The 72,089-nt window shown below is 33.0% G+C and overlaps 4 protein-coding genes and 1 long non-coding RNA gene across 7 annotated transcripts; 3 read left to right on the top strand and 2 right to left on the bottom strand.

The window, feature by feature from the left end:
- Window positions 1-21,996: 21,996 nt before the first annotated feature.
- LOC100817829 (ABC transporter B family member 1) lies at window positions 21,997-28,682 on the top strand. Its single transcript, XM_003520608.5, has 10 exons — window positions 21,997-22,809; window positions 22,926-22,980; window positions 23,112-23,287; window positions 23,387-23,587; window positions 23,685-23,944; window positions 24,052-24,368; window positions 24,492-24,715; window positions 25,837-26,210; window positions 26,373-27,087; window positions 27,172-28,682. The coding sequence occupies exons 1-10, from the start codon at window positions 22,387-22,389 to the stop codon at window positions 28,453-28,455; spliced, it is 4,029 nt and encodes a 1,342-aa protein (XP_003520656.1). The 5' UTR covers window positions 21,997-22,386; the 3' UTR covers window positions 28,456-28,682.
- Window positions 28,683-33,268: 4,586 nt separating this feature from the next.
- Window positions 33,269-34,233, bottom strand: LOC121174605 (uncharacterized). The gene is made up of 2 exons (XR_005890789.1): window positions 33,566-34,233; window positions 33,269-33,462 (listed from the first exon to the last, which is right to left on the bottom strand). It is a non-coding gene; the product is annotated as an uncharacterized lncRNA (long non-coding RNA).
- Window positions 34,234-38,656: 4,423 nt separating this feature from the next.
- On the top strand, window positions 38,657-42,565 carry LOC100817298 (glucomannan 4-beta-mannosyltransferase 1). Its single transcript, XM_003520607.5, has 9 exons — window positions 38,657-39,536; window positions 40,127-40,225; window positions 40,318-40,570; window positions 40,692-40,802; window positions 40,882-41,018; window positions 41,124-41,237; window positions 41,331-41,530; window positions 41,662-41,856; window positions 42,175-42,565. Exons 1-9 carry the CDS (start codon window positions 39,222-39,224, stop codon window positions 42,332-42,334), a joined length of 1,584 nt encoding a protein of 527 aa, XP_003520655.1. The 5' UTR covers window positions 38,657-39,221; the 3' UTR covers window positions 42,335-42,565.
- A 2,078-nt stretch (window positions 42,566-44,643) lies between these two features.
- On the bottom strand, window positions 44,644-57,788 carry LOC100793186 (histidine--tRNA ligase, chloroplastic/mitochondrial). 3 transcript variants are annotated; one of them, XM_003521358.5, is made up of 11 exons: window positions 57,345-57,788; window positions 57,126-57,221; window positions 55,871-55,959; window positions 55,587-55,716; window positions 55,007-55,099; window positions 52,383-52,457; window positions 51,129-51,246; window positions 50,280-50,422; window positions 47,360-47,488; window positions 45,045-45,208; window positions 44,644-44,956 (listed from the first exon to the last, which is right to left on the bottom strand). In XM_003521358.5, exons 1-11 carry the CDS (start codon window positions 57,672-57,674, stop codon window positions 44,818-44,820), a joined length of 1,506 nt encoding a protein of 501 aa, XP_003521406.1. In that variant the 5' UTR covers window positions 57,675-57,788; the 3' UTR covers window positions 44,644-44,817. The 3 variants fall into 3 exon arrangements, with proteins under 3 accessions (XP_003521406.1, XP_006577033.1, XP_040870062.1); XM_006576970.4 differs by lacking the exon at window positions 47,360-47,488 and having other exon boundaries at window positions 57,345-57,770; XM_041014128.1 differs by lacking the exons at window positions 44,644-44,956; window positions 45,045-45,208 and adding an exon at window positions 48,196-48,329 and having other exon boundaries at window positions 57,345-57,770.
- A 5,417-nt stretch (window positions 57,789-63,205) lies between these two features.
- On the top strand, window positions 63,206-65,282 carry LOC100792662 (heavy metal-associated isoprenylated plant protein 6). Its single transcript, XM_003521357.5, has 5 exons — window positions 63,206-63,357; window positions 63,462-63,609; window positions 63,737-63,963; window positions 64,131-64,209; window positions 64,432-65,282. Exons 1-5 carry the CDS (start codon window positions 63,349-63,351, stop codon window positions 64,956-64,958), a joined length of 990 nt encoding a protein of 329 aa, XP_003521405.1. The 5' UTR covers window positions 63,206-63,348; the 3' UTR covers window positions 64,959-65,282.
- The last annotated feature ends 6,807 nt before the right edge of the window (window positions 65,283-72,089 follow it).

Raw genomic sequence — 72,089 nt, 5'->3', positions numbered from 1 at the left:
TTTTGTTCAACTAAAATACTCGATGCATGCTCAATTATTTAAGTGTTTGATAAAAAAAAAAATGATCGTAACGTAAAGTTAGAGTTCAGTTGTTCCTTGTAAATTTGAACTTGATAAACTCACCTTCCTTTCACCAATATTTGGAACTTTTTCTATGACTCGGGGTCCTCACTCCGAATATGATTAAGACAAGAGAAAAAACGGAGTAAAGGCGGGACAAGAAGTATACAAATGAAATACGGAAAGTGCTTAATTACGAGTGTTCTCTAAATTTTAATCGTGATCGACATGTATGTACGTTGAGGGGGCAAGAATTGTGATAAGTAGGACACGTCACTGATCAAGCCAAAACAATATATGATGAGAAGAAAATCACTTCACTTGTGTTTTTGTAAGCATGTGGAACTTGCTTTTATATAATGATGATGGTGATATACATGGGATCCCATAATTGAGGCATACATGGCCAATCTAGAAGAGGCAACGTTATGCTATTTTTAGTGCGTTTGGAATAATTATCATGAAGTTTCGTAATATTTTTATGTATGGTTTAAAATTTTAATTATCTTCAGTATAAGGCAACACACATCACCTACATCAAAATATTTTTTTAAAAGCCGTAGGATTAGGACTTGCAATTGTAAGAGCAATGCGGGATATGTCAATTTTGATACGAAAGTGAGTTATCTATAAACAAATCCAACTAGGAGAACAGATATTAAAGATGATATTTAATTAAAGTATGGATACATTATTCAACTGATAAAAGAAATAGTTGTGGGAGAAGAGTCCAAAAGGCTCTAAAAATGTATGATCTTAGGATAATGATACTTCGGATATGCGATTTGGTAAATTGTTTGGAAAAGAAAATAGATTAGCTTAATTTTCCAATGGAAATTATATAGAAGATAAATACGCATTGATGACTTCCACCATTTTGTTTGCTTCCTCTGAGATATTATAGATCAATTATTATAACAAGAAATAAAATGTTAGATAAGTGCCTTAAAGCCAATATGGGAACGAGACTCTTTCAAGGATTACCTTTTCTAGTGGAGTGTGCAAATGTCAAATTATATAGCCACTCTTTGCCTCAAAAAAATTTCCACTATGTCTATAGTATATTCTTGATTTCATGTGAATTAGTTTTCCCGGTTGCTTTAAGTTTTCGTGTTTCTTAATACACATGGAGAAAGAAGTTTTCAAAGAGTTGGACTTTTAGATTTATTTATTTTTTAAAGAGAGTTAGCCAATGAATTTACCCTTGCTCCTCCCCAAAAGAAAATGTGTAGTGTATTGCTCGTTCATATATATTTAATGCGATGTTTGTTGACCGCCACCAATGATTTGATCTTCCTATTAGTTCCTAGCCCGCGCAGGTCAACTATTGCATTCTTCATTATTACTTTAGTGACCTTCAGCTGGTATATCCCACAAGTACATACTAAAACTCAAAAGATCGACATAATGCAAGAACATCTTTTTTGGTATAACTGATTAATGCAAAACACTTTTATTTCCTTCCAGGTTGAAACTCAACAAAAACAGAATCGGATGGATACATATGGTTAGCTATAGCAACTGGAATTTTAAATTGATTAATCACTCACACACAGACACAAGATTTAACAAGTTTTGAAAAATGTGTGTTAATATTCTCAAGAGCAGAGCAATTATTTTTATCATTGATAAACAAATAGGATTACATTATTATATATAAAATAAAGTCACAATATAAATTTATAATATCACCTTATACCGTAGCACGCTCAAGTCTAAAGGACATAAGTTGTTGCTTTGCTCTGCTACATTCCAGCACCCGTCCATATAATGAGTCATACGCAACAGATATCAACATGAGATGCAAAAAATACATGCACGCAGAAATACGAATTGAAATAGCAGAATTGGTTTATAGTAACTCTGGTAGCTTAAAGTTATGTGATTAGTTTATAAGCTATTTGAACTAGGAATTCATATACTTATGATTATGATACAAATTTATCCCGTGCTTTGCACTATATAGTATGTCCAAACAAAATCAAGTAAATATTCCAATACAAATAACAATAAACGAGCAGAAAAAAGAGAGGATTATCAGAGGGAAAATAAATTAGAGGCACCTTTCTTATTGTTGAACAATTCCCAAACATTATTATAATTTAGAGGCCGTCTTTTTCTGTCGGCAAAGACGTTAAATCAGACGAAATTATGCTTGAAGGACTAGCAAATAGCAATGTCAAAGTTTTCTATTGCCCGTCACCTACCTGGGTTCCCGGAAAGTCTGTTTCCGTACATTAAGTCTTCAATATTTTTAATGTGCAGCTAACAAATTAAAGTTGCAAAGACCAATTCATGTTTTCAGTATTACTTAATTCTTGTGAGGGTGACGTGGTCCCAAAAGGCCAAAACTAACCTCAGCAAAGCATACTCACATTCACATTACTTTCTCAACAAAAAGATAATAAAGGGAAGAAAGGAGGAAAAAGATCTCACTTTACAGGAGTTCTCAATTAATGAACAGTTTATATATATACCCTCACCCAATAACCTTAATCATCTAGTAAGTCTAAAGTCACTGTAGAATGCAGAAGCTAAACATGGATACTCAAATCTTATGACTCCATTTCATGTCCTCAAGCTTGTCACCAAATCCAAATTTGGCAGCTTAATTATAAGCAAAACGACACGCCTGTGTTTGAAATAGTTTTCTTTGTTGCCTTATTGGTTGTTTGTTTTTAATTAGGAAGACTGTCTTGGGGACAGGAAATGGAGACAAAGGAGTTCAATTCAATCCCTTTATCCCTTAAACTTAAACTTTAGTTTAATGCTTGTGTAACATGTAATAAGGCAAATTCTGCTGCAAGGAATGCTATGCTTGGTTGTAGTAGCGAATAACGCAGGTTTTCTGATTGGGCTTATATAATAAAACTGTGCTTGGGTCCAAAGTTTGGTCTCAATTTTTTGTATTGGGCTTTATTGTTTTCCAGATCTCAAGAGGCTTTTTAAGAACTTTAAATGGACTACTAGGAGGCAAGCACGGACCTTTTATCTGGGAATTGATCCGATCGAAACATGATTTGTTTTCTAATAATGGCACTTAGCATATAGTAGTACATGTTTTCTACAATTTTTGAAACATCTGAATTTCAGAAAATTTTAATTTTTTTTCTACTAAAAAACTAAGTATGAATCTTATTCAAAATCATAGATCTATTGACCCTACAAGCATGATATATAAAAATTCCGATATTTTCATTTTTCTTCTGAAAAAATAAAAAGTTTAATCAATAAAAATCTAGATAAAATTAAAAATTAATTATTTTTATTTTGCAAGAGTGTTGTTTGACTTGTTTCCCTCCGACATCCGACAAAAAGGTAAAAGAGTACAAATTCTTGAGATTATATTCTGAGTGTTAAGCTAGTGTGTTGATGGCTTATGTGCTGGTTTCATGATCTAAAAGGTAATAATATTCCTTGACACAAGAAAGATTTATAGGCAAAAAGAAGCAGGGGAATAATTCCCACCAAAGCAAAAAGGCTGATGCAATGTCCGAGAACCATATTTAGGGTTGGAAGGAGGAGTGAATGAGTGATGGAGAAGCGAAGACACCTTTCCAAATTTCAAATAAGCCTTCTTTATTTTACCACTTAGCAATCTTGCCATCATTCTCTGACAACTTGTTGCCTCATCTCACAGTCTCACACCATTATGGAACATTCTCCGTGTCGTCTCCTCCCGTGCATGGAATAGTAAGAACAACAAACAACACTTCCTTTTTTTTAACAAGATATGGCCTTTTAGATATATTATTGTATTTCTTTAACCGTTCTTGGTATATGATTAGAATTAGAATTTTATCTGTATAATAGAAATTTACTTTCCATGTATCTATTTTTTTACCAAAAAAACGCCTAAATAAACTTATCTAAATTTGTTACATGTGTGAATCTGTTTGTTGTTTCTTCTGTTACACGCTAAAATTTGAATGTAAAACCGTACAGGGAAAGCCACATTCTCCTTAGACATGATTTGCAGTTTTGTACTTCTTTTCTTTTTACGGTTCTTTTTCTCTCAATTGCTAGCTTGGACAGAATTTAAAATATCCTGCATTATTAATTAACCTGCAATATTTGTCTGGTTCTGGTTTTTTATGCACACCCATTTTCTATACAGATTGTGAGGCTGGAATTTTTTTTTCATGGAATGGTTATTTTGAGCCCTGTGATCATTTAATTAAATATGATCGCTTTATTTTTCTCCCAAATCTTTTTTTGTCATACCCAATAGTACGAGCTTTATTAAATATGATCGCTTTATTAAATATGATCGCTTTATTTTTCTCCCAAATCTTTTTTTCTCTCAAATGGGCTTAATTGGAATTGCACCTCTTTGTCCAAGCCCATATTCTTCGGTTAATTCAGTATTTGAGTTGGCTTTCATAGCCAGTAATTTAGATTCAAAATAAGAGAAAAATAAAGAACAAAATCTCCGAACAAGTATATGTGACACCCTCTACCCCTCACATTAATGTACTATTAATAAAAGGAATAAAAAATCAGAATTAATTAAAAGTTTTTAAAACACATTTAAATACAAGCCTTTCAAAAGGGTAAAAGACTCACATTCACTTTTCTAACATCATAATAAAATGTGTTCAAATAAATAATAAATTATCTCGGCTCAAAATAAGGTCGTCTAAGACTTCATGCAATTAATATAGAAACTTGTACCCTAATGTCACATCCTATCAAAGCATTGTGTTCCCGTATCCTCTAGCATGAGATTTTTTATAGTCATCCACCTAATCATCTGCTCTCACGAACACAAAGTTTGAGATCATCACAGGATCCAAACACAAATAACACACATGGAGTGAGTTATCACATTCCTAACTAATGGAGAGAAACAAAACAACATGTAGGTATAAATATCATATAAACAAAATAAAACTTACTCAAACATAACTCACGTCATTTCATCATTTTGTCGCCCAACATGACATCACAACACAACATGTCTCATTCATTGTCATAACATTCACGTACTCAAGGATCAAAACACAATATCACCAAGTCAATAAGTATCGATCAATACACAAGCGTTATGCAACATATACACTAAGACTCAATCCTATATGCAATGTGGTACCATGTCAGTGAAAAACCTCTTCAGACGCCTAGGAGTACATGATAAGACAAACCACACACTAAAGTCAGGTCACTCTCACTAGGTAAAATCATAGGGATACCAGTTAGGGTCACGCTATTTTGCGAAAATGCTCTAACCATATGGGATCAACATAGGCTTGAAGGAGCACTTAAATTGGGCGTATTTACCCCCAAGGCCTACACTTCGAAAAGTTCGTCAGGGTCTCTCCCTCCTGATTCAAGTCCAACCCAAAAACCATTTTAGCACATAGACTCTATCTATGAATTGCACAAAACACACAACTCTTCAATTGTTCTCAAAATAGTTTTATCTCATTGCGCTTATGATTAAACTCGTCAGGTCCTCACAGTGATTCCCATCACAATACTTGTTACACATTAACTCATTGCCCTTAAAGGGTCTTAGCATTAACTCGTTGTCATTAAAGGAACTTAGCATTAACTCGTCGCCCTTAAAGGAACTTAGCATTAACTCGTCGCCCTTAAAGGGTCTTATAGTCGTGTGATTGTACAATTCATAGTTCACAACTCAATGCACACAATATCTCAATCACATACATACTCAATTTATCACATATACTCGATCTCAATCACAATGGTATAATCTCAATTTAACACGTTATCGCACCTTCTGAATCATATACACTTTACCTATGAACTATGCAATACACACAACTACTCAATTGTTTTCAAAATCATTTTAACTCATCGGGTTCTCACAATGGATCCCATCACAATACTCGTCGTTTTTAAAGGGTCTTACAATTGTGTGATTACACAGTTCATAGCTCACAACTCAATACACACATCTTAATATACATTTATTTCACCATTCATCACAAGTTCAATTTATTACATACTCATAGTTTGAATCACCATTTCACAATCTCAATATAACAATTTATACAAAAGGTTTATCACAACTTGAGGAGTATAACCCTTTAAATAATTTTACACAGTTATATCAAAATCAATTAATCCAAATTATAGGTATAAAAAAAGTGAAAACACCAATAACACTCAATTATATCAACCAATTCGCATCAGAACATCAATATTGTATTTATAATCATAAAGGACAAAATTGTAATTCAATAAACATCCCAAAATAAACTCCAATTTAATCATATAAGGATCTCTACACATGTTCATTCTAACCCCAATTGCGATAAATTCATCCATTACCTCTAAGTGGACTTACGTGTGCATTGTGACAACAATAATGACATCTCTAATGGTTTCCTGAGATTCCTCAAGTTTTTCCTCCGATTGCTCTAATAGGGTTCCCAAACGTCAGAGAGAAGAAGGGATTGAGGTCTCTATTTTGTACTACTTTGTGCGATTCATTTTCTCTCTCCATGAAAATTATTTTGCAAATCCCAATGGTGAAGGTGTTCGGAATTGAATAGCAAACCACATATCAAAATTTTACGACAATCTAACGGTTAATGAATCTGGGATCGTAATTTTACCGATACAATTTTGGATTTCTACGGGAATAGAAAAGGCTACGACGCGAAGTGTATTTCTCTTATATCCGACATGATTTCCAAATTTTCAACGGTTAGAATGTTAGGAAATGAATTACAAACATGTTGTTCAAATTTCACAACAATCAAACGGTGAATGAGTTCAAGATCGTCATTTTTTGAGATAAATTTGATGATATGCGAAAAAAAAGAGTTTTGGGAGGAGAAGAGAAGAAAACAAAATAAATTGAGAGAAAGAGGAGATATCGTCAGTATGAACATTGGCATAACACTATTTATAGTTAGAGTACTCACAACCTATTATTTGCTCTATTTATTTATTTTTATTATTTGATAAAAAAAATCTATTTTATTTCCTATCAAATGAATATCTTTTTTATTTTCTTTCAAACCATTATTTTAATAAAGTTATTTCTTCTTATTCATTTAATTACAAAAACCTCATCATTTTTCTAAAAATCTATTTATTTATAAATAACAAATTTTTTTAAATTAGTTTACGAAAAATGAGATGTTACACTATCCAAAAGCATGAGATTAATTTCCCCATATGCACTAAGATCACTGAACTGAATTTTATTATTTTCAATAAAATTTTCTTCATATGCACAATAGAAAATCAAATTCCTATTAACATGTTAAAAAAATTCAGCTATCTAGCAACTATGACTTGTTTGCAAAATAAAATTGATTTAGGTTGGGAATCACTTTGTTTTCTTCATGGGGACCACTTAAGGTGATACCTACGTTGACTATAAACAATAATTTTCATCCCCCGACCCTCTTTGTTTTCCTTCAAGTTCAAAATGGCCCTGCTCTGGTTAAGTTACAAGTTGATTTCTAAAGCTAGCAAGTGAGGTAAGAAGTGAGGGTGGACATGGACACTTTTCTTTTCCCCACCCACCTTAAAGAGATACGAGATGCTATTTCGCCATGGTTCAATAATTCAGTTTAGCACATGGCACCTTCTTTTCATTCCTGACCCTATTGCATTGCAATGCATAGTCCACGCCATGACCCCAAACTTTTCAGCTTTTCAAGCCTTGGTCCCGCCAATTAATTGTCAATCCCATCATCCCACTTTATAACTAACTTGTTCCAATTCGACTTCTGATTGACATGTTTACCCGCCAGTATATATTCCTCCCAAAAACACCTAAATATTTAGAAACTCCGTCACATATTTGGTTGATAAATACAATTTATGTTTTCATTTTCATTTAGCAGTACGTTTACAAAAATATCTTAGTATTTTCATTTTTCATTTTTCTGTTTTTAAGAATTTATTCAGAAAATACTAAAATGTTGCTTTGCTTCTATCATTTTCTTACAAATATAATAATGTAGTATTGTTTTTGTAATTGCTAGTAAACAAAAGACAAAAATCACTTGCTTAAATGAATAATGTTTCTTATCTATCTATGCTGTAACTCTATCTACTTTAGCAGAAAAATGCCTAACTTCTTTCGTCTCTAACTAACCAAACATGCTGTATTTTATGACTATGATTAAAAAAGAATAGAAAAAATAAAAAAGCTAGTCAGGATTTGCGTAGCTAACATGTAAAGATTTTTCTAGTCTTGTACGTAAGCAATGCATTTGGTAATGAACCATTTTCAATCTTCATTCAGTCCAATAGTAACAGTGTAACACCCTTTTCACGAGTCAAAGCTGGTTTTCGTGTGACACACTTTTCCATTTTAACCAATACGAATGGCTGAAAATAATGTTTTTCACTTTTCCTCCGTGGTGACTTTAAATACATGCTTTGAATTTGGTTATGGTTCATTTTTCACTTGCGATCAGAAAACTTAAAATGTGGAGACAAGACTTTCTCTATTATAAGGATCCTGCAAGGCCGCAACCTTATCAAGATTTTCTGGTGCTAATAAACACAAAGTACTAGACTTGTCTATTTCTGCCATCAATTATGCTTTTGTGTTCTTAAACATCATTTTCATATCAACGTTCTTTCTCCAAAGGCCATAATCAAATATCTCCCGCATCAACCTCCAATTTCCTCTTTATATCCCTGCTGAGTGACATGAATCTTAACCAAATCATGGGTTATTTGTAGGTCGCACATGTCTTCTTCTACCACATTGAAGGGCCAGACTTGTTTTTCTCATTGAATGATGTAGATAGCTGGCTAGAAATGTTACATCTTCCTAACTTTATGTGACCATGTACACTCTTGCTTAATTGCAAGAAAGGAAAAAAAGGGAAAGGAAGAAAAAATTATCAATGTGATCGTCATTTTCAAGCTACTGCTATGCTTTATTATTATGTAATTGAATTGTATGATGATGATATGACTTAAAAAAAAAAAAGAGATGTGGGTATAAATTATTTAGGTAACTGGCTCAAAAGGAAAGAAAGGGCCTCTTTCAGAGTGAGATGGTCTCAAGGGACATTTTTTCTGGCTTTATTTGATGCATTCCTTTCAAAATTTATGAGCTTCACATCTGAAGTATGATGCCTCTAAGGAATACAATCTCTTAACTAAATTTTCAAAATTAGTAAATAGTAAATGTACGTCTCGTGCCATATACTAGTTTATAATATATTTAAATTATAAAAATATAAATTCAAGAGTATTTAATTAAGGAAACATATTTTTATTTGTAACAAAATATAATGAAAATATAAAGCATAAACATTTAAATTTTTTAATTTTAAAAAATATAAATATAGTTTAATTGATGAAATATTATTGATAACTTCTAAATAATTTGTGTTTGTTGATTATTCATCAAAATCTCCATTCAGATTAATTCATGATTAAGTTTAAGAATTCACTAGAACACATGAATCAATTAATAGGTTATATTCCCAGACTCATCCCAAAACAAGTGATTCTAAAGTATGAGAATATGAGGTTATAAAAGGTAATAAATGCATTTTCCCATATTTACAAGCCTGACTTAAAAGCATCACTTGATGGAACCTTCACATTGCAATTTCTAAGAACTTCCTCCAAAACTCTGCCACTAGGGTTCCCATGCCAGCTTTGTATAACAAAACCATAAACACAATGATCCTTATTTGAGTTGCACTTTTGCGATCCGATTTGACATGTTTTGATTTGCGGTCCATTAACGGTCTATTACTACATTGAAAACACAATTAGTAATAGTATTTTAACTGATTGGTTGTTGGTAAAAAAAAATAAAAAATACCCATAACAATAACAAATCCACCATTTAAAAAAAAATGTTCGTAAAAGTGATCCAAATGAGTGAATCAACCTCTTTTTTATTTGGTCAATAAGAATGTACTACTTCCTATTCAATATTTTTTTGTACAGTAAAAGAAAACAAGTAAAAAGGCTTGCTCCGCGAGTCTCTGAACAAAGAAGACTCTTGCACACAAGTCAAAATTACTACCTTTGAGCGACCATGAATTCTTTGCATGTACCACAAAAAAATGTAATATATTCATATACGTACTGACCAAATTTTACCCACATCCTCAAATCAAGGGCAATACAGGTGAATTTATCTATTAGTATTCTTTTAGACTGCTTGTATTTTAAAATAAATTTGAATGATTAATTCAAGTTGATTCTTGTGTTAATTAAGTATATCCAATACTTTTTGTTTTCCCTTTAATTAAGAGTTTAACATCTATTAACTGATAGTGTAAAATGATTGTACATCGTTATCTAACTATAAATTACTATTTGAATTATTTTAAGATAATTATTTTAAAAATCAATCAACTTATTATACATGATAAGTTGTAATCAGATAATTATATAAAAACTTTTTATACACCATTTGTGCATAACTTTTTTTCTCTTTGATTAAATGAATTTGAGTTCCCATCATGTTAACAACCACCAAACTAATGTGGATTGATTCTGTATTAACAGATATATAGTTGAAGATTTAATCTCTAAAGGTTTATCTATAATAAAGAGATATGTTGAGAGCTAAAGGTCACTTTCTTGAATATAACTCAAAAAATTAGTTGTTAACTTTCAGTTAAGAATAACTTTGAGTCAAAAAAAATTATATTAATTATTTAATATTAATAGTTTAAATTTGATATGAAGTCCAATAAAAAAAATAAGTATATTTTTTAGTAGCCATTATAATTAGGATTTTTTGCTCATAAGTGGGATTCTAAGGTATTTTCACAAACTTAATATTTTTTGTCGATTATGAAACTAATTTTCATCTAAAGTTTAATCACATTTAAAGTTAATCGTACCTTCTCAAGAATGTATTATGCAAGAATCAAATCAAGTCATTCCTCACAAATTCTTTGCATATTGTCAACTGAACTACATCAATTGGGTTATGTTTTCAATATTGATGGAAAGAAGTAAAAAGAAATTGAATAAAAATTTTAAATTCACATTAAACTAGCAAAATGAGGGAGGGAATAACTGTGTGGAAATAGTGAAACGGACGAAAGGACATGGACCCGGAAGCATGGGTTGGAAGATGCAAAGTGAATGATAGAGGGGTTTGAGACATGCATACGATCACTAGCACCACATGGAAACCAAAACCAACTGCCACTATGATACAAATAATTATTCATCATTAAAATGAACAACACTAGCACCCACCCTTTTTGTCATTCAAGTTACTATAAAGGTCAACTTACAATATCAACCCCGTGAATGATAATATATAAGGATTCATTCATCCCTCCACTAAGCCATCTTCTTCCATGGGTTTTCCCTACCTTTTGTCATGTTCACATTATTTTGTCCCTCTGGCCTCACCTCACCAAGCAATCGTACCCATTATATAAACCTTTTTTTCTTGCAAAATTGACTCTTGATAACTTTTACTTATCTCGGTAATTTCCTTTTTGAACCCCTCCTTCCCATAAAAAGCCCAACTAACCCCCTATCTGTACCCAATTTTTATACTGCGTCACAAGGCATCCAAGTTACCAAAGTGCAATTATTTGTAGACCATCATACGTATTGATACCCCCCTTCACCCTGAAATACCTTTATGCGGGCATATTTTAGAAATAGAACATGAATGATTAATATCAACTCAATGATCTTTGGTTCAAATTTTAATAGTGGTCCTTTAGTGATTGAAAACTTTAGAAGAGAAGATTCTCTTTCCTTAAACCTTTTTCTGCTAAAAATATAACTTGGAATTTGAAACTAACTTCTTAAAATTTTAATAATGCATAACATGAAGTCAGTCACTTAATCTGAGCTTTATTAGAGTCAAAATCTTAAACATGAATAAAATTTATATTGATTTTCAGCTATTAAAATTAATCAATGGCATATTAATTTACTTATAATTAATTTAATAAAACGCCTAACAAAATAGAACTTGTAATTTCATTATCACCTGCAAGTTCATATTGACCATCATAACTAACTATTCTTTATATATTAGAGTAAGAATTTTAGAGGATCTTTATAAAATACCAATAATCACCAAGAGCACATTATATTAGATTATCAACAGGGATTATGAAGAATACTTGGATTCATAGTGATTGATCAAACAAATGTAATGAAATCTGAATAGTCACGAACAATTGGTTTAATGATCATCTTCAACTAAATCACTTTATTCCTTATAGGACTGTCATTTTCTCTTCAGATGGAGAGATGAGAAATTGTTTTTTGATTTGGTTTATTGGGAACCATAATCATGCCTCAGATTTTAAACCTATTAGGATTCTTATTATCTTCTATTGGGCTAAATTGATTTCCGCTCATTAAATTCATATCATTTTTTGTTGATAGTCTAATAGGCTCACCAAATTAGATTACTTATATTGAACTCATAAAAAATATAAATAATTGATATAAATGCTATAATATAATATGTAGCTCATATTAATTAATTAATTAGGAATTATAAAATTTCTAACAATCTCCCACTCGGACTTCATATTAACTTTAGCCATTTATACTACAAAAGTCTTTAGGCATACAATCGTATGTTATTTACTTTTAGACTTTTCTTAAACAATCTAGTTCATCTTATATAGTAACATGAAATTGCTGTAGTTTTCATCACTATCCAACATGATTGAGCTACAATGATCACTAATGTCACATATACTAGATGGCATAGATTAAATACGGATAAGCGACATGAAAACAACATGTAATGTGAATTTATCCATGTTCATTTTCAACTAGTCAAAACCTTAATTTTTTATAGAGATCAATCCAAATGCAACAAATATCGCATATAAAACATAACACAAGTTTATAATAAGATGATAAACATCAACTTTATTTTTGTAAAAAACCAAAACAACAAAACGTTTGTAAACCATAAAATATAGAATATAAGCAAAACTCTCACTAAACTAAGGTACTATCATGAATCACACCCATATGAATAGTGTGTTCATGAAAAATTTTAAGTACCAAACATTTAGTAAGTGGATCAGCTAGCATAGAATGGGTTCCTATATATTTATACAAATCTATATTTTCTGAATTCTTTATTTAACAACCAAATACTTTATGTCAACAAACTTTTACTTGGTTGAATCCTTAATAAGACCGCTAAGATATTGTCCCAATAAACACCTAATGGCTTCTTAACAACATGTAAGGTAGTTACAATAATTTAGCAATCATAAATTCTGGTATGATGTCTCATAGCAAAATATTAATTCCACCAACATGGTTAATGTGGATCATTATGTGGAGTGATTGCTACTAAGACATTTCATAAAATCGAAGTCAGAATACCCAATGATCTCCGTATTTGGTTGAAGAATACCCAATAATTTAACAATAATGATGATTCTGATACCACTTCTTGTAATTTTAGGAGATCCTTATAAAATACCAATAACCACCTAAAACACATTATGTTAGATTATCAAAAGGGGTTATGAAGGATACTCGAATCCATAGTGATTGATCAAACAAACGCAGACAAATCTGGACAATAGTCACGAACAATTGATTTAATGACCTTCTTTAACCAAATCATCTTACTGCTCGTGGATCTGTCGTTTTCTCTTTAGATGGAGAGATGAGAAATTATTTCTTGATTTTGTGTATTGGATATCATAATCGTGTTTCAGGTTTTAAACTTATTAAGATTCTCATTATCTCTTAATGGAGTAAACTGATTTCCGCTCATTAAGCTCATATCAATTTTCTCTTGATAGTCTATAAAAAATATAGATAATTAATATAAATGTTATAATATAATATGTAGTTCACATTAATTAATTAAGAATTATAAATTTTTTAAGAATTAGATGACCTTAAATTAGATGGACAGACATGTGCAACAATAAAGCAATTTAAATTTTAAATATTCGCTTAAAATGAAACAACTGTACTTGAGAAATTAAATAAGATGCCTGATGAGCCATGTGGCTTCGACATTTTTTTATGTCCCAATCCACCTTATGAAAAAGCACATAAATTAATGGGAAGATATATAAATTGTGGACACACCACTTTAGGGCGAATGAAATATCCTATGTAGGATTTTTTTTCAAAAAGAAAATTAGTTTCTTCAATCGTTATGTAGTTTTCTGCTGTTCAGGGTACCAGTTACACAAAAAGGGAGACCTTTCTTTGATTCTTCACAATAGAAACCCACCGAAGCTTTTTTGAAGTATTTGAAAATCAAATTGAAAAGCCTAATGGCTAGGGAGTGGGAGATTTTTTTTTTTCTTGCGTGGAAGCAAATGATAGAGTACATATTACATAACAATCTTGTGTACGATTTGCATTAGCACATGAAACTATCATAACCACGCTGGACAAATATGTTGTTACACCCACTAAAGGGAAGAGGTGACCTACTTTAACACGAAGTCTTTTCATATCCTGACAAATGGAGGGAATGAGTTGGTAATAATTTGTTATCTTTTTTGTAAATAAAATTTCTTTAATCATGATATGATCAGCTTTATTGTGTTTGGCAGCTATATGGAATAACAGAGCATGGAAGCTTCAATATTGTGATCAAGATCTTTAATTTGTATCCTAGTTTGAATCACTCTTTTTTCAGTGACCCATTGGTTGGGTTTATACTTGAGGCAGCTCACAACAAGCTGGAATATTCCTTTGCTTGCTTGATTAATTAATTAATCGCTTCTTTTTTGTGATAGTGAAATGAACTCGCATTGCATATAACTTTCAATTTTATATTTTAGATCTAGGATTAAACTACTCCTAGCTGGTTATAAAATTAGCAGCACATTGATCGATGAGTTACCTTCCCTCTTTTTCATCAATATTTAGCTTATCCAATTGGAGTAATTTATGACTTCTCTCAAATCTACTTTTATTGTTCCTTTTTAATGAATTATTTTAGAAATGATAGGTTATTCCAATACTACCAGTATGTGGGATACTTAATTCAAATTAACTTTGGAGAAACAAAAGCTAACATTTTAGATTTTTTTCTTTCTTTCTTCTTTAAAATGACTACTCAACTACTAACTCAGTGCCAAGAGATTTCTTTAGCTAAAGATGTCGACTATCAAGAAGTACTAGTTAAAGGAGAGATTCAAGTGCATGCACATAAGAAAGTAAGATCTAATCAGGATTATTTCAACTAGTTAAACAAACAAACGTAATCTTCTAAGAACGTGGTATTTTTTTAGATAAAAGGGGGATGATCAAACATGCATGGACCATTTTTTAGCATAAAAGGATGGTTAGAGACTTAAAAATTAACGAACACGCTATTCATGACACGAAGGAAGAGAATATTCTTAATGTAACATGGCCTGGACTTTCATATTTGTAGCTAGGGAATATGTGTAGTCAAAATTTTAGTTTATCTTTCAATAATAAACTTTGATTATAATATTTAACTTAACTCACTGCAGTTAATTGCAATAAAAAAATATGTATCTATATAATTAAGAAAACTGGCACTATAGATATCACCTTGTCACAAGGTTGTCCATGCATGTCTGTTGGTAGAAATTAGCCTACAAAATCCAAGTTTTGATGACAAGATTTGGCACTCATAACTGCTAGGATTTTGACATTATTTGCCATTATTAGGTAGCGCTTTAATCAAAGAAAAAGGTTGAAAACGAATTATTAAAGCCAAAAGTTGCCTTTGATATGAGGGAATGTATAAATTAGTGACTAAGTTACCAAAACGAAGGGTTTAGAAAGTCATGCTTGGTTGTTGAAAGTTTGGACAATTCTCTAGTGAAATGGCCAGGTTGGGAACTTGGGATTTTCAAACTAGTCAACTGTTGGATGTGAACTCGTTGGCAAATTTCAACTGTACAAGAACATGAACAGGACAGTGGAAAAAATATCACACCCGAAAGTTCATGTCTGGTCTCAGTTGAAAATTGTAAAGAAACAATGGTGGGAAACATTCATATTAAAAAGAAATAATCAATCGACTATAACTAAATTCGCATTCCTATGCAGAGGAAAAAATCAGAAGAAGAAACAGATCAGTGTTCTGTTTTTTTATTCTTTAATTTGGACATAAAAACAAAAGCAAATATGTACATATTTGACTTGGTTGCGTCTTGACTCAAGTGGTATCTTTTTTAATCTTTAATTAAGACCAAGGAAGGCCGTCGTTAATTTGTTATTCCTCCACACCATTTCTCTATTTTCATTTCAATCAGGAGTCTTTCTATTTTAAAAAAATATTTTATAACATTAAAAAATTCTATAAAGAAAATAGTATATACATTTACAATGTAAATGAATTTTATATTGTTATTTAATCATAAATTATTATATATTATATATTTTTTAATTCCTAATTGATTGACATATATTATACATTTTTTAATTCCTAATTGATTGACAGGGTAAATCTTTTACACAAAAAGAGCATAGATATTAAATTATTTTCTGTATATATTTAAAGTATTTTTAATTTTAATTATGCTTTAATACATTATTAGATTCTTGAACTTTTCTAAAAATTTAATTAGGTGCCTAACTAAAATAAAATATTGCAATTGGATTCTTTGAGCTAGTTTATAATGACTTGAAACTGTAAGAAAAATAACAATTTGTAACTTTCTTAATTTTAAATATCCAAATCCAAACACAAAAACTGTAGAAGATAAAAAAATCTAATTATATTTCTTTCAGTTTAAAATTGAATTAAAAATTCTCATAATTTAACGGCCAACTAATTTTTAAACACCTATAATTATGTATAATACTCAAATTCTTTTTCCTTACTAATCCCTAAGGTGAAGCCGACCATACATATAATTGCAAACATATTTTATGCCTTTTCAGACATTATCTTAATTAGACTAGTAATGAGATTCAACTCAGTCTCAATCCTTCAACTCTGATTTGCACTGCTCAAGAAATGGAAAAGCTCTGCTAAAGTTGGCTTGCGCTGTACTCCTCTTGTTTCTCAACTTGTAGCTCATTCATATTATTTAGCTAATAAATAATATATATGATCATGATCCCTACAATCATGATTCCAACAATTAATAAATCTCAAGGATCTTTGTTAATCAAGTTTGTTTTTTATTCGCCAAAAATAATTATTTTTAGGCGGATATTGCACATACATAGATACGCAAGACTGGACTATTATATAAGTTGAAAATTGCAAGAAATAAAAAATGTTGAAAAAGGGTATTAAAAATTAATTGCAAGAAATAAAGGGTGGGTCAAGGAGCACTATTGTCACAAGTTCAGTAGTTAGGATGCCAATGGACCATCTTGTGATAGAAGTTGTGTGTGCAACGCTTGGAATCAACATAACTTAATAATTAAGATCACATGATCTCTTTTTTGGTGTTTATATATACAAAAATTGTGCACAGCTAATAACCACAAGAGAGACAATGGAATGGCATAATTAGTGTCACAAAGCACCACTTTTGAGATAAGTATTTGAGTGGATACTCGAGTATTTGTTGTATTTGGGTTAACTTTAATCGTCTAACCACAAGTATGCAAAACCCACTATATATGGACATGACCCTTAGGCCTTACAGCCATGATAGTTTACCTAATTACCTCTCTCAGTCTTTCTGACCTTTTCAATTCAATTTCATTCTCCCTCCCCTAATTTGGCTGATTAATTATAAGCGAATAAAATATCATTGTGCTGTGAAACTACTTGTTTAATTAGTTTGCTTTCTTTCTGGAAGTTTGATCACCGACCCCTTTTTCTTTTCACCTAATCTTTTAACAAACAATATGGAAATTTCTTTGACTTTTCCGCTTTTTTTTATTTCATTCTCATTGAATGTTGGACTTCTTGTGTAAATGGCAGGGCCATACTTCTATCATCAAGCCCGTATTTTATTTCTATATATATGTAACGCTCAAGACAAGGAATTGATTGATAAAATTGTTCTCAAAGTGGAATTCTTCGCCAAATAGTATATTTTAATATGTGTTTCCCTATGTTTTTGTGTGTCCTACAAATCCTAGCTCTGAGGGATCTTCATCCTATCCATTAGTGGGACCAAATCACATAATCCTCAATTTAGACTTGGGAGACATTATGATATATTGCATTTTCTGATTTCATATTAACCTGTAATTTCGGGCAATCAAATCTATTAATCTAATATTATATAAAGCCTACCATTTAGGGCGATCATCAAAATCCACAACAGTGACAAAACAAGCTATACCACAAATTACTTATATTCCGTAAATGCATTTAGTAGTTTCAAGTAATAAAAAACGAGTAAGTATCATTTTTTAAAGGAAGATAATGCATCAATTATCATCTCACAAAATTATTGATATTTGGGGTTAATTAAACTTTAAATACTAATTTGGTATTGAAAGAGGAATTAAATTAGCTAAAAAGTGAAATAAATTAACAAAGGTTAATATTAGAAAATTTTCAATGCATTGTTCGGATATCGAAAGAGATAGCTAGGGTCCAAAGAAATACAAGAGATAGGTTGTTAATTTATTTTTATTTTATTTTTAAAAAAATGAAACAATCAAATTAATTAACATTGATCGGTTCTTTTTAAAATATTTACTAAATTCAATTCAATTCGAGTCCACCCCTAATAAATGCATGAATGAATAGATAAAAAAAACTTATACCAATTAAAATATTTTTATCCTGGCAAACTGAATAACTTGTTGCAGACCCTCTTTATGCATGCAGTGCATGGCGTTGGCAAGAAGTGGTTAAAAGTCGAAACAAGTGTGTATCAGAAGTGACTTTTTCCATTGTATTTTACGACTTTCCTGTTTGAGTTTCAGTCTCCCACATTTCCATATATATATCATAATATCATAAATTCATAATGTAGCGTACATATTACCTTACTTGTGTACGTAAGTAATTTATTCCCATTTCCCACCCACGTTAATACCCGCAGGCCAGGGGTTAGGTTCAGTCGCCCCATTAATCACATTCTTACACGTTTTCAACTTTTTTTTTTTTTATATTAATAACAATCATAATTACTCAATTTTGAAACGTAATCACATTTAAAACTTCTCAGATTGCTTCCAAATATATATTTTGTGAAAAATAAACTCAAATCATTTCTCACATACTCAATTTATATTATTAACTCAATTATACTCATTAAATACTTTTTCAACTCTAGTACTCCATGTCTCACCGTAATGCACCATATACATGCATGTATGATTTTCTCTAACTGTGCATGTATGATTTTGAATCAAACATACTACATTCGTAAATTTGTTTATTTTTCACTTATTTCAGCTCACTCTATTTTTTTTTTATTCACCTTATTTCTCTCTTGTTTCTTTTCTTCTTAACAAATACACTCCTTATGTTTAGGAACTGGTTCTTTTTAATAAAATAGTTATTATTAAAAAAGATATTTTAAAAAATTCAAAATAAACAATGTCGACTTTATTGTAAATTAAAATTTGCTTGAGTGGCACACACATTTTATCCATTTAGTAATCAATGCTTACTCATTTTAATATAAATAACAAAATACTAATGAATAATTTTCAATATTATTAATAGTGTTGTCTTATGAATATGATTAGATGGATGATGTGATTCAGGATTTTTTTTATAAAATACATTATATAAATAGTATAATTTAATGTGAAATAAATGGTTTATTTGAGAGGGTTCGACCTACAATTAAAATTTATAATTAAATATCTCAATTAGACTAATAAATTACATGTCCTTAATATAATTTATCGATGATATTTATTTTCTTTTTTAAAATATAAAATAATTTTATATTATTGTCAAATTAAAACTCAATATGAATAATAAATATGTTAATTTTTATAATAATCATATTAACAATAATTTTTTTATACGAATAATACATAACCATTAATCACAAAATTCATTACAAACCAAATTAATCACATCACCTATTAATTACAAGTATACTATAGTAAATACTCACAACTATTTTCAGAAAAAAAAAACAAGAGAAAATTAATTACTACAGTATTTTATAAAAGGAACTGCAGTGGTGATGCTCATTGGCAATTGACCCGTTTTACAATTCCAGACTCTTTTTCTGGTTCGACAAGTGCCCGTGGATGGAGGGTACTGACCACTCAGCAGAAAGAACAGAACCTAAAGCAAAGACTGCACGGTAAGCGTGAAAACAAATAAAACAGAAATCCAACATACCCCTTTTTATTTTTTTTTCCCCTTTATTTGTACAATAATAGCAATATGTTCATGTAGTATTCGTATTTATTACTATTTTCCAATACCAGTTTAGCTTCCTTCGTTTTCACGTCAAACTTTAGAAAAAAAGGAAAGAAAACCTTTTATACTGATCTAATTATTGCCACGATGTCATTATGGTAATTACAATATGAAAAAGAAAAAAAAGAAAACTTCAAAAGCTAAAAGGAATTTCACAGTGTCAGAAGTTCAGACACGTTATTGTTTTTAAGCTAAAAGAGGAGCTGACCTGCTGTTGTTGCTGCTGATCTTAATCAAACCCAGAGCGTGATGTAAGATGCGGTTTACAGTCTCCGATGAAATAGACTTAATTTTACTATTTCAAGTTTATAAAATATGAATAATGATATTAATATACTTTAATTAAACTCTTATAAGAGATGGTTGCCCCTTTTAAAACTAAACAAATCTGAAAATTTGAGGAATCCCCAGATACGTTGAGGATTGCCTGACAATGCTTTCTTGAATTTCAGTACATAAGATTCCTAAAATGTATGAAGGTTTTTAATGTTACTGGAAATAAGGTTGTCCATGTTTTAGGTTTGCAGCCTATGAAAAAACATGTTTCAGGTTTTTAACCATGTTTTAGCATGTTGTTGCACATAGGTTTTAAATCCGCAACACCCTTTTTAAATTATTTATTAAGATAAAAGCATAAAATATTAGTGGTAGATCATGTGCATAAATGCTTTCTTTTGGAAAAAAATGGACGTTCTTTTATTTGACGTGCTTTCATTTTTCTTTTCTTTTTTCCTTTGTTTTGTGAGTTGGAGTAGAGAAAAGTGGCGCACAAAGAGGAGACTGTGTGGCAAAGGTGCAAAGCAATGTCCTGGGTTGCGATCGGGACAAGTAGATGTAAATTGCCCTCACAACCTTTTTAAAATTTTAGTTCAGGAAATTAACTTCCAAGGCTGAAGGAATAAAAATCAGTGGCCATTTAATTATTTCTTTGACCAAAAAATTATTCCATTAAAAAAGGAACAATGTTAAGAAAATCATTCCCTCAATTATTTTTACAACTAAGAGAAAGATAAAATGAAATGAGAGAAATAAGACATAAAAAATATTATTTAATGCACGTATATTATCATTAAAAGAAACTTAATCATTTTTTATATATGTCTCTTAAAAAAAGCATTTTTTATATATGACTTCTAAGGTTATTAATTATTTTTATGAAAGTCTATGAAATTATAATATATGACTATTGATAGTTAAATAATTGGATGATTTTGATTGTTTGTAGAGATTATGTGTATCTTTTATTGGAAGTACCATTATTCCATTTATGTAAGATATTTTAGATGACAACTTTTTTTATACATCTTTTTCAAACTGTTTAATATAAATGCATGTAAAAAATTTAAATTTAAATTTGAAACTACTACTAATTAAGTAAAATAATATTGTATAAGTTAATCCATGTGTTTAATTATAAATAAATTATTTAATTTTTTTGTATATTTTATAAATTTAATATCTATGCTCACGGTGTAAAACAAACTTATCCTTTTTCTCTATATTATATTCATTCTAAAAATTGAATTGTAAAAAATAAGTTCAAGAATAATATGATCCTTTATTTAATTTCTTTTATTGAACATGAGTGAGTCAAAAATTGATCTCGAAGCTTTGTGAGAACAGTGTTGATTGTCGGGTGGAAATTCAAAACTTTATCTCTCTATCTCAATGAGTGTCTCGAAACTTTTCTCTGTCTAGGTTCTCACCATGTGTCACTTTCGGTGTTTTTTACAGAAGAAGAAGAAGAAAAAAAAAAAAAAACTGAACATTATCCCACTTAACTTAACAGTCTCTCACTCTCTCTCTCTTGAGTTCCAGAAGATAATACTCCCCTCACACGAACAACAAGAAGAATGAAGAATAAAAAGAGTGAAATTAAGAACCTTTAACTTCTCTCTCACACACACACCATTAGCTAGATCAAAATAATACTATCACTAACTATAAAATAAATAATAGAGAAAGTGATTAAGAGTTAGTTAGCATGAGTTAGGACTTAGGAGTGGTTGAGTGAAACAATAAAGTAGAGAGGGAGGGAGGGTGGGAAGTTGTGCATAAAGAAAAGCAAAATTTTGCTGTTGCAAATGTCAAAAGATTCTGAGGAGATAAAAACCATTGAGCAGTGGAAATGGACCGAAATGCAAGGCCTTGAGCTTGTTCCTGAAGAGGGTGCTGCTGCTGCACCTTCACAACATCACCAACTTCCAATGGAAATGAACACTTCTGAACCACCCAACAAAGATGTTGTTGGTGCTTCTTCTTCTTCTGCAGCAGTTACTAATGGGGAGAAGAAAGAGAAAGAGAAAGAGAGTGTTCCCTCTGTTGGGTTTGGAGAGCTTTTCAGATTCGCTGATGGGTTGGACTACGTTCTCATGGGAATTGGAACCGTTGGAGCAGTTGTGCACGGTTGTTCTCTGCCTCTCTTTCTTCGCTTCTTTGCGGATCTTGTCAATTCCTTTGGCTCCAATGCTAATGATGTCGACAAGATGACTCAGGAAGTGGTCAAGGTAACAGACAGAACTCAAGAGTGCTGTTATTAAAGTTTCTTTCTTTCTGTTTTTTGGAGTGAATGTGAGTGAGTTGTGTTGTGTGATATTTTTTTATTTTTTTATTTTTTTTGCAGTATGCATTTTACTTCCTGGTGGTGGGGGCTGCTATATGGGCTTCTTCATGGGCAGGTCAGTGAATTGAATTGAATTGAGTTGCAATTCAATTCAATTGTCTCACTGCTTCTTTGTTTGTGTTTGTCTGGCTTTGAATTTTGATTATGATGGGTTTGAAGTTGTTACTGTTGTTGTTGTGGTTGCAGAGATTTCGTGTTGGATGTGGAGCGGGGAGCGGCAATCGACCACGATGAGAATCAAGTATCTAGAGGCTGCGTTGAACCAGGACATTCAGTTCTTCGACACCGAGGTTCGGACATCCGACGTGGTTTTCGCCATCAACACCGATGCTGTCATGGTCCAGGATGCCATTAGTGAGAAGGTGCAGTGCCAAATTCAACAAGTTCCTTTTTTTTTTGTTTCTGTTACTAGATTTGGACTAGTTTTTCTCAATTTTCATTTTTTTATGGTTCTTGTGCAGTTGGGGAATTTCATTCACTACATGGCCACCTTTGTTTCTGGCTTTGTTGTGGGTTTCACTGCTGTGTGGCAATTGGCTTTGGTGACTCTTGCTGTTGTCCCTATGATAGCTGTGATTGGAGGCATTCACACCGCCACCTTGGCTAAGCTCTCTGGCAAGAGCCAGGAAGCTCTTTCTCAAGCTGGCAACATTGTGGAACAGGTGAGACTTCAGAGTATAACAAAGTTAAGAAACTTTGTTAATTGCATTTTATTTGAATTGGCATTGCATTACCTATTGCATTGTTTGTGCATTGCAGACGGTTGCACAAATCCGGGTAGTGTTAGCCTTTGTTGGGGAGTCCAGAGCATTGCAGTCTTATTCATCAGCCTTGAGGATCGCACAGAAGATTGGCTACAAAACTGGGTTTGCAAAGGGAATGGGATTGGGTGCTACTTACTTTGTTGTTTTCTGCTGTTACGCGCTTCTGCTGTGGTATGGAGGCTATCTGGTTAGGCACCACGCCACCAACGGAGGACTTGCCATTGCAACCATGTTTGCTGTTATGATTGGTGGATTGTGAGTATTAGTGTGCATTTTTGTGTTATAGTCATTGAAACAACAGCTTTTCATTTTAAGGTTTATTTTAATAACATGGTTAAGGATTTTTATTGTGATGCACACAGGGGTTTGGGGCAATCTGCACCAAGCATGGCTGCGTTTACAAAGGCCAGAGTTGCTGCTGCGAAGATTTTCCGTATAATTGATCACAAGCCGAATATTGATCGAAATAGTGAATCTGGCATCGAACTAGACACAGTTACTGGACTTGTGGAGCTGAAAAATGTTGACTTTTCTTATCCATCTAGGCCCGAGGTTCAGATCCTCAATGACTTCTCCTTGAATGTACCTGCCGGCAAGACCATAGCTTTGGTGGGTAGCAGTGGCTCTGGCAAGAGCACCGTTGTATCCCTCATTGAGAGATTCTATGACCCAACTTCAGGTAAACTTTGAAAATTAAAATCTTTTTAGTATAGTATGAAAAGTTTGACTTGTTTGTTTGAACTTTGAGATTGAAGTTTTGTGCTAGCTGTGGTTTATAATGTTGAACAAAATTTGTGTGCAGGACAAGTTCTGTTAGATGGGCATGACATTAAAACTTTGAAGCTTAGATGGTTGAGGCAGCAGATAGGACTAGTGAGCCAAGAGCCTGCATTGTTTGCGACCACAATACGAGAAAATATACTGTTGGGTAGGCCTGATGCAGACCAAGTTGAGATTGAAGAAGCTGCCAGGGTTGCTAATGCTCATTCCTTCATCATTAAACTTCCTGATGGCTATGAAACACAGGTTAGTCATCTGTGTTTTATGAAAATGGCTTCCGGAATTGCATGTGTGGTGATGAATTGGTGGTGGCCCTTTTAAGCTAGTCACATAATTGGATTTGAATATTTGGCGTGGAACTACAGAAGCATTGGATTGTTTCCAAGCTTGTAACTTGTCAGTCAATTTAAATATTATAAAATAAAATAAAATTTGGAAAATAGGAAAAAATGGATGATAAAAATATAAATGTCTTTATCCCCCACAATTGTTACAATTAGTAATTAGTACAACACAGAAACAGGGTATTGTCTCGAGTCTCCACTATTTATTTATTTATTTGGTCAAAAAGTATAACTTGTCTTTCTTTATTTTTTTTTAAAGATGAGATTTGTTCAGAAGTCAAAGCCAGGAAATGCCTGTTTATGCATTGCATCTGCAAAAGACCAAGAGGGTTAACATGCTTCAGTCAACTTGTGCATGTTCAATTCTTAAATGAGGACACTAGACAACCAACCAACCTGGAAATGCCCAGAATATATAACAAAAATGAAGAGCACCGAAAAAGTTCTTCATGAATTATGTAGCCTCCATAAGAATAGATAATTTATTCATGGCACACTTGATAAACTAATTATCAATGACAGAAGGAATAATATAATATATATGATAATTTAAAGATGATGAAGCAGAAACTGATAATAGATTCACAATTTTAGTCCTGGACTAATTTAATTTAATTGAGAATAAGCTTGCCCCCCATTTGGGAACAAGAGTCTTAACCTATGTTTGGATATTATCAATTGATGGGTGGAGTACGATGGAAACGTTACAGAATGGATTAAAAATATCATACCATTGCTTGAATATTCTATGATAGAGAATTTGAATTAAAATTTATATTCAATTGTTTCAGAAGTGGATGAAATGGTAAGGAAATTAATGAATAATTAATTGTTTTCATCGCAGCCCCAAACTGGTGAAAGAAATACGAAAAGATATTACATGGAACGGAATAGAATAAATCTCATTATATTCCATTTTTTACCATTCCATCTTCTTTTAAACTATCTGAAAATAGCGTTTGAAAATGATATTTTGTTAAACTTATATGATAGCGGATAAGTGAATTTATTTTTCATTGGCAGGTAGGAGAAAGAGGGCTGCAACTTTCTGGAGGGCAAAAACAGAGAATAGCAATAGCAAGGGCAATGCTGAAAAACCCTGCAATTCTTCTCCTAGACGAGGCAACAAGTGCATTGGACTCAGAGTCAGAAAAGCTTGTGCAAGAAGCCCTTGACCGGTTCATGATTGGCCGAACAACTCTTGTAATTGCCCATCGTCTCTCCACAATTCGCAAAGCTGACCTTGTAGCTGTACTTCAGCTAGGAAGTGTTTCTGAAATTGGAACTCATGATGAGCTCTTCTCGAAAGGTGAAAATGGAGTCTATGCCAAGCTTATAAAGATGCAGGAGATGGCTCATGAAACTGCCGTGAATAATGCTAGAAAGAGTAGTGCAAGGTAGCTTCCACTAATATTCGACATTGGCATTCTTTGAAAAAAGCTGTTTGTAGTTAATTTACATTGTTTATGAAAATTTATTCATCTTTTGGCCACTGAATATTCCAAGCTGAGATATATCATATATCCATATATCATCTCACGTGACATTTTTATTTGCAGGCCTTCAAGTGCCAGAAACTCCGTAAGCTCACCAATAATTGCTAGGAATTCTTCTTATGGACGGTCACCATACTCGCGTAGGCTATCTGATTTCTCTACATCTGATTTTAGTCTTTCCCTTGATGCTTCACATCCAAGTTACAGGCTTGAAAAGCTTGCTTTCAAAGAGCAAGCTAGTTCCTTCTGGAGACTTGCAAAAATGAACTCTCCTGAATGGCTTTATGCTTTAATTGGCTCTATAGGGTCTGTAGTTTGTGGATCCCTTAGTGCCTTCTTTGCTTATGTTCTAAGTGCTGTCCTCAGTGTGTATTACAATCCAGACCACAGATACATGATCCGCGAAATAGAAAAGTACTGCTACTTGTTGATTGGCCTTTCATCAACTGCACTTCTCTTCAACACATTGCAACACTTCTTCTGGGACATTGTTGGGGAAAATCTTACCAAACGTGTGAGAGAGAAAATGCTGATGGCAGTGCTCAAAAATGAAATGGCATGGTTTGATCAGGAGGAAAATGAGAGTGCCAGGATTGCTGCAAGGCTGGCTCTTGATGCCAACAATGTCAGATCAGCCATTGGAGATCGAATTTCTGTAATTGTGCAGAACACTGCACTTATGCTAGTTGCCTGTACAGCAGGATTTGTGTTGCAGTGGCGCCTTGCCCTTGTCCTCGTAGCTGTCTTTCCTGTTGTTGTTGCAGCCACTGTTTTGCAGGTTTGTTTTTTTTAGATTTCTTTCTTGACATGTTTTGTGATTCAATTCTGTGTTTTCATTTGTATCTTGTTGGGTTTTATACAGAAAATGTTCATGACCGGTTTCTCTGGTGACCTGGAAGCTGCTCATGCCAAGGCTACACAACTTGCAGGAGAAGCTATAGCCAATGTAAGGACAGTTGCAGCCTTCAATTCAGAAACAAAAATTGTTGGCCTTTTCACCACCAATCTCCAAGCTCCACTACAGCGTTGTTTTTGGAAGGGACAAATTTCTGGAAGTGGATATGGTGTAGCTCAGTTTGCACTTTATGCTTCCTATGCACTTGGTCTTTGGTATGCTTCTTGGCTAGTGAAGCATGGCATCTCTGACTTCTCTAAAACAATCCGAGTTTTTATGGTCCTAATGGTTTCTGCAAATGGTGCTGCTGAAACTTTAACACTGGCTCCTGACTTTATCAAAGGAGGCCAGGCCATGAGGTCAGTTTTCGAACTCCTTGACCGCAGAACTGAAATTGAGCCTGATGATCAAGATGCTACTCTTGTTCCTGATCGTCTTCGTGGTGAAGTTGAACTTAAGCATGTAGACTTCTCGTATCCAACTCGCCCGGATATGCCAGTTTTTCGTGACCTCAGTCTTCGTGCAAGAGCTGGTAAAACTCTTGCCCTTGTAGGACCTAGTGGCTGTGGTAAGAGCTCAATTATTGCACTTATACAAAGATTCTATGATCCAACATCTGGTCGGGTCATGATTGATGGCAAGGACATCAGGAAATACAACCTCAAGTCCTTAAGAAGGCACATTTCTGTGGTACCTCAGGAGCCATGCTTGTTTGCTACTACTATTTATGAAAACATCGCTTATGGGCATGAGTCAGCCACTGAAGCTGAGATAATTGAAGCTGCAACTCTTGCCAATGCACACAAGTTCATATCTGGTTTGCCAGATGGATACAAAACATTTGTTGGGGAGAGAGGTGTTCAACTATCCGGGGGACAAAAGCAGAGAATAGCCGTTGCTCGGGCTTTTTTGAGGAAGGCTGAACTTATGCTTCTTGATGAGGCCACAAGTGCACTTGATGCTGAATCAGAGAGGTCTGTTCAGGAGGCTCTAGACCGCGCCTCCTCAGGAAAAACAACTATCATCGTTGCACATAGGCTATCAACAGTCAGGAATGCCAATCTGATTGCTGTGATTGATGATGGGAAAGTAGCCGAGCAAGGCTCCCATTCACAGTTGTTGAAAAATCACCCGGATGGGATTTATGCGCGCATGATTCAGTTACAAAGGTTCACACACAGCCAAGTCATTGGAATGGCCTCAGGTTCAAGCTCTTCAACAAGACCAAAAGATGATGAAAGAGAAGGCTAGCCATTCAAATGAAATTACCAGCTACAGGATTATAAGCCATATATATACCCATTAATTATTGGCATTTTTGTTTTGACCATAGTATAGTTTGTGTATCATCCCTACCCCCCCTTTCTCTTCCTATTCAAGAATGTAATCTTGTCTTTATGAATGTTACCAAGGGAATGACAGACGAATACAGGAACGAGATTGAAATGGATGAATAGATGCTCATCCTTATTAATTTATTCAAGGACACTTTTGCTCCAAAGAATCAACAACACAAATGGGTCACCACCTCTCATTCTCTATATCTTGATGGGCTACTCAATGTTTAGTTAGTGGTGTATATATAACGAGTGCATAAGGATTAGAGTAACTATTAAAGTGCCAATCAACAAAACATCATCATCAGGGTGAATTTCTTCGCAAGCAAGATGTATTTGTTATGAGGTAATGCAAAATACAAGAGAGTTTTGTATGCATATTTGCTTGGTGTAAAATGACTACACTGAAAAGGACTTAAAAAGTGCATGGTGAGGCAGTGAATGGTCCAATTAAAATTCTGTCACTTTCAAACACTGATGGGCACAGTGGTGGCGGTGGCCATGAGTCTATAGTAGCACTCACTTTAGCTTGTTGACCATTTGAGACACATCTCAATCAGGTACTCAACAAGATGCACCATCCCTTTCATGGAAATTCTAAATATTCATTGGTTCTGATCCCAATGGGATACATGGCAAGTGCATATATATGAAGGGGACAAAGATCACATGATGGTGGCACAAACGTGCATGGTATTGAAGTAGACAACAGGTGAGAATCGGAGAAGGATCTAAATGTGGGATGAGTTTGTGGATAAGCGTGGCATAAAAATGAAGTACGGCATAGGAAAATGACACAAAAAAGGAGTGTGCATGGTTCTTCTCAAGTGCTTGCTATCCGTAATGGGGACCAAACTTTGGTCGCTTTAATTTAATTTGTTAAAATATAAAGTAAGGTTTCAAATTGCAACATAAGGGGCTTGGATTGAAAGTGGCTCATTTGCCTTGGTTAGGATGACATAGTCCATGGTACGATAAAGAGGGTCATGATAGTGAGTTGGGTAAGTATTTGCTAACGACAAATATTGGGACAACAACACATGCCGGGACTGATATAGTTTTGATAATCATGATATTATATGTGCCATTCGGCCAACAATATAGACGACAACTTGCTATCACCCAATCAAAGCATTCATTATAGAATATCTCCTTGCAAGATTTTGTAGATCACTCGGTGTACTAACATTAGCACCTTTAAGTCCTAGCCCAGTCTCAACTTAATTTTAACATGATCAAATTTTAAAAGTTAAACCTGAATGTGTTTTAGAAATGGGTTTAGCTCATATAGTCATATTTTGAATTATTTTCCAAATGACATTTTTTTATTAGGGGTAGATCCTGGATATTTTGACACATCCATGAGACTGATCTGTATCAATATGGTCAGTTTTGACATTTTATATTCCTAAAGCAAAATAATAAGTGAACCATTATATATAAACATTTTAAAATATAAACATATGTTAAATGAAATAAACATAAAAAATTATTTAAAAATTATATATTTTATTATATTAAAAGACTAACATAAGTTTCTTTTACCATACACATGTGTGTGCATGTATAAAGATGAATGGATAGTGATTTGAGATTATAAGCGAGATATCTTTTGTCTAATGATAGAGAAAGTGTGAAAATGCACTTTCAAAAAAAGAAAAAATGTTTAAAATATCTAATTGAGAGAGAAATTTTAATTTATAATATAAGAATAAATTCTTTTACAGGTTGATTTTTAAGTTGTATTTCTTATCTTGTTGGAAAAACCAAATCTTTTAGTCTATTTATTATCAAATGTTCATTACATGTTTATATGTCATAGAGAGTTAGAGATTTTAACACCAATTTACAAATACAACTTAAGGAAAAAGAAAACAATCATAAGCACAAAATAAGATGATTGTTTTATCAAATACCTATACACTTATTTTTATTTTTTGGTACAATTTCATAATCCAAAAAAAAATTCATAACTTATTGAATATTACAAAAAAAACTTCAAAATTACTTTTTACGTTCTCAACAAAATTTTACATATTTTAATAATAGATATATAAATGATAAGCTAGTGAAATTATCGTCATCAATTTAAAGAAATGAGTCAGTTGTGCAAAAAAAGTGTTATTAACGAGTCATTGATGTTGAATTTATAAGGTTTAACTCATTTAAATAATTGAACTAATCTCAAACTTAAATTTAATTATTTAATTAAACAAATGAATATGATTGAACATCTACATCTAGGATATGTTTGTTTGAGTTGAAAAAGAGCGGGAAAAAATACATAACAGTAAAATAAGACAAAAATTCACTTTTACATTTTATTTTAATTCAAAACTTAAATTTCAATTTATTTTATTTCCACCCTACGGAATGAACTCTTAACGAGTGAAATTAGAATAGTTCATTAACAATCATGCTCATTTACATGTCTAAACACAAATGTTTTCAACTAGGTAACAACTGAGTCTGTGACTATTGAGACACTGGCCTTGTCACACCACTGGGTAAAGTTGACGTATTCAACAAAATTTGAGGGGGTTGACAAAAAAAATATTGTGGGGAGTTGCTATTCTTTGTACGGCCTTTTTGTTCTTCCCAAAGCCAGCTAATTTTTCAATTTTTTTTACAAAAGTACCCTTAAGAAACTTATTTAGTGCAGGCGGTGTGAAAAGCAAAAAGTACTAGGCGATTATCTGCTACCATTCTTGTCTTTGTGCTGTGACATGTTTCGATTAAACGGCCTTTTCAAACCTGAATCCGGATGACCCCAAAATTACACTTCTAGCCCATGTTCGTTTGGCTTCGGCTGGGGGTTGGGTGTTAAAACCAGATTCTGATGCAAATAAAAACATTTTAAAAGCTTTTTTTTTCGAGGAATATTAAATGTTGAATGGGGATATGTAGTAAAAATATTATTTGAAGTTACGGTTGGACAAACTAACTAACAATTTAAGAGTATTTATATGCAAAATAGAAGAAAAAAAAAATCATTGTAAATTTGATCACTAGTAACGGATGAGCATTAATCATCTTATCTTTTTTTCTTGCTTTCTGGCAAAATTTTGCATAGCCATGTCATAAAGTAAAATGATACTACTACACCTGGTAACGTGAAATATCCGAGTGAAAACAAATGCAACCGCTAGAGCGGTAGCTGGGGCTAGGTTTAAGGACAAAAGCCTCTTCCTTGCAAAATTCGGTTGCTTGTGGACATGGTACATCTATTAATAGCTAATAATATCTTATTAATAAAGCAAATTGATGATGTTAATAAAATCTCATCTTCCCTCAACACAGCCTCAGTTCAGCTTCTGAAACACCTCTCTCCTCCCCTTCTCTTTCCCAAAAAACAAGGGATAACAAAAGCTTTTGTCCGTTACAAAGCATACCCTTCACTGCAGCTACTTCAAGTTGAGTTGAGATTGTGAAACCGGGCCCACCATTTCTTTACACTAGACAAATATCTAAGAGGATTGATGATGACAAGTGGAATATACAAGTGTCATTTTATGGTGCATTAGGGTTTTTCTTCTAAATAAAACATTTTATTTTTATATTTTATATTTGATTAGCATCTGTTGACTTTTTTAGAGATTATATTAAAAAATACTCCCCTTCATTAAGACTAATGTCATATAAAGATAAAAAATATTTTAACCATATATATTAAAATAAAATATATCAAAAATATGTTTTCATGTGATTCTTTTATTTCAAAAAGATGTTATTTAAACATAAATAAAAATAACACAAAAGTCAAATAAACACGAGAAGGGAATAATATTTTACCAAAAGAAAAGATAAATTTGAAGGAAAGCAAACTGACTCCTTTAAAACGAAATATATAGAGAAAAAATAAAGACATATTAAACATTAATTGAAATTAAAATAACTCAAACTTAAGCAATTTTAGAACAACGGTAGATGGTAGATACAATTTTACTTTCACGTTTTATACGTCTCATCACTTTAGATAAGTTAATTTGAAAGGGTAAATATCCCTTTGGAATATCTTTAGAATGTGTAAGTGATAATATATTACCTATTTACTTTATAATATATATTTATATTCATGTTCAATTCCTGTCCCAAAAGTAGGTTTAATTATTTTATTATCTAATTAATAGAGTTACCTAGTAATGCAAAATTAGATTTCAAAATTGCTACAAGATTAATTATAAATTTTCACTAAAAATAAAAAAAATGGTGGTGTGGTAGTAAACCCCAAGTCTACTAGAGTCACGCGTTACCTTATCCAACGTGCCATAGGTGAGAATATATCATCTACTGTCTAGACTAATATTTGGTCTATTTTAATAACTTAATTAAACGAATAATAAATAAGAGTTTATCACGTTAAAGCTCATAACCTCTTTTAATAAACTTCTTTGTGAATCATCTTCAAAAAAAAGTCACTTAAATAAAAATAACATCATTCGATGCTTGCTGATTCACCAAAAAAACAAAAATCGATACTTGCTGCACAGAAGCGAAGAGTGCTACTTGATGAAAAACACTTGAAAAGGTGTATGAAATTCATATATAAGAGGAATGTAAAGAGAATACGAACTTGGGAGCTTAGAAGAAATCAAATGTAAAGTAACCAGCCTTTTGTTTTTGTCATAAAAAAAAAATCTTTTTGTGCATTTCTACCAGAGCTTTAATGGTCCTTTTGCTAAAAATAAAGCCACTATGGACTTCAAAATGAGCGAGAGAAGTAAAGATACAAGTTAACAAATATGTACCTTTCAAAGAAAAAATAACTTACTAAAAGAAACTCATCACCCGATGCAATTTTATGCAATTCCCCTCCGTGTTAAGGGAGCTGACCCTGTTCCACTTTCGTTTTCATTTAGGATGTGTTTGCTTTGCTTGTTTATATATATACTTGCAATGGACTCTGCCCAATTTTCAAATCCTGTTCCATCGCCCCCATATGAGAAAGTACAACCAGGATTAGTGCGATTGCATAGATTAGATGACAAAGTAAATTACTAAATTATCAAATGGTATGCATCTACCAAATGCTAGTTTTTGGTTGCAGCAATCCAAGGATGTTAGCTGCACACTGCGGATTGAGCTGCCAATTGATGTAAAAATTATCCTTACTGCTTAGAAATGTTATTGAGCTGCCAATTGATATAAACTTTAGAGACTCTACCCATATACATTAAGCTCCCATATCCATAGAAAATTGAAAACATACTCGCACATGCTGTGAGCGAAGTCACTAATTTTTATTTTTACTCCACACATGGACGATTATAATAGCCACGTCCTAGAACAGTATACACATTTCTACTTGGTGATATTTCTAGCAATCAGCAGGAAGAAACTGACTATCATATATGACGATAACTCATTGTTCAGTGCTTATCAACCACCGTCTTACCATAATACAGGTCGACCAAGATTGCATGCCATTCAATGAAGTCCAAAACACGTACGGGATTAATAATACATGAACTACCATATGCCAATGCAACCAAATGTTGGTAATGGCATTAAATATGTTTCTGGGTATATAAAACATCCAAATAGTCATCCATCGTAGTGTGCAGCTGACATCCTTGGATGTATTGCTGCAGCCAATAACTAGCATTTGCTAGATGCATATTATTTGATAACTTACTTCGTCATATAATCTACGCGATTGCACTAATCCTGATTTTATATTTTCTCATATGAGGGCAATGGAACAGGATATGAAAAGAGGGCAGAGTGCATTGCAAATATATATATATATATATATATATATATATATATATATATATGAACAAGCAAAGCAAACACATCATAAATGAAAATGAAAGTGGAACGAGGTCAGCTCCCTTTACACAACAGCTCTACCAAGTCCAAAATGAAAATTTAACAGACTCGTCATTAAACAATAAATGCTTTCCTTACAACAGCAGCAATTACATGAGACCAACTTAAAGACCCAAAAAACAAGCATGCCAACTCAATTGAATCATGCATGCACAGAGAAATAGAAACAAAGTTATGACAAACAAATAAATACAACATATTGCTGACACTGGCAAAACAAACAGACTTGTACATTAAGAAATAACTCACTCATTATGTATGACATTCTTCACCATGCAAGTCACCTCTGGAAAGTGAAAACATGGAAATGCATGCTTTAAACAAGAAAATATAACCTTTTGTTTGTGTGTTTGTGTAATTCAGGAGGGAGCAAACCCTAGGAAGTGACGTGATAGGGAATGGCACACGACACCCCTAGGAGGGGGTTAGAAAACACATGCAGACCTATACAAGATTCTTCACATGATTTGACATCCAATTTGCAAGAAAATAAGATCTGTCCCACATTTAATACACAGATTTTGCAATTCAAGATAAATTAATCAACAAGCTTATCTACATAACATGAGGGACAAAAAATGAAACAAGAACAAACATATTTATGAAATGCAGGACAACAAAGGATGACCACAGCACATTTCTTTCCCAGAAAACACTGACCTGTTTGCATGATGCATATGACCAAGTGCATCCAGCATAAAAAGCTAAATTGCTAACACATGGGAAAAAGAATATTACTAGAGTCAGAGACGCAGATATGATAAACATCACTGTATGAAAAGTGCAATCTGATGCTCCGTGCAAGACATACCGCAGTTAATGAGCAGCAGCAAAACAAATTCCCAAATATCTTGGTCCATACTAGGGAAAACATGGAAAGGTAAATATGCATAGCAATACCGAGGATACATATGTGCCTTAAAATAAAGAGTTTAATTTTGATACTCTAACAGTAAATATTTTTACACTGACAATCAATTAAAAATGATCCTAGAGATGACTTTAGAGTGATTATTACAAAAATCAATGATCTTATCGTATATCGCAATCCATAATTGAATGATAATGTAAAATTTTTTCACTATTTTAATTAAATTCCTGAAATAAAATCTGAATATAGGCTGAACTGTGGAACACAGTAAAGAAGTGGAGGAAATCAGATAGTGCAGACAGGAAAGACCAAATGAATGTATACAGAAGGCACATATTAACAAAATTATCTGAATCCATCAGTTTTGTACAAGGTGTATGGCAATTATCAAGAGTGGGATATACAAAGAGCGAAGTTTCTTTAATTAATCACAACAGCAACTCACATGCTAACACAGTTCATTTGTCAAGGGCACATGCCAAGGCTGTTCCATAATGAGACAATTGGGGCCCACACATGAGACAACAAACTTCCTATGTTTATTGCTTGATAGGTACCATTCCACAAATACCAATAACGAATACAATTTATGTAACCTATCGTACAAACTCGACATTTTCAAAGACCTAATTACTTCTATTATCCCTTGAATGAAATATTTACAGGGTAGTTCAATTGATTTTTTCATTACATTCTCTGATGGCTGAAACCAAATTAGTCGAATAGAACAAAGTCAGAAACCATGGAAATGTATTCTCTCCTTATTACTAATTTACCATCGAACAAGAGTCACTATGCAGTAAAATCTGCATGCTAATACTCCTTGCAAGACCTAATGCAACTAAACTGGGCCAACCAATTTCAGGCAGAGTTATTGTGCCCACAGTGAATATGCTTTTTACCCACCAAATGGGTTCAGATCTAGTCCCAAGTAATTTACCTACAAAAACTTACAAGATTGTACAGGTACTATAATGCCCAACTTGTCTAAACTTCTGAGTGTGTGCACACGTGCAGGTGCACATGGGCATTTGTATTCTAACTTAAGTTTTAAAAGATCATTGAATATCTTTGAATTATGTAACATATAATTATTATTTTTATTTTATAAAACTTTGTTGGTCAATTTAATTTTAAAATAATAATTTTATTTTCCAGGTTGCCCCAAAAAAAGACACATGTAACTAAAAATGAGTTTAATAGATGCAAGTATGGATATATAAGTTCCCATTGAGTATGGGATCAGACACTAAAATTGCTACCTGCACAAGTATGTGTATCCATGTTTCTAAAATGCAGGTATAGGCAAGAACACTCTAGTAGCATATGAATTGAATAGTATATCTAAATTGCCGATACGTGCAAACCTATGACAACTCACAGAAAAACTGATACGTGGCTGAAATGTGGTACAGTATACTATATTGCAGATACATGCAAGCCTACGACAACTCAGAAAAACTGATAAAAACTTATACGTGGCTGAATTGTGGTAAAAGACGTAAAAGAGTAGAACGGCACCACAAAATCAAGATACAGACATAATAAAAGTGTCTGAAGTTTGTAGTTTAGTACTAGGCATAACAAACTGATCAAAACTGATACCGATATACCAGCAACTCACATGCTAATCAAGTTTATATGTCAAGAGCCTAAGCCGAGGCTGTGCTAGAGTCCTGACAGTATAATTGCTCGATAATGACTCAGGAACATACTGCCTACATTTATTGTTTCACAGCTACCAATTCATTCATAACAGAGACATATATTCATATAAACTTCACACCAGAAAAGGAAACAACCTTGTCAATGCAACTTGGATTCCATAACATTTTGGAAGCCTCATTACTTTTGTAACTGACACAAAACATCATCTGGGTAATTCATATTTTATTTCAACCTCCAATAGCAGAAGAGGAAAGTGTTTAGCAATTAGCACAATGAGGGAAGCAACCATGGAAATGTAAACTCCCCCTTCCCCATCATAACTTGTAACAGACAATCCATTTGTAAGGAAGCCAACTGTATAGCTGAAATACTAGAAAAAATTGTCCACGTTGAACTTGAGGGCTCAAAAAATTCTAATAAATCCAAATGATTACGTGTTATCTGAGTCAGACACAAAAAAGTCATTTTTTACTGCTGATTTTCCGAAGTGGTAATTTCTTAGCTTAATCTGCTTCATATAATTTCAGAGAGCATAATCCAACTATAATTGGGATTAATGTAAAGCAATTTCAATGTAACAATATCTAGAAAGGAATGTACATCCTTTGGCTACTTTTATGGAATAGCTTCAACTTCAAAATTGGCCTCATTCAATTCCAGTCTTCCAAGGTCAATCAATTTAGCTGTTTAGCATTTCCTTCTTTGCTATGAAAACATTAGATAGGAAAATAAATAAGAGTACTTTACAAAAATATCCCAGACCTAAGTAACAAAAAGGCATCCATCTCTAAAACGAAAAGGGAGGTCTAGGGAAACTAAACTTTAATATAGAAAATAAAAGGAAAAATGACATCCATCTCATATCTAATAAGGAATTTATTGCAGAAAAGACGGACTTTTTTATTGTCTGCCAAATGTTCAAGAGGAGATTACATGCTTCCCATTTTAGAATCATTTCCTTACTAGAGACGTTAGCATCACGGAACTCCTAAACTTTGATATAAATAAAAATATACACCCTCTCCTCTTTTTATCTATTCCACTTTTCAGTTTCATCAAACTTTTTTAACAAGGCACCATCTCCATGATTCCTACTTCACTCTCATTTCCTCTAATTACCTCTTGTTTGTCAAAGTGTTACTTTAAATAAAGTAATATAGTTTTGAAATAAAAAAAGAAGTACATATGGAGAGAAAGCAAGATATCTACCCAAGTGGGGGGAGAAAAAAGCTAGCCATATTGGTTTGAAAATGCATTAAAAAGTTTTGATAGAAATGAAGATGCTAAAATTTTATGGCAACAAGCAAACATGATCATTACAGTAGTAGAGGGGATAGCCATCTTTTCAATAACGAAATATTCTTCTATTAATAATATTTAGCTTTTTTAACCAGACTGTTTTATAAACTCAGGAAATGCAAGAATCCTAAAGCTTTTCATAAAGTAAAAATGGAACTATAAACCAACCACTAAGCTACTAAGTAGGGTTGGCTTATATGGATTGATCCACCATTGGCTCCATCAGAAAGCAAAGTTTCAGTAAAATCATTTAGAGCAAGATCATAATTACTCATAGAACTTTGTTGATTTGCTTTTATGATTAATTTGTTAGAAAAAAAAATTATGAAGAATTCAAAGCATTTAGTAGTGAACTGTAAAGTATTTTAAATTTTTCACCAACCTTTCCCAAACAAATTAATCACAACAGCCAATAAATAAAGTTTTATATGACTGAATATGCTCCTGCTCACAAATTAACAGAAACATCCTATTTAGAAGATTTACAGAAAATGGGTGAAAATTAATTCAACAAAAATAGACTATTTAATCCTTGGAGAAGTACCAAAAATGCCAGTTTGGTTCTGTGGGCTTTTATCCAATATTCACTGGTAATATAACACAATTTCATAAACTTGATCAAACACGAGCAAAGTTATTACTCGGATCAAAATCATTGACAGTAAAATTCTTGATCAAATTGTCGGCAAGATAAGACATATCCAGCTATCAGGTAGCTACGTTGCAGCACCATTGCTTGCATGAATAACGTGTGTCTCTCAAAAACAATATCTCTCCTCTCAATAGCTCACTCATCACACTACGTTCTTCCACCTAAACCCAAATGCATGTCCTCATCTTCCTTCCTTGCATTTCCATCCTATTTAAAGTAAAGGTTTCATCTCTAACACACATCACACCCACTTGATCACTCCTGCAACGAGTAATTGATCCATCCTCCAATTTCCTCTGTCCCCTAGTGACGTTCTCTTCAGGCTCAATATTCCTTCTTAACTACAACCATAGAACCCATGAGAAACCTAATCTTTGAAGAGCCTGAAGTCAGGGTTCCAGGAGACACTTCAAGCAGTCTGCGCTATGCCTGGGAATCAATACGAGCCCCAGTGATAATACCACTCCTAAAACTAGCTGTCATACTATGTTCAATTATGTCAATCATGCTATTTGTTGAAAGGGTAGCAATGGCAATTGTAATTTTAGTTGTCAAAGTGCTGGGGAAGAAAAGATACACCAAGTACAACTTGGAAGCCATGAAACAGAAGCTTGAGAGAAACAAAAGATTCCCCATGGTGTTGATCCAAATACCTATGTATAATGAGAAAGAGGTAACTTGCTTTTTAATTAGTAAGTTTTGCACAGACTGAAATTAGTGTTACATGATGTTTCTACATAGTTACCATTTAAATTATGATATTCTATTCTAAAATGTCATTTAAGTTTCCCAATCATGTGCTAGTGTTTTACAATTCTGAATGACCACACCAACTCCGACCATATTCTTTAATCATTTGCGAATAGTAAAAAATTAATACCAGCTTTAAATGGGAAAAAATCAACTAGATTCTCTGTTCTCAAACATTTCATTATTTAATTCCCTCAATCCTACTTTTTATTTTTATTCATTCTTTTTTTCAGGGGGTTTGTTTTGCATTATTTAGTTTAACAAAAAATCTAGCATCTTTTAAAGATCCATTAGAGGTTGTCCTTTCAGATTGTCATTATTTTAACATGTTATAAATTCTGAACAATCATACTCATAATAAATCTCAGCAAACTGACAAAGTAAAGGAACACACAAATCGGTTGTGTTTGTCCAAACTAGGAATGTGGAATAAAATGGCAACAGTAATGTTCATAACTATAAAAGAACAAAGATAAATTACCTCATAAAAAAAATTTCAATTTCTGCTTCCAGGTCTACAAGCTTTCAATTGGAGCAGTATGTGGGCTGTCATGGCCAGCTGACAGATTTATAGTTCAGGTTCTTGATGACTCAACAAATCAATCCTTAAGGGTATCCAATTAATCCAGTAAAGCTTCATTGCAGATTCCATATGCATCTGTTGGGTGCAAATTTACAGTAATTAAGTGTTTTCAAACATGCAGGAATGTGTCCAAATGGAGTGTCAAAGATGGATACAAAAAGGTGTGAATGTCAAATATGAAACAAGGACAAATCGCAATGGTTACAAGGCAGGTGCCATGAAGGAGGGTTTGGAGAAGGAATATGTCGAGGATTGCGAGTATGTAGCAATATTTGATGCAGATTTCCAGCCAGATGCAGATTTTCTATGGAATACAATCCCTTATCTGCTTGAGAACCCAAAATTGGGTTTGGTTCAAGCAAGATGGAAATTTGGTAAGTAACTTCCAATAACACCTTGTTAAATTGTTCCAACCACATCAATGTGACAGCATGCCTTATTAATGAGTCCAGCAAATCAAAGTTCTTTAAAAATTGTTTTTTCATGTCGAAACAGTGAATTCCAAGGAATGCATGATGACAAAGCTTCAAGAGATGTCACTCGATTATCACTTTAGTGTTGAACAGGAAGTGGGCTCTTCAACATACTCATTCTTTGGTTTCAATGGTCAGTTAAAGCTCATTTATTAAATTCAGACAAGCACCTTTGCATACAGGCTTACTCAAATTTCCTCTATTAAATACAGGGACAGCAGGAATTTGGCGGATTCAAGCAATAAAAGATGCTGGAGGATGGAAAGACCGAACCACAGTAGAAGATATGGACCTTGCAGTAAGGGCAAGCCTGCAAGGTTGGGAATTTGTTTTCGTGGGTGACATAAAAGTGAGTTATCCATACTTATCTAATTCCTTTGATATTAAATCTTGCAAGTTTGAATAACCAGTAAACTAACCCATACCCATGTGGGGCAATTTTGATGCTTGCTAGGTAAAAAATGAACTGCCAAGTACATTTAAAGCATACCGATATCAGCAGCACAGATGGTCATGTGGTCCAGCTAATCTCTTTAAGAAAATGACCATGGAAATCCTCTATTGCCATGTATGTAACCTCTTAATTTTCTCATAAACAGCTTACAAATTCAACCAAGATTTACAAAATCTTATATTGATTAAACCTGTATGTATAATCCAGAGGGTACCGCTTCTCAAGAGACTTCATCTTGTCTATGCTTTCTTCTTTGTGAGGAAAATAGTTGCACATTGGGTCACTTTCTTCTTTTACTGCATAGTTATACCAGCTTGTGTGATAGTTCCTGAAGTCAGTCTCAAAAAGCAGATTGCCATATACATCCCAGCAACCATTACAATTCTAAATGCAGTCTCCACCCCAAGGTAACCGGTCCTGACTACAACAACAGTGTAAAATTTATCCAGTTTCTCTCTGAATGTATCTATTTATGCTCAATCAAATCACTTTCCCTAAGCTACCCTAATTATTCTACATCCACTTATACATGGGACAGATCCATGCATCTACTAGTACTCTGGATACTCTTTGAGAATGTTATGTCCCTCCATCGAACTAAAGCAGCAATTATTGGACTCTTGGAAGCAAATCGTGTCAATGAATGGGTTGTGACTGAAAAGCTTGGAAATGCCATGAAACAGAGAAAGAATGCTAAGCCATCAAGAACTTCATGGTTCCGAATTATAGACAGGTACCATCTGCTTTACTGCTAGTCTGTCTAAATAAAGTAATTAATTCAACCAACAGGACAAATTGTCATTGAATTGCTCTAGAATTACATACAGGAAACACAATACAACCATTGAAAAATAAACTTATGCCTGTGGGAGAAGAAAAAAGAGCAAAGGGAACACAATTACAATATTTTAATTACTCTTTTATAAATTTTAGACTTAGTGAAATTTAGATTACATTAAACTGCAAGGTAAAGAAAGTGGTTACAATATTTGACTATTAATCCCTATTAATTCATCCAATGCATATATTAACCCTTTTCATAAATCTTCAGGATCCACCCATTGGAGATCATAGTGGGGATGTATATGCTGCACTGCGCAATCTATGACCTGCTATTCGGACACGATCATTTCTTTATCTATCTGTTGTTGCAGGCAGGAGCTTTCTTTACAATGGGATTTGGGCAAGTGGGAACAATTGTACCCTACTAAAGCTTAAAGCAATGATCAAACTATTAGTAATTTCGTATGTTGCTCGGTTTGTGTTTACAAAACTAGTTGACTTGTGCTATCCATAAGTATAGAACTGGTGGTAAGAGTAGCTGCAACCACCTACTTAGTAGAACCAATCCACATGTATCAGGACTTCTTTTTGCTCGTGCATAACAAGCAGAATCGAAGTGTGTGTATATATGTCCATAATATGCAGCTTAAATTTATCTATTGTCTGCTCCGCATTTCAACTTGATAAGTATTATATTCATGAACAAATACAGGGGAATACCTTATGAGGCTTCTATCTTTTCTAAAACCAGCTAGTTGTTCCAGGATCAACAAAGGATAAAGGCATGTGTTAAATACAACAAAATATTTGTAATCAATACTGATTGCCTTTTCCATATTATAAATAACATGAAGTGTGGTCTACATTGACACACAATATTACACAGCAGAGACGACCACCAGTAGGTCCCCGGTGGAGAACGACTTTCATTATAACCTAAGCTTTGATACCATCTGTTCACACGAAGGAACACTGCGGTGGAAAGGGAAAAAAAAGAAAAACCCTAAATATCTGAGAATGGCTTTCTGTAATTGTGTAGATAGGTCGCCGGAACTAGGACAACTAGCAGAGATGACCCCCAGGGACAGTAGGTCCCCGATGGAGAACGACTTTCTTTATAACCTAAGCTCTGATACCATATGACAATATTAAAATAAAAAGGTAACGAAATTATGAAAATATTTATCAAATTTTTGGACAATCAAGTTTCCCCACTGCCTAAGAGAGGCAAATCCCAAGTTATCGCCCTCTCGCTATTTCTCTGACTTCTCACAAGAGTAAATGAAAATGAATTTTATGCCACATGAAGGAAGGGAATGAAGATCAGGGTAAATGAATCTTTAATCCTCTCAAGGTCAAGTATAAACAGATTAAGAAAAGTACCGTACTATATGACAGCGACGCATTTAGAAGGAGCATAAAGGAATGCAGCTTCCCCTAAATGTACATTGCAACTGTTGAAAATCAGGATAAAATAATTAAATTTATTATTAGTAGGAAAGTAGAATCTGATTTTGAGGAAACAAAATATCCTGTCATTATTAGTATTTATTGTAATGACCACTATATAATAGAGCATCCATTGTGTACTCTGACACGGTTTTCTGTCCATTATACCTCTGTTTTCTCCTATTTTAACAGCAACATTGTCAGTAAATTGGTAACCTCTAAAGAAATTATACCACATCAAATGTCAGTAACACACTAACACTGCTGAAACTTTTCCTGCTGAAAGGTCACAAAGTTGTGTGGTTGTAACTTGTAACAAACATAACCTTTACACAATTATCCTCTTCACAGTGAAGCATGCAGTAGCATTCACCATATCTAGCTTTAACAGTGTATAGTTGTACTCTTGTCTGTAATATTCTAGAACAACACTCTTTCATTAGCATTAAGACTGTTAGCAGTCTGTTAGTTTGATAGTGACTTAGTAGTTTCTATGAGAAGCCTCTTGTATTCTATATTTTCTATATATATTCTCCTGTTAACAGTCTGTTAACACTCTTTCATTAGCATTGAATTTCAACTTCTACAAATAAAACATCATGCAGGCATATTTTTCAGTTTTTCGTACAGAGAGAGAGAGAGAGAGAGAGAGAGAAAAAGAGTGTGTGTGTGTGTGAGAGAGAGAGAGAGAGTGTGTGTGTGTGTGTGTGTGTGGCAAGCATGGTTTTACGCAGAATGCATTTCAAAATTTTGAAAGAGATAAGATCAACTTTACAAAAGTTTGATTAAATGTCCAAAGTAATGATAAATTGCAAATATTATCAAATGGATCATCAATATTGATTGCAGCAGTCTAAAAGCTAAAAAGAAAATTGATTTCACCAACTATAAACCTATAAGTGTAAGCATCTTTAGTATGGTAAAAATAAGGAGAAAAGCTTTCAATTGTAGGGTAAAGGATCTTCTATCAAACAAATAGATCAATTTATATTAGAGTATTATAAGGAGCTGCAGTTATTCAACTGCAGACTCAGTTAGTCAGTGTTAGTTATCTACTGCCACTAACTATACTAACAGCTGTTGACAGTTGTTCGATAACTAACACTGACTAACTGAGTCAGCAGTTGAATAACTGCAGCTCCTTATAATACTCTATAATAATTCAACATTTCAAGTGAAAATTCCAAATTGATCTATCTACAACATGATCTTGTCCTTGCACACACAGATTAGAAATGAGGGAGGGGAGCAGACAATGTGGGTGAAGAACTTAAATGGATAAATAATGTAAACAGAAGCGGAAGTTTTGGTATATGGATAATCACATATGCATACACAGGTGAGTATGTACACATACAAAACAAGTACTTGAGTCTCAAAGGACTATGTAAAAAAAATCAAGGTGAAATTAATACCAATAGTAAAGACAGAATACATAACCACAAAAAATTCAAATTCTGATTTACTTCAGATCATCCAGTTTAACCTCATACTGTTCAGCAGTAGAGAGAATTTTGACACCAACCACACCCCTTTGCCATTCAGAATTCCCCACTAACACAAGCCGCTCAGCATTTAATCGGGCTGCACGTTTAAAAACCCTAGAGGAGAATACCATATCAGAAGACTTGTAAAATATTCAAGTATGCTTTAAGAAAAGGAACAAAAATAATGAAAAAAAAATTATACCATTTAAGTGGTTTGCTTTCCAAAACCAACTCAACAATCTGCCCTTTTTCTCTGAGAATGTTAGCGACCATAGCAGCACATCCTTGAAGATCTTCGTCCAAGGCACACACAATGTCATCTATTTGCAAGTTAAGCTCCGGTAACAGACCCTTCTCTTTGAGCAACTGTTGCCAAAAAAACAGACATCAAGCACAATTGACAAAGGAAAAGAAACACGAGTCTAAGAAAGTGTTGTGGCGCATAATTATCATAATTAATAGAGATGTATTTCTACAATCAATTTGTACAGTATTACCAATGGCGGATTATGGAAGCCAGCCAAAAATCCACCTTATAAATATGACAGATGGTGGTATTGCAGCATATGGAAGAAGCATGGCTGGCAGACAGAATCAAAATATAACTTCATATAAGATTGTTGGAAAGCTGCCTTAATTGCTGTCACTCCTAGCCCACCTTAGCTCTGGCCTTTTCAAGGACTGCTTTAATTGTAGCCTCAAGGGTAGGTGGTTTAGTCCCATATCAACTAGAGATATGGCTTAAATAAAGTTTATAAAGCATCCTCACTTTGTAGGGTTGACTTAGGCCCTAAACTCATTCTAAAATGGTATACAAACCTATCATAGATCCATTGTTGGGCGACCAGCATTTTCCATGCTCCAGGCTGGTAGTCTTGGGCGTGAAGGGGAGTGTTGGAAAGCCACCTTAGTTGCAGCCACCCCTAGCCCACCTTAGATGCATTCACTTTGGGGGCTGCCTTAATTGCAACCACAAGAGTGGTGGTTTAGTCTCACATCGACTAGAGACATGGCTTAAATAAAGTTTATGAAGCTTGAGCAATCATCACCTTATAAGTCAGTTTTGTTGGTTGAGTTAGGCCCTAAGCTCAAATTCTAAGATATGATATGGGTTTACTTGATGAAAACAAAATTTGATGTTGAGAACATTTAAAAAAAATTCATATGATACACATTCAATTTCAGGAAAAAAAAAAAATCAAAAGTATTCCATAGTGATAATGGAATGGAGTATTTTAACACACACCTAAATAATTTTTTCCTTGAAAATGGCATCATTCATAAAAGCTCTTAGGTTGACACTCCACAACAAAATGTTGTGGGTTAAAGGAAAAATAAACATATACTAGAAGTTGCTCAGGTCATGTTTCAAATTAATGCACCAAAATATCTTCGGGGTGAAGCAATCTTAATAGGAACATGTTGTATCAATAGGATGCCTAGCAAAGTTTTGAACTTCAAAACTCCTTTCGATGGTTTCACAACTTATTTTCCAAATAACAGATTTGTCATGCACTTTACCTCTAAGAAAATTTGGGTGCATTGTTTTTGTTCACACTTATGAACCAAACCAAAGTAAACTTGAACCTAGAGCAAAAAAGTGTGTTTATTGGTATTGGAAAAAACACAAGTCTCACATTGACTAAAGATAAGGTCAAGATAGAGTATATAAGTGGGGGGCAACCTTCACCCTTTGAGCTAGCTTTTGGGGTTGAATTAGGTCCAAACCCACATTCTAAGTTGGTATCAGAGCCTATTTTAGATCCATTAAAAGGATCACCCACCATATTATCCATACATCAAACCCAAAAGTGTTGGACATGAGGTGTATTAAGAAAAATCCAAGTCCCACATTCTAAGAATTAGCTATGCTCCAAACCAAAGAGTATAAAAAATGCTTTGATATCATTTCCAAGACCCTTCTCTTGAGGGATGTTAATTTTTTCGAAAAGACCTTTTTTTTTCAAAATCATTTTCAGGAGGGACAAAAGACGAAGATGTTGTCCAATATTTTCAAACATCAGACTTTTCAGTTTTACAAACATTAAAAAGCTCAAATTTATCAATTTTAGATTTGAAGTTCAGAATCTCAAAACATGGGTGAACCAAGTCAGCAAAATAAAGATAGCATTCCAGAAACTATTTAAATTTCATAACCTGCTTCAGAAACTTAAGTTGCAGATTTACAAACTGTGCCATGTTCTGAAATTATTGAAACTGAACAAAATGATGCAATTATAATGGGTGATAAGGGTGTAGATCCCTTTGATCTTGTCTACTCTGGAAAGAAAAAACCTCAAATAATAGAGCCAAATAATCCTCAAGACTGTCATGAATCCATTGACCCAGCAGGTAACAATTTTTCTAATTCTGCTTCACTATACCTACTACCTAGTCCTAAACTTGAAGAGATGTCATAGATTAAGGCAAAAGGAACTTATAAAAATGCACAAGATGGTTTAATATGCATAACATTGTGGCTTCCAATATCTCTTGCTACTCAAGTTATAGACTTACTTCCACTATGACTGCATCACCAAATCCAAAACCACATGCAGCAATGTCATCAGCACCAAAAGTTGAGAACAAATGATCATATCGACCACCACCACAGATAGCTCGCAGCTTTCCTTCTCGGTCAAAACCCTACTGAAGAATTTAATCATTTGAAGGAAAGAAATACAACAGCCAACATATACAATTGCAACATATTAACAGCAATGGAAAGCATCACAAAGAATGTAACTTGGTTGCAGTAAAACATAGCCAGTAAAAGACTGGTATATTCTTTCTCTATTAAGCATTGGCAACATGATAGTTTTGTTCCATGTATAGTATATACTCTTCCTTCTTTTTTTTGTATAAAAGGATTCATTAAGAGCAAAAAATAGAGTGGGAAGATAGGATTCCATGTATGCATTTTATCCTCTTGCAGATCATTTATCATCGAGGGTCTGACATATTCACAACCTCCAGCGCAATGAATTTGAATGCATCACACTCTTTGCCTCCATGTTACATAGGTATGTAAAGACTTCACAGTATCTTATGAAGAACTACAAAGCATTATTTTAATAGGTTAAAATATGTTTTTCGTCCTCATACATATGGAAATGTTCGGAATTCGTTCTTGCAAAATTTTTGGTCTGTTTTTCGTCCTCGCAAAATTGAAATGTGTTACTTTTTAGCCCGAACGTAGGTTCAGATAATCTGAACCTACTTCTGAGCTTATGTGTCAACTTTTTACATCAGTTATTATTATAGCCAATGTAGAAAACTTTATTATTCATGATGCAACAATTCCTTCATTTCCAATGCCGCTGCCAGAGAACATCAACAGCCATTTCTCAAACCTGGAATCAAAGACCCATCAACAGCAACTCAATGTGCCTGTATTGCGGTATGTGAATTTCAAAGTGATCATATCAGCGGCTACCCCTGTTGCATCCAAACCAGCTTGGACCCTTACATGATCAAACTTTATGTTCTGCAAAATGCCCCAAAAAATCAAAATCACTCATCATGTAGACCCACTTCAAATTTCATCTTAAAGACACGAGATTAATCAAGAACTAGTTCATATTTCATTCCAAAAATGACAAATCAATAGGTCCAAAAGTGACAAAAACATTCAACAAAATTTCAGATTTCATTTCAAAAACACGAAATGGATCTAAGACTCAATTCATATTTCAATCTGAAATTAATTAAGAACTATCAAAACCCAGCTCACATCTTTTCATTGGAAAACTAAAACGTTACAACACAGTTCAAAATTCATCCTAAAAATTGGAAATTGATCAAGACCAGCTTCATATTTCATTCTAAAAACGAAAAATCGATCAAGATCCCAGTTTACACTTCATCCTAAAAACACAAAAACCCATTTCATATTTCATTCTAAAAATGAAAACTTAAACACGACCCATCTTAGAATTCACCCTGAAAATTCAAACTTGATCAAGCCCCACCACACTTTCCACCCTGAAAAACTCAAACCAAGGATCAAAACCAAAAACATAGAACTGAAGATAAAAAGAAAAATACGTACCATGTTGATCTTGGGCTTCATGGGTCTTCTAGCCCCCCAAAGGATAAGTGAGAATAATGAAAAGAGAACCAACACTTTTCATTCTGGTTTTCTCGCCGTCAAGGGAATCTTGCCAGGGAGACTGGACGTAGTAGAGAGGACGGCATGGAGGGGAGCGCGTGGGGGAAGACATGATGAGGCTTGTTACCTCTAAGTCTGTCTTTGTGTGCATTTTCTTTCTCTATGTTGTTAGGATCTGGGTTCGCCAAATCAAATTGCTCCAAATGGCAATGGAAAACCCAGATCCGCTCTCTCTCGCTCAGATCCGCTCTATCTCTCTTTCTCTCTCTCTCTCACACACACACACACATCAAATGGGTAGAGAGGGGAGGAAGAGGTTGCGATGACGGTGGCGGCAAGGGAACAAAGTGACGAAGAGGCTAAGGAAGGAGGGTGGTTGTTGGGGTTCGTGAAGGTGAAGGGGCTGGAGAAAGGGTGGTTGCCTAAGTACTGTGCGCCCCCATTGTAGCAAAACAAAACATAACATGTGTAAGTTATGTGTACAGTCAGTGGCACATAGGTTCAGATTTACCTGAACCTACATCCTGGCCCAAAAGTAACACTTTTCAATTTTGCGAGGACTAAAAACAGACCAAAAATTTTGCAAGGACGGATTCTGAACATTTCGATATTTATGAAGACGAAAAACATATTTTAGCCTATTTTAATATCATCAAGCCTATGAAAGCTGCATTAAACCAAGATTATGGTTTTCATCATGCACTTCAGCCATTATTTGCCAAACTCAATTGTCACAAATGTTTCTACACAAGCCATTAATCTCAACTATGGTTCAGTGCCATTAAGCATAAAGAGTATCAATTTGAAAACACAAGCCCCAATGAATGAACCTTTTACACACTTGTCATTGAATCAGTCCAATGAGAAAAGTATTGAATTATATAACAGGTAATCCATAAGCAAGATTTTAGTCCAAGAGGATCCTAACCTATAGGAGTATACTTACTCAGTGGTGTAGCTTTTCTTTTCTTTAGCTAATCTGTAAAGACTAAACTACAGTTAGTGGTTAGTCTATAGTTAGTTAGTTAGTTTAACTGTTAGGACGGCTGTTTGACAGCTGTCACTAACTAACTCAGGTTAGCTGACAGTTACTCAACTGTAACTGTTATATAAGCTGAAGTGTAATCAGTTTCTTCTTGGGTTGAATACAATCATCTTTTTCACCTCAAGTTTAGTTCCTATAGTTCTTACAGATTTGATTATGGTATCATAGAGCTCGTTTCAATTCCTAGGATTTTCATGGCTTCCGCTACTAATCTAACCCATAAACTATTTATATTCATGTAAACTATAACATTTATTTAGTTTTAACCAGGAAATTCTAACCTCAAATACAATGCCAGTGTAGTAAGCAAGACCTCGAACAACTGATGCATCAAATTGAAGCCATTTAGAGTAACCAATTTTTTCAGCAAGGGAGAATAGCTGTTTCAGATCAGCAACTGCTTCCCCACTGCTCCCAAGTCTCTCTGAATACAACCAAATTTATATTTCTTGTAAGTTGTATGACTTGATTTTTACAAACTAATACATAGTACATAAATTCCATGGTGCCATTGGCAGCCTTCAAGTATGAAGAAGCATAAATATCAGAACAAAGAAGGAAATATTTTATTTCTCTAATTATTTTTTAACAACACAGCTACTGCCATATAGACAGAATTAGTCCCAAAGAGGAAACCAATTTGCCGCAATCAGGGAAAAAAATCAGGAAGCAATAAATAGCCAATTTTATTCAAATCTGATTCTGAACAGATTTATTAAAACATCAAATCAAGACATAAATTGGGAAATAATTGATAGAAAATTAAGGACAAACTTGTGAAAATAAATGATGTCAAGTATCATGCCAATAAGAAATGGGTCAAATATTATGAGATTATCAAGCTAACCAAGTTTCAAAAATCCCATTCACAATATTCTGGGAAGTGGGAACATGAAGCTTCAATCAAAACGAGAAACTAAGTAAGGCATTGGCCAGGAAAAAGGAACGCAACTTTCATTATTTACAAGCCATAACATATGAAATCATACCACTGGCATCAAAGGCTTCCACCTATATTCTTAAATTCATAAACCTACTCTCAAGCATAAAGCTACAATTGGATATTTTATAGAGTTTTTCTAGCATTCACAACAAAATATAAGATTTTCAGGAAATTGAAAAGGGTTAACCTTCTAACTCGGTCAATGACTTCACAGAAAGGACTTGCAATAGCTCCTGGACAGCCTCTTGAGATAGACCAACAGCTTTCAACTCTTTCTTTATCTCGTCAGCTGGAATTTTCTCAATCTGCACAAAATTAACAATAACATTTTTTTATAAAAAAACAATTCGCTTTGATATTATGATCACACCTTTATCAACAGTAGACAAGGAAAAGAACCAGAATATGAAATTTCAATCATTAAAAACATAGACATGAATTAAAAATAGCGCAAATTCGTATTGATCCAAAAGAAACAGAAAAACGGATACCCACACCATATGACAGCTTATGACAAAAAGAAATAATGATTTAGAAGTCCACACATGAAAAAAAAAATCGAGATTTGCCCTATGTGAATAAAGGTTTATAATACTGCTTATTTGCTTTGGCCTATGTGAATGTTAGACGTATCTTGCATATTGAATATAACTTATATAAGGTCATGTCAAAGACATTCTACTGAAGATAACTTCTTGAGAATCTTACGTAAACTAGAAAGGCTACATACATAGGGAAATAAAATGACCATGTTTGATGGGTTAATAGAGCTCCTGAAAAAATATTTCAATATATGTCATCTTTTTAGAGCCAACAATAATGATAAAAAGTCAGCTACACGAGCTAGCTGTGGCTGTAACCTTAGGGAGGCATTTTGTAATCAGGGAGGGATGAATATATAAGTAGAGGTAGTACTGGGCCAAAAATACCGTCAGATTTTTGGTTTCCTAAGTCATGTTATACAGATTTTGTAATCAGCTTGTATTAGGGCACCACATTTCTGCTCATTTTGGCCTTCACTGTATACTTACCAGTATATCTTGTACTGTTTTAAATATAATATATTATTAGTTTTGCCGATTAAAAAAAAAAAAAAAAAGCTAGCCGTGGCTGTGAAAATGCCCTGGTTGTTGTGGTGGTAATGGAAATGGTAACTAAGGTTGCAGCAGGTGGCATCAACAACAATGATGATTGTGGCAATAATGGAGCTAGTGGAAGTGATTGCAGGCCCAATACTCCGTGAGCTGATTGGCTTATGCCACATCAGCAATAATGTTGAGTGATGTGAAATATCCTTTATCAATATACGCAAGGTAGCTATAGTCCATAGAAAATTTAATGGCATTTGATGTTTCTGGTGAACAAATAAGGATCAAGAATGCTAGAGCACCATCAACAATTAGAAAAATAAACTAAAAGAGCAACAATATGCATCACTCACTTTATCAATAATGACGCAGACCTTGCCAAATAAATTTTCTGGTACTGAATAACAATTTAATACTTCTTGCAGAACCTGTAAAGCAAGGAGATATACAACAGAGTGAAAGGCTATCATAAACCAAACCAATACAGAGAGCCACATGAATAAATTAAATGTAAGAACTAAACACGGTCTGCAGACACTATACCAACAAAGTTGAAACAAACTAAATGCATTAACCCAATGATAGCACTTCACAAAATATTATAAATTAATTGCAACATTACATGAAGATAACACAATCATGCAAAACAAGCATGCTGCCGAAAGAATCCTTCATAACAAACATAGCAAGGACTTAAATTGTAATATCGTAAAGAAGTATAGGGTATACATTTCTTAGAATTTGGGTTTAGGGCATAACTCAAACTCACAAAACCGGCTTGTAAGGTAAGGACAGTCCAAGCTTTATAAACTCTATTTAAGCTATATTTATAGTCGATGTGGGACTAAACCACCACCCTTGAGGTTGTAAACTTGTAATTGAGGCACCCCCAAAGAGGTTGCAACCAAGGTGGGCTAGGGTGACCGCAATTACGGCAACATTCCACCCCCACACCCCCAAAGCCCAAGGCTACCGGCCTAAAGCATGGCAAATGCAAGTGACCCGACGATGGATCTAAGATAGGCTTTGATATTATCTTAGAATTTGGGCTTAGGGCCTAACTCAACCTCACAAAACCGGCTTGTAATCCAAGTTTTATAAGCTCTATTTAAGCTTAACCCATATCTATAGTCAATGTAGGATTAAACCACCACCCTTGAAACTGCAATTAAGGTAGGCCTCAAAGAGGCCAAAACTAAGGTGGGCTAGAGGTGACCACAGTTAAGGTAGCTTTCCAACAATATCTATTGTACTCTTGAGTACTACTACTACTAAACACTAAACCAAGCCAAGTCAATTTAACAAAGATTTAACATGTGATGTTAAAAATGAACCTCCAACCTCTTTTCTTGCCCATAACATCCATTAAACCTACATTTCAGTGACTTCTCAACCACAAATCCAGAGTATATAGCTAAAAAAATTGATAAATTCAATCTATTATACATCTTGACCAATTAAATCCTTATATTCACTACAAGTTACATGTTTGACTAATACAATGAGGTCTATCATTCATCATCCCATAGAAGACAAAATATATTTGAATGTTGGGTGATGTATGTTTGCACAGGTCTTATTTATATCACATATTAGGGTACTGTTGAAAAAGCCACCTAAATTGTGGTCACCCCTAAATAGAAGGGTTTGTTGAAAGTTCTACATGGCAGGTAGCCGTGGACAAAAAGGGGCATGTTGAAGTCCCATATCAACTAAAGATAGTGTTGAGATAAACTATATAAGTGGGGAACAATCCTCACCTTACAACCCGATTTTGAAGGATTAAGTTAGGCTCAAAACCCACATTCTGACATGATATCAGAGCCTATCCTAGATGAGTCCATGTGTCTGTCACGCTCTAGGAAAGTAGCCTTGAGCTTGAGGGGGATGTAGGAAAAGCCACCTAAATTGTGGTCACCTCTAAATAGAAGAGTGTGTTGAAAGTTCTACATGATGGGTAGCCGTGGGCAAAAGGGGACATGTTGAAGTCCCACATCGACTAAAGATGGTGTCGAGATAAATTATATAAGTAGGAAGCAATCCTCACCTTACAAACTGGTTTTGTAGGGTTGAGTTAGGCTCAAAACTCACGTTCTGACAGGTACAAACAAAATCAATCATAAATACATAAGAATAAAAGGACTTAGTGAACATGTCAGCCAATAGATCACTAGAGTTGATAAAATCACTTGTGATTTTCCCAAAAAAAAAACTTCCCTCTAACAAAGTAACAAGCTACCTCTGTGTTTGGTTCGTTCATGGAAGACCGGATTTGATGCCATATGAAGTGCCAGCTTGATTGTCACGGTCTCTCATATATGTTCCATAAATGTCTCTTAATTTTAGCTACTGGAGTAGTTCCCTAAGCCATATAAGCTCACACACAGTTGCTGCCATAGCACGATATTCAACTTACACACTAGATCTTTAAACTATGTATTGCTTCTTGCTCCTCCATGAAATAAATTTTCCTCCTGTGAGAACACAATATCCAGAAGTGGATCATCTATCTAACAATGATCTTGCCCAGTCAACATTCGAGTAAGAAGTGATTTTGGAATTTCCTTCATCTTCATATCCTTGTCCTCATCCTAGTGCATCTTTTATGTATCGAAGAATACATATAATAGCATCTCAATGGCAAAGGGAAATGGCTCATAGTGGCATGGGTATTGTTTAACCGAGAAAAAAAGGCTTACTATAGCAGAGAGATCTAGCAAAAAAGAAACCTAAACTATCGATACCATATAGAAGAAGAAATATATTTGAATGTTATCTATTATATGTCTACATGAGTCTTATTTATAATCACATAATTAGGGTTACAACAAAATCAATCATCAATCATAAATACATAAGAATAAACTAAACCGGTAAATTTGTGATAATTGAATCCCTAATTTCTAGTAACAGTTATTTACATATTCAACATATATTAAATATGCTATCTAACATACAATGAAAATGAAATCTCCACCTTTCGACTGGAAACCTTAAATCCGACATCTGATTCTGTAATTCCTATTCGCTTAAACAAAGTGACGATAGAAGCTATAAGCTCTGCTTCAGCCTACAACATAAAAAGAAGCATGGTGAAAAAATGCATGTAAAGATTACAGTCCAATGCATTCAACAATATTACAAGTATTATCATTCAAAATTTTAAAATAAGGTACATAATGCGAACCAACCATAAAAATTTACCCAAAAGCATGTCAAAGACATAATATAAATATAAATTATAAAAAAAATCTCGTGACTTAATTACAAGGAACGTTGATTTCATTACTTTCTGACTCAACTACAAATAGAAGAAACAGGTTTGTCTATGGTTATAAGAGAAGGGAGAATGAATGAAAAGAGGCTAATAATCACTAATAAAAGGATATCTTACCATAACTGCTACACAAACATAATTATAATGGCACAACTACTAACTGATGACACCCTAATTCCAAGCTTTTTGGATCAGATATCAATCATGAAACATCAGACCAGAAAGAGGACAATCCATAACTTCAAAAAGTGTGTATATCAGGCAGCAGTGCAGCACATACCATAACCCCGGGAACACCAATAATATCCATGTTCCATTGGTAGTGCTCACGACGACGCCCCCTTGTCATTCTCTCGTACCGCCAACATTGTCCAACAGTGAACCACTTTATTGGTAATGACACGGACTTCCTAAAAATTAAAGAACAGACATGAAAATGAGAATTTGGCATTCACATACAAAAGAATTATCTTATGTAGATTAAAGTTTAACTATTAGACATAGACTTTACATCAAAACTGTAAATATAGGAAAATCTAAAATATGCATAAAAATGAATTTTACCCTTTCTGGATCACCAGCCTTGCCAAAGAAGGAGTAAGTTCAGGCCTCAATGCAACACGGCGATTGCCTCGATCTTCAAAACAATAAAGCTGCAATTGAAATGTATATATTTCAATATTTTATATTTTATCAAAATTCAATAATGTATTTGGCTATGCATTATCTGCTTTTTTAATAAAATTTCTTTTCATTAAAAAAAATACTTTATTACAATGTTGATTTTTTAAGCACATCACAAGCATGTTCTTTATGTGACACAATTGCTATCTAATTACTGGCACTGCATGAAAACTATTGCTGTCTCACACACTCAATCATACATACATGCATTGGCCTCACATAACTAATTATGGTTGCTGTATTAGGTTTAGGAAAATTAAATTGATAGCCTCTAAACACCTTAAAGTCAGATCATGGCTCTATTCTAGCAATTCCTAATGAAGTCAAAGGGTAGAATGACTCCAACAAGACTCACTATACATAGTATATTATCTAATTTTCACTGTATTAATTGTCCATAAGTAGTATGCAAAATAACAGAGAAGCCTCAACTGCAGAAACAGGGAAACATCAAGGTAACTTAAATAAACAAATAAATAAAATCATACATAAATGAATTTCTCCGTTTGAATTTATGAAAGTTTATCTACAAGACAACAACTAAAACAACAAGACAAGGAAGGAGGAAGCACATCTATCTAAGAGTCCTGGTAATAACCTTCAAAGGATCAGTGTACACAACCTTACCCTTGCATATGCAAAGAGGTTGTTTCGGGATTCAAACTCATGACCAACTAGTCCCCAAAGCGCAACTTTACTGCTGCGCCAGGGCTTGCAATCAAGCACATTACAATTATGAAGTGAAGAAAACTTTCAGATAAAGTAATCCACACTAGTTACTAGAAGGTACAAATTACACAACTAGAGTTCAATACTAGAAACACTAAACCAACAAACGGAGTACAACCATCACACCCATTGTCCACTGGCATTACCTTTGCAAACTCGCCAATGGATTTATGTCACAGTCACACCAATAAAAACAGAGAATTAGTAGTTTCAGAGCATTTTTTGCTCTGTTCAGAGTTTAACAACGAGATGCCTGTATGAAGTATGAACAATTCTTTTAAACGCAATAATCCTTCTAAAATATTCAGCAGGCTATAATAACCTATAAATGAATTATTATGTATATGTAAATATACCAAATCAGCATGTCAAGGTATAAACAAAAAAGATAAAGCGAGAGAATTACCTGATCCTTAATTTCTTCTCCTGCTTTCCTAGTGAACAATGCCTCCGACTCAAGCACCGGGTAATCAACCTCTTCAAATCCATACAACCGCGAAACCTAATCCTCACAGTTAACGAACAAAAAAATCAAAGACTAAAGCATAAAAAACACAATAACCGAGCTGAAGCATGCATAGGCACGAAACGGAATTGAGCAATTTGAGTCCAAAACCATACACACCTCTTTGAAATGATTGAAGAGCCAGTTGCGCAAGCGCATGTCCTCGGGCGGGAAGTCGCGCGTCCCCTTGGGAGGATTCACGTCGATCTTTTGAACTTCACCGGCGACGGCGGGACCGGGAGTTAGCGCGCCGGACCTTCCGCCGGTCGGAGAATCGGTCTCCGCCGCTCGCGAGAGCGAAGAGTGGAGTCTGACGCTGGAGAAGTTGGCATTGAATGGGAGCGGCGAAGAAGAGAGTTGGAAGGTGAGTGAACGGAAGATGGGGTTAACGTAGGAGTTGAAGCGCGGTTGAAGAGTGAGGAACGAACACGAGAATGGCGTTGCAGGCATGGCAGTGAAGCTTAGCTTACTGTTTTGTTTTGTTTTTTGCTCAGGTTTTCTGTTCCTCACTGGTGTAGCTTACTTGGCTGGATGGAAATGCAAGCAAGAAAGATGAACAGAATCGTTCGGATATGATATTACTGGACCTGTTAAGTTGGGCTTCAAACACTGCAGGGTGTTGCTAGCTGCACCCAGCAGAATTGCTGGTGCACCCAGTATTTTATCATCTTTCCAATTTTGCCCCTTACACAATCTTACGGAAAAACTTCTTCCATAAACTCTTACAGAAAAAGTTCTTCCATAAGAGTTTTTTTAAATTTTTTTTTGAAAAACATTTGTAACAAATTAATTTAAAATTAATGGCTCAAGCAAAACTCAAACATATGACTTTCAGGTTATTAGCTCAACACTCTAACCAACTGAGCTAATGAGTCAATTACGTTGTAAAATAAATGTTGTTATACATAACATTAAAATTTCTGATGTATATTTAATGCGCATGTAAATTTAAATAATAAATTTTGTGACAATTAATTTTGATATAAATTATATGGATTATTTAATCCGTATATTTTTTAAAAATAAAAAATATTTACTATTATAAAATTTAATATATATTAAATTTTTTAATAGTAAAAAAAATTAATGCACAAATGAGTAATTTAACATATTAATAATTACAAAAATAAATATTAAATTTAATATATATAATTTAATATATATTAAATTTTGTAATAGTAAATATTTTTATTTTTAAAAAAATATACGAATTAAATAATCCGTATGATTTATATCAAAATTAATTGTCACAAAATTTATTATTTAAATTTAAATGCACATTAAATATACATCATAAATTTTAATGTTATGTATAGCAACATTATTTATTTTACAATGTAATTGGCTCATTAGCTCAGTTAGTTAGAGCGTTGAGCTAATAACATGGAAGTCATAGGTTCGAGTCTTGCTTGGGCCATTAATTTTAAATTAATTCGTTATAAATGGTTTTAAAAAAAATTAAAAAAAAAACTCTTACGAAAGATGAAGTAAAAACTCTTACGGAAAAGGAAGAACTTCTTTCGTAAGAAACTTACGGAAGAAGTATCCACTCCTCACAAGCAGCCCAAGGATAACTCTGTAATTTTCAAGATTTTTACATGTTATTTGTGTGAAGTGCCAACTAGCAAAACTAATCTATTGAAGAATCTCACTAATCACCTTTAATAATATTTCCATCTCAAATCACATTATTTTCATTTGCAATACTCAAATCCAATACTTTATTTAATATATTTAAACTTAGTTTCACTTGAATTAATATGAAAGTGAGAATATTTTTATTCTTCTTTGAGAGGAAGGGAGAATTATTCTTATATTGTACTTGGTGAGATAGAGGTCGTGTTTATTTTTATGGAAACAATTTACAATAGATAGGACTTAGTATTAGTATTTGATATAAGATATTAAAGAGGAAGATAACTTCTAAAATTGATGAGACCCATTATAAAATTTCTCACACATTTCTATTCTTTTTTCTATCTCTTATTTATTTTTCTTCAATTAAATAACTTTAATTATCACTTTATTTTTCACTTACTTCTATTCTATGTTTTTCTCCTTGTCGAACATATCCTATGAGACCTCTTATATTAAAAAAGATCATATATAAAAATCATTAGGATTGATCTAGTGGTGGGAACTAGATTTGGAGTAATATGCATTGAGGTCCTAGGTTCAAACCTCAATGCAACCATTTTCAAAAAAAAAAATCCTATATGTAATCTTACTTTCAATGGTGAGGATTATTTTTCTGAACCAGCAAATGTCCTAATTTTTTCTTACTCACGTTGAAAATTCAATTTTTTTCAGTGTTATTGTTTTACTATCACTTTTTCATTTATTTTTAGTGTTTATTTTAAGTTTACATAACTATACAAATAGATCGATGAACTAATAAAATATACGAAAATTTCTATGTATGATCAATGTGATAAAGTGAAATCAAAGTTCAAAGCCTCGTTCTTGCATGTGAACATTGCTTTTCCTACTACAATTACGAGGCTTATTAAACGAAGTTTCTGTTCAAGGATGCACTAGAAAAAAAAAACACGTATTTCTTTTAGTGTCCATGTCAACTTTCTATAATTGAAGCTTATTGGGATGGCCATCCTAGAATATGGATATGACATGATATCAGTTGGTTGTAAACTTGTAATTGTCTTGATATATATCATAAACGCAATGGCCCAATCGCTGAAGTTGACACTCCGCGTTTTGTGTTTAGAGTGTGACGTGACTTCTTCAGTAATTGATCCATCGATTCCCATTAGTATCTGCCTCATAATTTCAACGTCGTAGGCGAAAAAACTTATACCGTATCTAATATTGGATGAGTTTGTCCCAAAAATTGTTGATCTCAATTGGAGAATAGTTAATTGGTCCTTGCTCCTTATAGTTTTAGCTCGTGCAATTAAAAATTTCAGCAATTCAAGGTGTCCACGTCACATAAATTAAGTTGTTGAAGGAAAAATGGTTGCAGGTGTTAGATATTTACACTTGTTTAGAGTTCAGGAGTCTAGAGCGATTCTTATTATGTTGCGGATGACCAATGCTCTGAGTCCATAAATACACTTGAAGAATTGTTTACCAGTTACCAATACGTCTCTGACGATAAGAGAGTATTTTTGAAAATGTAAAATTATCTAACATGTTTGGATGACGTAATTTATTTAAAAAATTTCAAATGATTCCATTGACTTTTTTTTTTAATTTTATATTTAAATTACGAAATTAAATTCTTTCATTTTAAGTTTTGTTGTCTACGCGACATAGATAAGTCTGAAAGCCAACGACTTGAGCATTAACACAAACACATAGAATGTAAGAACAAAAAGAAAGTATAAACCAGCTACAGCCACATGCACAACCCGAAGAACACAAAAATGACTTGACTTTATAAATTGCAATAACACCCCCCCTTTTCTGTTTGCTCTTCCCTATAAATTTGTATTAGATCACTAAATTCAAAGGTTTAATTCACGATTTCAATTTTCAATCCAAATCAAACCCTATGAGAAGACCCTAATCAAACTTTAGGGAGAGAAAGGCACCAAAAATATCAAAGTTGTGAGAGAGGAACCTCAAAGAGAAGTTGTGAGTACAAGTAAGCCTCAAGGGGATATAAGTGTGAAAATAAGAATGCGAGTGTGAAGTTACGAACAAAAGGTTGTGGTGCAGTAGGAAATGTTTATGGAAGAAAAGAATTTTTAATTTATCACATTTAAAAAAAGTAAATTAAAATTTCATATTTTTAATGGTTTAAAATTATATTTTAAAATTCTCAAATTTAGAATTCTTCTTATAAAAACATTCCAATAATAAATTTTAAATTAAAGAATTTTAAGTTTTCTGATAAATTATATTTTACTTTGAAGAAACGCATCCTATATTTGTTACATCATTCTCTCAAGAAAAAAATATTTGTTAGATCATCTTCCTGTTTTCATACGCTAATTTTTCTTCTCTAAAGGTTTGATGACCACCAATTAGTGATGATGGAAGATAAGAGTACGTTGGAAAATTAAAACAACCAAATAAACATGTTTTCAAATAGATTGAAAAATTTGTATCGGAAAAAAAATAGATTGAAAAATGAATATAGTTTTTTTTTTCAAAAAAGAAAACAAAAAATATTTTTTAAGAGCAATTAGGTACTTAAGATTGCTATTTCTTTTTCAAAGAAAGAAGAACAAAGAAGTTATGAGTATTTCATGTGTGTTTTCAAATTCAATTAAATAATAACAACATATATTGTGACATAAGACTTATATGTGGATATCCTTAATAGAATAATATTTTAAGATTTCATTAAGAGATTTTATATATTTTTAAAATTCACTCAATAATTATTATAGTTTATTAGCAATATTGTTATTGGAATAAGTGTAGTATTTTAATCACAAATAAAATAAACGGTGTATGATATTAAAAATAATATATATTATTTTTATCACATGACATTTATTAGTTTCTTGCTTGTCCAATAAAAAAATACCAATAGATGAATATTCAATTATGCTCGTGTTTGGCTATAAATTAAAGTGATACATATTTTTTTTTCAAAATTATACAAATTTTTTTAAATATTTTAATTTAAAATTAAATATCAATAAAAATATTTATAAATGTAATGATAACGATAATTCATCTATTCATTACATTCTCATTCATAGTTAAATAATTTTTCACCTAATTCATAGAACTGACGCAATAGAAAGAATTTATTTTATAAAATAACTCGTATTGAATTTTTTTTATGTGCAAGATTTTATAGGTCATTGATAATCATATAGTATGAGCAGATGAATCTCTTACCTATGAGTTAATTGGAAGACACTCATGTTCTTTAACTAAAAAAGATACTTATTTTTTCACACATAATTCTATTGTTACATAATATGATTAAATCATATAATTAGCTATCATAATTAATTATATAATTATTTTAAAAATATATTTATCTTAAATCAAGAAGTTTCTTAAACAAAGAAATATGGATTTATTTTAAATCAAATCTTTCTTTTAAAAAGTCCCAATTTATATATATTTAACACTATAAATTGAAATTTCTGAGTAAAGTACATTTTATACTAAAAAAAACTTAATAAAAGTGTATTGTCTAACCCTAAAAGGAGAAAGTGAGTTCTTTTATAGTTACATTTATCAAAGATTTGATAGAAAAAATTAGTCTCACTTTAAATACGCATAAAGACTTCGCCTAATTGAAGAAATTTTGTTGTTTCTTTACATCTGGGTACATAATTTTCTCTATTCGTTTGTAGCGTATTTGAATGAATGAAAATAGATCCTGTTATTCTGTGGTGAGTATGCCATGAAAATACATCTTGTATATCTTAAGATGTAACAATTGAGATTTTTTTTTAAAGATTTGATTTGATTAGATGAATTTTGTCGAGATTTAATGATGACATGATATTATAATTTAGATTCTTAAAAAAAAAAAATCTCATAATAGTGATTAGAATAATTAATTTAACCATTAAATTAATCAAGCTGAATATTAATTTTATTTATTTAAATAAATAAAGAAAGAAACGAGATTGATAGATTAAGAAGCCAAACTCGAATAACTAATGAATAATTAGGTGTTAAGAACATTCATTCTTAACTAGTATGAAGAAACTGGAGAAACCGTGATCCTTTCCTTAGGGAAAGCCAACGGGATTGACCTTTATTAATTGGGTACTGCACCAGCTACTCCTTTTCTCAAGATCTGCGTCCGCAAAAGGTTACTAACTTTATTCCCGTTACACCGCAAAGCCAAGGGCAAATCAGTCACTTCCCTGTCAAGTCAGGGTCCGGTCAAATTTATAATTTTCTCGACAACTACAAGTCCTACCACGCGCCAACACCGGAAATAAAAGGTTTTCACATAAAAGCATATTCTCATATTCCTCCAAACACCAAATAAACAAAAATAATGAAAAATCATGCCATGTCATGTCGATATCATTGTTCACATACATACATACATACCACATGTACATGAGTGTGACTCATTCTCACTCCCTTGACTCTTTATAAGCGTTCCTTCCATTTTCTCCTTCCAGCAAATTCCACTCTTCAAAATAACTCTTGTTCCTCAAAACACAAACACCATAACATGGGAGAGGTTAGTTCTAATTCCGCTCTTCAGTATTTCGCGAATCCCATTCACTTCCGATATCGCTGATTTTATTTTTATTTTTCCTTTTTTAATATTATCGTGCGTGGCAGAAAAAAGAAGCGGCGAAGAATGAGGGCGATAAGAAGCCTGAATCAGGAGCAAAGCAAAACGACGGACGCCTACCTGTCGTTTTGAAACTCGACATGCATTGCGAGGGATGTGTCAAGAAGATCAAACGCGCCGTTCGCCATTTCGACGGTACTACGATCATTATTCATATCTCGATTACACGATTACGAGTTTTTCCTTAAATTTTTGTTAATGCGTAGAGATATTTGAAAATGAGATTAGAATATTCCTAAATCCTAGTCGATTGTGGATGCAGGTGTGGAAGACGTTAAGACCGATCTATCAAGTAAGAAACTAACGGTTATTGGAAAAGTCGACCCTGCCAAAGTGCGAGATAAACTAGCGGAGAAAACTAAGAAGAAGGTCGAACTCATTTCTCCTCAGCCTAAGAAGGATTCCGCCGGGGATAAACCGCCGGAAGAGAAAAAATCCGAAGAGAAGAAACCGGAAGATAAAAAGGCAGAAGAAAAAACTCCGAAAGAGGTGCGTAGTTTCAAATTTTCTCACCTTCGTCAATACGGTTAGCACTGACTAAGCAAGGAAGCTAATTAATTTCATTGTAATTTTACCGTGTTGATCGAGTTGATTTGATTAATTAGCGTGACTTGTTAAATTCTCGTATTAATTAACTTGTTGTTGGTTCAATTCAGAGCACGGTGGTGTTGAAGATCAGACTGCACTGTGAAGGTTGCATTCAGAAGATTCGAAAGATTATCCTCAAAACCAAAGGTTATGCGTGCGCGTATTTTGGCCTACATTTTTAATCGTTATGCCAAGTATTTCAACTAAAATATTATCAAGTTATAGTATAATTGGATGATGATACCGGAGCCCACTAGTATATACTCCTCTATATAAAATTTAAATTCGTATGTTATGTTATTTATTTAATTAAGCGGCACTATAAAACAGTTAATTATTATTAATTAACGTGGCGTGTTTGATTTGCAGGAGTTGAGTCGGTGAACATTGAAGGAGGAAAGGATTTGGTGAGCGTAAAGGGGACGATGGACGTGAAAGAAATAGTACCGTATTTGAACGAGAAGCTGAAGCGAAACGTTGAAGTGGTCCCACCCAAAAAAGAGGGTGGTGATAAGAAAGAGAACAACAAGAAGGAAGGTGGTGGTGGTGGTGGTGCTGAAGGTGCAGCGAAGGTGGAGGTGAACAAAATGGAGCACTACGGGTACGCGTACCCAGCTCCCCATATGTACTGGCACGGTCACGGTGGATACGCACCTGGTGAAAGTAGTAGTAGTAGCAGCAGCAGCAACAACAGCTATGAGGTAGAGGTTCAATCAGGGTATTCGTATTCGAATCAAGGTTATGATGGTAATTACGTGAATTACCCTTACCAGCATGGGTATAATGATAATTACATGGCAATGGCACAACCACCACCCCCGTTCTACTTGAACCCTCACCATCCTCCTCCACAGATGTTCAGCGATGAGAATCCGAATGCGTGTTCCGTGATGTGAGGCAACGTCTTGTTTCTCAATATTCTATTATTGATTTTGATGTATAGCCATATGCAGGCTGTAAATAACAGATTTTATATAGATTTGAAAAGAGTTCTGTATAATACTATTAGTACTAATTAGAAAAATGTAGTACAACTTTTGCTATTAAAGCATGCTTAATGACATAGAGAGCGGTACGGCCGGCCGGCTTGGACAAATCCGGTTCAGGTAACTTTTTAAAAAATGGAGTTGTAGCCTTTGCAGCTCTTTTTGGTTGTTCTGCTTCCTTTCTGAAAACTAACGTACAAATTATTTCCAGTAACTTTTAAAGTTATCGTAAAAAAATTCGCAGATCTTGTTAAAGTAGGGTTTTTTTTTTAATAGAGATGATTGAACCTATGGTTTGGCTCCTATTTGGTCATGCCTGTGTTAGTTGTTAATTCTGTCAAATTATGATTACCAAGTCTAAGATCGAATCCAAATCATGCATCTGATTTCTTTATTTCATTCTCAATCTTTCCAATTAGAAATTACTGCCACATCGATTAATGAGTTACTGCCGCTATTCAATTACCTTTGTGAGAGGAATGTTCTACATTTTTGTGTTTCCTTTAGCAACTCGTTTTTTTTTTGTCTTGAATTTCCGTTTCTTATCTTATTTCCAATCTTTCAATCGATGCATCAATTACTGAGTCTATGTCACTAGTTTATTACTCCCTCTGTTCCAAAAATATAAGTTATTTCAGAGGAAAAAAATTATTTCAAAATATAAGTTATTTTAGAGAAAAAATATTATATTAAATATTTTTTTAATTACACTCCATCAATATTTTAGTATTAATATAATAGTCTTTTTAATTCTCGTGAATTATTTTTCCTAAGTTTCTAGATTTATTCATGTATTTTATAAAAAATTGTTATTATTAACAAAAATTATGTGTAGTGAAAGTAAATGAATAAGAGTATTATTTAATTATAAATAAAAAGATACATTAGAAAAATCATCAATATTATTTATAAAATTCAACAAATTAATTATTTTTCTTAATTGATAATTTTAAGCAACTTATATTTTGTAACGAAGGAGGGAGTAGTAGTTTTATTTAACAGAGAATTAACTGTGAGAGGAGCATTCTCCATTCCATGTTTGTTTCTTGTTCTCCTTGGCAATGGCAACCCACGTTCAATTCGTTTCTTCCATTGTGTTACCTATCACTCACAACCTCCAATGATATATACACTATCATATATTTTCATTATTATTTTTTGAATGTCTTTATCAAACAGTTGATCCCAATTTCGTAAACCTCGAGCCAAATAAGAATTAATCAGTAGAGGAACATTTCTCACCCCCTTTTTTGGTCGCCACTGGCATAATTCCGATAGCTGTTGATTCAAATGAGAAATACTCATTGATTGATGTGATAATTTCTAATTAGGAAACCGGAAATGGGGAAGGAGAACAAGAAAGAAGATTTTGATTTGTCTAGCATAATAATATTAATTTTCATATTGAGAGTTTAAAATTAATTAACATAAAAATATTGAATAATAAAGACTAAATAACTATATTTAAGTTTAATTACACCTTTTCTATCAATTTGTGCTATTTCTGTTCCTATTTTTAAAAATTGTGTAATTTTGATTTAGACATTAACTTGTCATTCATTACTTAACAAATATGATAACATATATGGTATTGGTGGAATTGATATAGAGAATTGACATGTACTACTCCTGTTAGTATTTCTTTGTCACGTTAATGTCTTTGTAAGTATTGAATGACAAGTTAACTTATAGTAAAAGATTGCACAGATGGTTAAATTAGTTTTTTTAAAATTTATTATTTAGGTTCAATTTTATTTTTTAATTTTTTTTAGGTTCAACTTTGTTCTTTGATTTTTTAAAAATAATTCAATTTAATTTTCTAATATTTTTATTCAATTTGATCCTCTAATTTTTAAAATTTATTTATTTTTTAAAAAATGTACATTTTGTATCAATTTAAAATCATTTAATAATAATTTTGAATCTAAAATATAATTTCTTATAATTTTGATTTTAAGGATCAAATTGAATTGATTTAAAAAATTAATGAGCTAAATTAAACCAAAAAATTACTTAAACCACCAAATTAAATCTATAAAATAAATTTGAAGACTAAATAATGATTTAACCTCAAATTTATTTCTTAAAAGTTAGGAAATTAGTCTTCAAATCAAATAATTAACTCTTTTATATTCCATGTCGTTTGATAAATAACAACATATTCACCTTTGGTTTATTATGAATCTCACATCTAGCTTCTTAATCTATTCTTGCTCTTTGGTTTATTTGATCTTAAATACGTGGTTATAATCGTTACTAAAAGTTAATAGTTGTAATCACTTTAATGACTAGAATGGAAGTATTTCTAAATTACAGGACAAAAATAGAACAATTTTTTGGGGGATAGAATCAAATTTAAAAAGATCGAAAGCATATTTTGTTCTAATGTTAAACTTGAATATAATCATATAATAACTATTTAATTTGTTTAATTTAAAACTTTTAAAATCTAAATTTAAACTTAACTCATAAAACAACATCATCAAGATGAGTAACTTGATAGACTCAACAACAACAATCAACTATAAGGATAAAATCTAATACTAACTTAAAATTTAAATTTGAGCTTAACTCAATTTTATATAACTAACTTGTGTGTTTAAAAATTATCCTTCATTTATATAGACTATTTTGTTTACATAAAAAAGAAGAAGCACTCTAATAATCTATATTCTCAACTCAAGTACACAAATAAGTCACTGAAACTGTCGCATTAGGTACAAGTTTTGTTGGTTAATCACAATAGGCAGATAACCCTCCGTAATCCGGAACGCGCACTTGACATATTCTACCTTAACTCCGTAAAGCACCACCAACTATCATCGACGTACCACGTTAAAAAGAATCCACGAGACATTTTCACAACCATTATTCCAAGACTAGGTAGAATTTTGTCCATTTGTCTGATAAGAGAAAAGAGACATTCTCTCTGGCAAAGTGGTGGTTAGTATGAAAGTTCCACGAAGTTGCATGTTGTCACCGCCACCATACATAATCGCTCACCGTACAGTACGTAAGCTTGAAGCTTCAGCTTTCACGTTTCCAAATTAAAATGAATTAAAATTAGAATTGAAAACGTTCCAATTCCCCCGACGGTGGCTAGCTGAGTCATGCCAAGTAGTAACCAATGATGCGTTTGCGTTCCGAGTTAGCTTCTATGTCATGGCTTGCAAAGGAATGCATGGAGTGGGCCTAGAAACTACAAGCCCACACAGCTCAACCCATTGTTTTTTTCTTCTTCTTAATTTCATAACAAGACAAGACGTACGTTTGAATGATTTTCATTTTTTTAAGTGGAAAAATGATCTAAGACTGTGGGTTGATTAATCATGTTTATGAACACAATTAAGCCACATATATGACCTCCTAAGAGTATCAGGTGGATACTGTTCGCCATGACCTAATCAATTAGGTGAATATAATTGCATATAAGACATTTATGGAGAATGAAGTTATGAACAAGGGTGTTAGCTAGAATCCAAAATGACTTTCTTTTTGCAACATCACAATAACTGCCATTTTCGGTATCATCACACCTACCTATTTTAAAATTTATCTTTGACTTAATTGTCCACACACTATTTCAAGTTTATTCGGCAAGTTATTTTAGTTTATTTAAAGTTTGTCAGACTAACTTATAACGTTGTTTAATTGAAGCTAGTTTAATAATTTTTAGTTCAGCTATTTTTTTTTTAAACTCTCACCTAATTTTTCATATTTTTTTTATAATTTGTCAAATATGTTTTTGCCAAACATAACCTTGCTTGTTGGCTACTTCAAAATATGAAAAAGAATAAAGTTGATTTATCTAAATCTTCTGCGTATTATTCAACCTTTATATCTTAAATTACAAAATATCTTTTTAGAAGTTATTAAATCTCTTTTAATTAATCTTTTAAAGGATTACAGACGTTTTTATAAAATTCTTTTTTTAATTGATAATTTTTTTAAAATTGTATTTCATAGATTCTAGTTAGTTAATTTAATTGTGTGTATTTATTTGCAATTTTAAATATATTTTCCTATTAAGTAATGTTTAATTATATTTTTTCATAAGAAATGTAACTTTAAAAGCATCCATAATGCATAAATAAATTGTACTGGTATTCAAGTTAAAAGATATGTGCGTTGAAGCATAGGTAATTTATTGTCTTCTTAAACTATCATGACACCAGATAAAACAATTCATCGATCTAAAACATAAGAGAAACAGTTTATTTTATCTTACTTTAAGTAACTCTTTTAAGAAATTATATTTTTAAAAATCACTCAAAAAAATTAATCCAGGTCCACAATAAATAATTCGTCTCATGATGTTAACTTTTTAAATCTTGTGATCAGCTCTGTTGGGAGACGGTGAGCATATTTGAAACACAATATATAAACTACTCAAATGATAATTGAAAAAAAGAATCTTAAGATGGTAAACTACTAAATAATGCAGAATTTGAAAATTTCAGAATAGCGTAAGATTAACCATACAAATCCTGGGATATGTAGGATATGTACGTACATACGAATGTTATTGTATTTTTTCAACGCTGTTGTATTTTAATGCCTCGTTCCGTCTTTTTAGTTTATAATTTATTTTTATTCCCAGCCTGCTATGAATAAATTACTTTATCTTATTATCCACCCCATAAAGAATAATAGCGTTTGCACTACCGTTTTATATAATTATATATGTATGAGGACTGTGATTGTAATTGCAAAGGTTAATATTTTTACAATATACAAATATATAATTTAGGAGTATTTATTACCCATATTTTTCAGACCCCACCAGCATCTAATTAGCACGGAGGGTTTAAGTTTTGGCAATTGAATGTTACGTACTACAGTACACAGTTATGATCAATTGTGCAGGGATATGCTTCTGATACTTAATGTTTATAGGTTTGTGATACCCTTGTACCCATTTTAATACATGTTTTTGCTGATTTTTTTATAAAAAAAACAGTTATGATCATTGCCGTCCCCTTAATTCCTCTTGGAAACTAACATAGGTGTGGGGTATTTGTCGTGTTGATAGTTAATCACGAGCAAACTCGTACGCCATGATTAATGGTGTATCAACCTGAATTTAACCGTTCTTAATTATTTGGTCCAGAACATTTTGCTACTTGTTACAGAAAGAAAGAAAAAACATATATCTAGCTATTTTAGTGTAACATGAATGTTTTCATTAATTTTTGCAACAGGCAAACAAACATATAGTCCGACAAATATCATATTTACTTGAAATATGTTCTGCTGATAAAATGTGCAGATTTGATGTCAACATGTACGTGGTTCTCATCAAGGAAAAAAGATTGAATCATGATTTGGGATCAACCAAGTAGCCAAATTGGTCCAAACTTATTCCATCAAACGTAAGGTTAAGACTTTCAATTTTAAGTTTGAATTAAACATGAGCCTATTTAGACCGATTTAATTGTAGTTTAATTCAGACTTAAGCCTGCAAAGTCTTGAAAAAATAGGACTTGAATTTCATTTTAGAAACTCTCGAACTGAATCCAAGTTTTTTTTTCTTTTCCCGGACCATTATAAACCACTACACGTATCCAGCCAGCTTGTATTGGTTGAGGCCTAATTTGTAATTACGATGTAATTTTTTCTGTTGACGCCGCAGGAACTATGTTTGCTCCCTTTTTCATTGCCTCTTCTCTACTTGAAAAGAAAATCTCCATTTCATAATATAGTTAGGATATAATTGCATGCAAATTTGTTTTTTTTTTAAAATGGTCATAAGTTCAATTCAGGATCTTCAATTCGCTCACAATGGGTTTCCATTAATTCGAATTCCTAACTTATATCGTTAACATTTTAAAAAAAGAACTGTTTTGGGTACGAAGGATCGTGGGTTAGGTGATCAAAACACATTATGGATATTCATTGTATTGTACTACGAGGCAAGCTTCTGCCCCAACTGTTGCCACGTGGATTTCTGCAGCATGTCTGATTTTGGGGACGAGCTAGTTTACAATAACTGAAGACAATGATGGTTACTATTCAAAGAAGATTTTGCCAACAACATTTTGGTGAAAATACAAGATACGAAATGAGACCATGTTCTGTTGTTGAGACTTGAGAATCAAGAGGAAGGTGAGTCATGAGTGAGGTCCCCATTGTGACTCATCCTTGATTGTGACACCTAGGGAAATGTTGGCTTCTTCTATTCCTCTAGATTATTTCATGGCCCATTTGTGTGTACGATGATATCATGTTATTGATGCATAAACATCCATGGCCATAATTTTTCTAGGCATGGACATACATCATGTATCATAATTCATATGTGTCGCCATGGATACACTAGTGTCACAAATTGGAATATTAATAATTGATAAGGCACGAGTCTGAAAAGGGTTTATTTCGGGTTTGGAATGTTCTGGATGAAGAAGTCAAGGAGTTTGAGAAGTGGTAGCAGAAGGTGGAGTGAATATTTTAATTAATTATTTAATTTTACTTGTATAAATTGAGTTAAGCCTAGCCATTATGAGACAAGATTAAGATTCGGTAGGTCCATTCCTAGTCATCGACACGTGGCGCAGTGTTGGAGTTTGAATTTGCACGTTATGAGTGGGGCTTTCCTCTTTGACACGTCTCTTATCTAAGGTCCATTCCCTAGATTCATTTACCATTTGTTTTTCAAATGAAGAATTAAACTTATGCAGTTATGCCATGGTTTTTCAAGAATTTGGCTATTGTATGCTATATATTACGGTTGATTAAAAATTTAATAACAGTGACTTTATTTTATTTTCCTAACGCAACGCCTTCTTTTTCCATTGTGCTGAAAATCTACAATACCCAAAAGTCAGAGGGTGTAATTTACAATTCTTAAAAGGCCCGAACTGTTCTCGTTCTAAATACACGTGCAGTGAGCTCAAAATAATTCAATCTAACTTACGTCGCAATTCAATCTCCATTCGTTAGACAATAAAATATGCCCGACTTTATGGACACAACTTGATTTGACTTAACCCTAAAATTTGAGGTGAAAAAATGGGCAATACATTGTTTCAATATTTGACTTTT

This window comes from Glycine max, chromosome 3 (assembly GCF_000004515.6).
Source record: "Glycine max cultivar Williams 82 chromosome 3, Glycine_max_v4.0, whole genome shotgun sequence".
In the NCBI taxonomy this organism is placed as follows: Eukaryota; Viridiplantae; Streptophyta; class Magnoliopsida; order Fabales; family Fabaceae; genus Glycine; species Glycine max.
The sequence above is the reverse complement of the archived record's forward strand: the minus strand, read 5'-3'. Positions and strand labels throughout refer to the sequence as shown.

Excerpts from the sequence above, each read along its gene's own strand:
- LOC100817829 (XM_003520608.5), top strand. The coding sequence starts at position 22,387 with ATGTCAAAAGATTCTGAGGAGATAAAAACCATTGAGCAGTGGAAATGG. Across the intron at positions 22,810-22,925 it reads TGACTCAGGAAGTGGTCAAG|TATGCATTTTACTTCCTGGT; the intron begins GTAACAGACAGA and ends TTTTTTTTGCAG. Across the intron at positions 26,211-26,372 it reads GCTAGAAAGAGTAGTGCAAG|GCCTTCAAGTGCCAGAAACT; the intron begins GTAGCTTCCACT and ends TTTTATTTGCAG.
- LOC100793186 (XM_003521358.5), bottom strand. The coding sequence starts at position 57,674 with ATGCCTGCAACGCCATTCTCGTGTTCGTTCCTCACTCTTCAACCGCGC. Across the intron at positions 45,209-47,359 it reads GTGATGCAGTCATAGTGGAA|TTGCTCAAAGAGAAGGGTCT; the intron begins GTAAGTCTATAA and ends TTTTGGCAACAG. Across the intron at positions 44,957-45,044 it reads GAAAGCAAACCACTTAAATG|GGTTTTTAAACGTGCAGCCC; the intron begins GTATAATTTTTT and ends ATTCTCCTCTAG.
- LOC100792662 (XM_003521357.5), top strand. Across the intron at positions 63,610-63,736 it reads CGCCGTTCGCCATTTCGACG|GTGTGGAAGACGTTAAGACC; the intron begins GTACTACGATCA and ends TTGTGGATGCAG. Across the intron at positions 64,210-64,431 it reads GATTATCCTCAAAACCAAAG|GAGTTGAGTCGGTGAACATT; the intron begins GTTATGCGTGCG and ends TTTGATTTGCAG.
- LOC100817298 (XM_003520607.5), top strand. The coding sequence starts at position 39,222 with ATGAGAAACCTAATCTTTGAAGAGCCTGAAGTCAGGGTTCCAGGAGAC. Across the intron at positions 39,537-40,126 it reads CTATGTATAATGAGAAAGAG|GTCTACAAGCTTTCAATTGG; the intron begins GTAACTTGCTTT and ends TTCTGCTTCCAG. Across the intron at positions 41,531-41,661 it reads AATGCAGTCTCCACCCCAAG|ATCCATGCATCTACTAGTAC; the intron begins GTAACCGGTCCT and ends TACATGGGACAG.